General features: G+C 35.2%; 3 protein-coding genes, 1 long non-coding RNA gene and 1 pseudogene across 4 annotated transcripts; 4 read left to right on the top strand and 1 right to left on the bottom strand.

Moving 5' to 3' along the window:
- The first annotated feature begins 26,061 nt into the window (after positions 1 to 26,061).
- LOC107786608 (3-ketoacyl-CoA synthase 6-like) lies at positions 26,062 to 29,272 on the top strand (annotated as a pseudogene).
- Positions 29,273 to 33,182: 3,910 nt separating this feature from the next.
- Positions 33,183 to 33,748, top strand: LOC142178526 (uncharacterized). The gene is made up of 2 exons (XR_012706710.1): positions 33,183 to 33,270; positions 33,368 to 33,748. It is a non-coding gene; the product is annotated as an uncharacterized LOC142178526 (long non-coding RNA).
- A 9,540-nt stretch (positions 33,749 to 43,288) lies between these two features.
- LOC107786604 (3-ketoacyl-CoA synthase 6-like) lies at positions 43,289 to 45,201 on the top strand. The gene has a single exon (XM_016608114.2). It carries the CDS (start codon positions 43,491 to 43,493, stop codon positions 45,084 to 45,086), a length of 1,596 nt encoding a protein of 531 aa, XP_016463600.1. The 5' UTR covers positions 43,289 to 43,490; the 3' UTR covers positions 45,087 to 45,201.
- A 633-nt stretch (positions 45,202 to 45,834) lies between these two features.
- On the bottom strand, positions 45,835 to 49,333 carry LOC107786609 (protein FLX-like 3). The gene is made up of 4 exons (XM_016608117.2): positions 49,208 to 49,333; positions 46,488 to 47,022; positions 46,191 to 46,321; positions 45,835 to 46,099 (listed from the first exon to the last, which is right to left on the bottom strand). Exons 2-4 carry the CDS (start codon positions 47,018 to 47,020, stop codon positions 45,975 to 45,977), a joined length of 789 nt encoding a protein of 262 aa, XP_016463603.1. The 5' UTR covers positions 47,021 to 47,022; positions 49,208 to 49,333; the 3' UTR covers positions 45,835 to 45,974.
- Positions 49,334 to 57,174: 7,841 nt separating this feature from the next.
- LOC107786610 (zinc finger protein CONSTANS-LIKE 16-like) lies at positions 57,175 to 59,684 on the top strand. Its single transcript, XM_016608118.2, has 2 exons — positions 57,175 to 58,406; positions 59,223 to 59,684. The coding sequence occupies exons 1-2, from the start codon at positions 57,315 to 57,317 to the stop codon at positions 59,451 to 59,453; spliced, it is 1,323 nt and encodes a 440-aa protein (XP_016463604.1). The 5' UTR covers positions 57,175 to 57,314; the 3' UTR covers positions 59,454 to 59,684.
- The last annotated feature ends 12,405 nt before the right edge of the window (positions 59,685 to 72,089 follow it).

Below are 72,089 nucleotides of genomic sequence, written 5' to 3'. Positions count from 1 at the left end.
AATGAACCTTAAGGTCCATTCTTGACCAACTTGAAATCCTATCCATATTAATATGACTTAGACAAAAGTGCACACATAAGTTTTTCTCAACTTTAAAAACATATTCTCTTATGAGGTAGACTAATATTGTTCTGTTCAGGGGAGACATTAATATACAATAAGAAGGTCATTCATTCATGTACTACAAGAGATAAAATGTTAATCAAGCTCAATAACTCGAGAGCTACTCGAAAAATAAAACAAATATCCATCTCTTATTTTGCCCAGAAATCGAAATTAAACTCCTTCTAACAAAAGGTACATATACTGTATCCTTTTAATTAATGTCTTATCACTATCAAAAGAAAATTTTAACAAGTAATACGAAAAATTGCATAAAGTCATTGCGAAGTTGAGATAAAAATATTAAATAGATCATAATAAGTCAAAATACTGAATAATAAAATTCAGACTGCATTCACTACTTATATACATATATACATCTCGAATAATAAATTTCGATGGAAAAAGAATCATTCATGCAAAGTATATTATATAATGTAAGAATTATACAATCCAAACATAAATAGAACCAACTCAAATGGAGAGTATACTATTATTTTCAGTCAATTATATATAACCATTTAATACGAAAATCTTAGTCACACTACTCATATATGTATTCATGCATCTTGAATAGCAATTTCGATGGAAAAGAACTACTCATGCAACATACATATGTAATGCCAGATTATTCACTCCAATAATTAAAAAAGACCCAACTCAGATGGAGAGTATACTGTTAATTTAAGTCAAGTGAACATCATAATTAATAGCTCTAGTTCTATTGATCCAACATGTATACTCAGATGGATAGTAAGTACACGATATCAATTACTAGTATTTCGCCTAGTGAGCTTACAATAAATTTATCTGATATGGAGGAAGACCTAAAGTAAATGCATAAATTTATTACTCACTTAAAATTAATAGTGGAAGACCATAGAAATATATTTCTATCACCACTTAATCATGATTGTATTTTAACTACAAAATTGATATATAGAGTCAACACAAGTTATCAATAACTAGTAACTATACCTAGTGAGTTCATAATAAATTTATCCGATATGGAGAAAGACCTAAAGTCAACGCATAAATTTATTATCTCACCATAAATAAAAAAAAAGTGGAGACCATAGGGGTTAATTCCTATCACCACTTGATCACAACCACGAATTTTTCTATGAGGATTAAGTTCCATAATTAAAAACAATGCTCAAAACCCCATTTAAACAGTCTTAAAACGCTAAAATTAACGTTTTCACTGCATTACAGTGAGTATTGATAACTGGGTTGTCTCTGATAGACCTACCAAATTTCAAATCAATCGGAGACCGTTAAAATCACAATCTCCAAAACTGCGATCAAATTTGGAAAATTACCATTTTAAGTATTTTTTTAAGAATTTAAAATATGACTTACATTCTTATCATATACACTTCATATCAAATCAACATGTGTTATCATGTTTCAGATTAGACATAAATAAAATGATAAAAAAAAATGACAGAAGAATGACTTTTGATAAGTGGGGATTTTGACTGCTTATTAGCGCCTTTTAGCTTTAGTTTTAGTCTAAAAGAATTGAATTGTGTTCCCGAAACTAATTAAATTATGCAAAATTATAGAAATGCTGGAAGTTGGTCTCCCGAGATGAAATCCAACTCAAAAAGGAGTAGTCCGAAGCACAAGAAAATAAAAGGCGCAGAAGCACAAATGTGCGGTCCGCAGAAGGAATTCTGCGGCCGCAAAAGAAATTGTGGACCGTAGAATTCCATCTACGGCCGCAAAAAAAGAGGAGCAATCTAGCAAATATTTGTGCAAAGTGCGAACCGTACATGAATTGTGTGGCCGCAAAGCTAGGCTAAGAGTCAAAGATCAGAGAGTATGTAAAAAGACTAAGTGTCACGACCCAAAATCAACTGTCGTGATGGCGCCTATCGTGGAACTAGGCCAGCCTCAACTCAACAATCCAACACCAACAACAATAAGTTTGAAAACGTTAACGGAAGCATTTAACATTTAAGAAAAACTGTTTAAAACATATGAAAATCCCAAAGTGATACAATTCATCACAAAACCAGGGTGTCACTGAGTACATGAGCGTCTAGATCAGAAATACAGTCTACTATAGTGTCTAGAGATATAAACTGAAAGTTCGACAAAGATAAATAAGGAGAGTTAAGGCCTGCGAATGCTGTGCAGCTACCTTGATAGTCTCCAAAACTCTAGAATCCTCAATCAGCAACCGCCACTACGACCGGTATCGCCTGGATCTGCACACGAGGTGCAGGAAGTAACGTGAGTACACCAACTTAGTAAGTGACAAGTCCAAACTTTGGACTGAAAGGTAGTGACAAACTCAACCTCAACAGGTATAACATAAATAAATGTGCAGAAACGTAGGCATGCTTTCAAGTCAAATATACAGCCCAAACAGTAAAAGGAAATAGAGATCTGAACGGAGTAAGGTATACAGCTCAGCTATATCTATATGCCAATGCACAAACTCTATGAAATACACCATGTGCTCCACTCTCAAGTATTCAACCACTCGGTATTGTATATGGCTATCCATCCCAGGGAAATCCATCCTGAAATATATATAACACTGACTATAAGTCACCAGTACCGAGGAAAAAGGGCAATCCAATCCTGTGGAGAAATCCATCTCCAGGTATCAAGTACTTCGGACAAATCCATGTATAGGGAAATCCATCCCTCAATAATATCATCCGCGCTCATTGGGGGTGTGTTACAGACTCCAGAGGGGCTCCTACAGCCCAAGGTCTATCATAATCATCAATATAACCACTGCGGCGTACAACCCGATCCCATAACTGTCACTCATAACCAGGCACTCGGCCCGACTCAGTCATCAACCCCTCCAATCTCACCACGGGCCCACAATGTCATGAAAATAACCCAGAACAATGATATGATGAATCAATAAATAACTGAGACCGAGATATGATATAAAAAATGCAAGATCATGACTGAGTATGGAATAGTAAATGAAACTAGTGAGATGACAGCAAGAAACGACCTCTAAGGGTCCAACCAATACCGGCACAAAGCCTAAACATGATGTCTAGCGTGATCTATAGCTCAACTACTTTATCACATGATGAAAACATGGATATCAACAGGATAAAGTCACTAAACGGTGCCATGGAATCACCCAGGTCACAATTCTCACGGTGCACGCCCGCACGCCCATCACTTGGCATGTGCGTCACCTAAATACCAATCACATAACATATAATTTGGGGTCTCGAACCCTCAAACTGAGCTCTATCATATTCAACCACTCGGTATTGTATATGTCCATCCATCCCAGGGAAATCCATCCTGAAATATATATAACACTGACTATAAGTCACCAGTACCGAGGAAAAAGGGCAATCCAATCCTGTGGAGAAATCCATCTCCAGGTATCAAGTACTTCGGACAAATCCATGTACAGGGAAATCCATCCCTCAATAATATCATCCGCGCTCATTGGGGGTGTGTTACAGACTCCAGAGGGGCTCCTACAGCCCAAGCTCTATCATAATCATCAATATAACCACTGCGGCGTACAACCCGATCCCATAACTGTCACTCATAACCAGGCACTCGGCCTGACTCAGTCATCAACCCCTCCAGTCTCACCACGGGCCCACAATGTCATGAAAACAACCCAGAACAATGATATGATGAATCAATAAATAACTGAGACCGAGATATGATATAAAAAATGCAAGATCATGACTGAGTATGGAATAGTAAATGAAACTAGTGAGATGACAGCAAGAAACGACCTCTAAGGGTCCAACCAATACCGGCACAAAGCCTAAACATGATGTCTAGCGTGATCTATAGCTCAACTACTTTATCACATGATGAAAACATGGATATCAACAGGATAGAGTCACTAAACGGTGCCATGGAATCACCCAGGTCACAATTCTCACGGTGTACGCCCGCACGCCCGTCACTTGGCATGTGTGTCACCTCAATACCAATCACATAACATATAATTTGGGGTCTCGAACCCTCAGAACCAAGTTTGAAAATGTTACTTACCTCAAACCAAGCAAAGTGCTACTCCGGAATGCCCTTGACTCTCAATTCGGCCTCTGAACGTCCCCAATCTAGCAACAAGTAATACAATACGATCAATATAGGCTAAAGGAATCAATTCCACAAGCAAAAAAACCAAATTATAGCCAAAATCCGAAATCGACTCAAATTCGGCCCCCGGGCCCACGTCTCGAAATCCGACAAAAGTCACAAAACCCGGAAGCCCATTCACTCACGAGTTTAACCATATGAAATTCATCAAAATCCGACATCGTTTGGTCCCTCAAATCCCCAAATTACACTCTCTAAAATCCCAAGCCCTAACCCCTTATTTCACTTCAAGAATCATACTAATTAGGTGCGAAAACAACGGAAAAACACCATAGCTAGGAGTATTAGAGGTCAAAAAACTTACCTATGTGAAAACACTTGAATCCCCTTCAAAACATCACTCCAAACGCTCCAAGGTCCGACTTGAAAATGGTGGAAATGAATAAAAATTCGCGAAGTCTCCTATTTATACAATCTGCCCAGCGAAACCGCACCTGCAGTCCCTTTTTCCGCTTCTGCGATGCCACACCTGCGGAATTTCTATCGCAGGTGTAGAACTTACATATGATCCCAGGTTCCACATTTGCGGCCAAATCTTGCACCTGCGCATCTCCCTCCGCTTCTGCGAAGCCAGCCAAATTCCTCCTTTCCACATCTGCGCCACAGGTCTCGCACCTGCGAGCTCGCAGATGCGACATCCTTCTCGCACATGCAGTTCCAGTCCACCTTAGCCTTGCCCGTACCTACGACTTCCCAAAGCACTTCTGCGCCCTCGCACCTGCGGCTCCCTCTCCGCAGGTGCGGCAAAACACCAGCAACAGCAGTTCAGCTGCATTTCCAAATTCCAAACCTCCCGTTAACCACCCGGAACCACCCCGAGGCCCTCGGGACCTCAACCAAACATACCAATGCGTCCCTTAACATCATACGAACTTAGTCGAACCTTCAAATCACCTTCAACAACACCAAAAATATGAATTACATACGGATTCAAGCCTAATGAACTTAGAAATTTCTGAATTACACAAACGACGTCGAAACCTACCAAACTACGTCCGAATGACCTCAAAATTTGCACACAAGTCAGAAATAACACCACGAACCTACCCCAACTTTCGAAAATCAAATCCGACCCCGATATCAAAATTTTCACTACCGGCCAAAATCGCCAAAATTCTAACTTTCGCCAATTCAAGCCTAATTCTACCACGGACCTCCAAATCACATTCCGGACGCGCTCCTAAATCCGAAATCACCTAACGGGGCTAACAGAACCATAAAAATTTAAATCCGACATCGTTTATACATAAGTCAATATCTGGTTAACTTTTTCAACTTAAGCTTCAAATAAAGAGACTAAGTGTCTCAATTCACTCCGAAACCACTCCGGACCCGAACCAACTAATCTGATCTATCATAATATAGATGAAGAACACAAAAAGAAGTAGAAATAGGGGAAATAGGGCTATAAATCTCAAAATAACCGGTCGGGTCGTTACACCAAGTCCAGGAGCTTCTCTGAATTGCGGACAACACAAGATTTGTAAGGCCGCAGAAGAGTGCCTTACGGCCGCAGTCCTAATTGTGCGGACCGTAAAAGTGTGACCTTGCGGCCACAGTCCTGAAATGTGTTGCCGCAGAAGAATACCTCGCAGCTGCAGATCAGAAATGTACGGTTGCAGAACTCCAGTTCATGCTAGAAGAAGCAATTTGCGGACCGCTGATGGAATTGTGCGGCCGCAGAACCTCCCGAGGGGCATTTTTGTCCGAGATTTTCAGCCTTAAATAAATAGACGTGTTTCAAAAAATTAGGTCAAGTTGGAACCTCTGAAGTTGTTGTAGCCATTTTTCTTTACTATTTTAGGAAGTTTTACTTTACTTTGGTGTATTTATAATAGATTTAATCATTTTAAGCTTCCATTATGAGTTTAATTAGTTTTTCTTCCTTATTTTCTTCAAACCACATTATGAGTAGCTAGACTTTTACTAAGGTTGTGACCCAACCCTAGTGTGTAAACCTTATGGGTATCTAATTTAGTGCTTGTTTATGATGGGGTGTTGATTAGTTAGCTTAGTTCATGCTTCAATTTAAGAATTAATGGTTGCAAACATTGATTCATACCTATTTGACTTAGTCTCTACTTGAGAAAGAGGGACCTAGTCTAGGATAACTTAGCTAACAAGGAATTGGGTCAATTGAGAGATTGATTAACCCAATTGAAGGGTTCAACCTAGAGATAGTAATGACCCGACTTGAGCTCTTATCAACTGTTTTGGGTGATACCCATTTGGTCTTGAGAAAGCCAAATTGGAAAAAACCACTCTCTGACTGAGAGGTATTGAGTGAGTAATTTAGAGTTGATAGCTATAATACATACCAATCAACAAAACAAGCATTAAAGTCTTTATCCCATTAGGCAAATACCTATGTCATGGTCACAGCTCTAGGCTTTTTATCCATTTGGAAAATCTTAAAAACAATTATTTCTAGTCTTATTTCTTTATTTTGCAATCATTAGAGTAACATTATAAATAGAAAACAAATCTTTGTTATGGGAATGCAATCTAGATAATCCAATTGCGCAAATTGAAATATATACCCCTAACTCCCATTTTAGCTCCTTGTGGATTCGACCTCGACTCTTAGTTGGGTTTCTATTATTGCATACGACTGTTTCATATCTCTATTGAGGTGTGCTTTGGATGTGATCAATTTCTGCGCCGTTGCCGGGGAGTTAAAAACGGCGTTAGCTATATATTTGGGGTGTGTTTTTGGAATATCTTTTTTTCCTTCCATGTTACTAACTTGTTTGATAAATCGTAGGTACAACCATGGCAAACAATGAGCTCAGAAATATTGCTTTGGGGGATGTGGACGTCGAGGATGAGCAAGTTGATGAGGTTCTTCTTGAACCTCAAGCCAATAGAAGAGGCCGAGTGCCTTATGATAATGTCCCCGCTCCACCCCCACCTCCACCACGAGCGGCTCCACACCAGGTGTTACCCAATGAAGGATATGATAGTGCAATAGTCCCTCCCCGTATTAGGGCGAGCAACTTTTAAATCACCAATGTGATGCTCACTTTGCTAGAGCAACAAGGTTTCTTCACCGGTGCTCCAAGTCAAAATGCATACAAATATTTGAAGGGGTTTGTAGACACTTGTTGGAGGAGAAAACAAACAAATGTCTCCGAGGATGCATTGAGGCTAAGGCTTTTTCCGTTCTCTCTACAGGGAAAAGTTTTAGATTGGTTGGAACATTTGCCAAACCATTCCATTCACACTTGGGATGAGTTGGCGGAACAATTTATTTCTAAGTTATTCTCTCTGGAGCACATGGCTACACTTCGGGATGAAATTTTGTCATTCAAGTAAGATCCAAATGAACCACTACACGAGATATGGGAACGCTATAGAATAATAGTTAAGGGACAAATCTCCCTACAATGATATGATGGAGAATATGATTCAACAAACTTTCTATCGTGGGATCAACACAACCAGCCAATGTATAGTGAATCAACTTGCTAGTGGGAACTTCATGACTACACCTTATGTGGAGGCGTGTGAGATTTTAGATGAAATGGCGGAAACATCATTGGCATGGAAATGCAGGGTTAATGTTCCACAAGGTGATCCCAACGTGATCCATCTTCACAAAGAGTTGCATGGCCATGGGCAAGCCATTGCTGAATTGACTACCACTATGAATCTATTAGAAAAGGCTTAACTTCAACAAGTGAAAAATCCTTAGCAAGTCAATCTCATGGAGGGAGTGAACATGATGGTGAACAAAAGAAGGACCAAGGGTCCACAAGTGCAACATCGAGTAGAGAATTATGTGCAAGAGGATAGTGGTTTTGATCAAGCCGATTCCTACAATGAACAAGAAGAGGAGGTGCAATATGTGAACAACTTTCAAGGGCAAAGAAACAACTTCCAAGGCCCAAACCAACAATAATGGCGACCTCAAAACAATCAAGGAAATTGGAATTCTAACAACCAAGGAAATTGGAGTAGTGGAAACAATCAAGGGAATTGGCATAACAACAACAATCAAGGAAAATTAGAGTGGAAATAATTAAGGAAATTGGGGGGGGGGGAGGGGGGTGTAACAATCAATACGAATGGAACAATAATAAAGACAATCGGGGGTCGGGTTTTCAAAGGCCCCCGATGTATCAACAACCGAGCAATTCGCCTCCTTATCTTTCACATGGGCCAAGTTCTTCAAACAATAAGATGGGACGTATTGAGAACATGTTCAAACAAATGATGGAAAAGATTGCCGATTCGTATGACCAACTTTCTTCACACAACATATCGATCCGCAACTTAGAAGTACAAATGGGGAAAATCTCTCAAGCTCTAAATTCTCGTCCTAAGAGGGAACTACCAAGTGACAGTGTTAAATCTAAAGGGTGGAAACAACACAGGTTATTCCATGGACGTTACTACAATAAGTGGAAGAAGTAGGAATGCACCCACCTCAAGTCAAAAATAACTTGTGGATGATGAACAAGTGGTACAAGAAGAAGAGGTCCAGAACAATGTGGTGCAATCAAATGATAAAGTTCGGATTGATATTGATGATAGTGTGGAAGAGACTCAAGAAGAGGTGAACCCGTTTAGGAATTACATTATTGACATACCAGAGTCGGTAGTGCAAAAGGCTAATGAACAATTGCCTAAGCCTCCACCTCCATACCCTCAAAGACTTTCCAAACAAAATGGTGAGAATCAATTCAAAACATTCATTCAAATGATGAAGAGTCTCTTAATCAATGTGCCATTAGTTGTAGCTTTAGAACAAATACCCGGTTAGGTAAAGTTTATGAAAGATCTCGTGACGAAGAAGCAGTCAATGAATTTTGAAACTATCAAAGTCACTCATCAAGTGAGTGCAATTGTGCATTCAATGGCTCCTAATTTAGAGAATCCCGATGCTTTCACGATTCCTTGTACAATTGGAAGTGCCGAGTTTGCTAAAGCTCTTTGTGATCTTTGGCAAGTATCAATTTGATGCCCTATTCAATTTTCAAGACCTTGGAAATTGTGAAACCAAGACCTACCTCTATGAGATTGCAAATGGCTGATCATACTATGAAGAGACCTTTGGGAGTGATTAAGGGTGTTTTGGTTCGTGTTGATAAATTCATTCTTCCGGCGGATTTTGTCATTCTAGTTTGTGAAATTGATTATGAGGTGCCGATTATTCTTGGAAGGCCTTTCCTTGCTACGGGGAAGGCTTTTTGTGATGTTGAAGCCGGAGACTCACATTCCGGGTGGGTGATGAACAAGTGGTTTTCCATGTGTGTAAGTCCATGCGACAACCAAATAGCAATAAGGTGTGTTCTTTTGTGGACTTGGTGACTGATGGTATTGTTAATGATACAAGTTCCACAATCAATGTTGGTGATATGTTGGAGTCCGTCTTGCTTAACTTTGATGATGACAAGATGGATGGCTTCATGGAATGTGTGAACTCTTTCCAAGGAATGGGGTCGTACAATTATGCACCCCGAAAATTATATTTGGACCTTGAAAATAGGACTCCTCCTCCTACAAAGCCTTCCATTAAAGAGCCTCCTACCTTGGAGTTGAAGTCATTGCCTCAGCATCTTCAGTATGAATTTATTGTCCCTTGTTCAACTTTATCGATTATTCTTTCCTCTTGTTTGACTAATGTGCAGGTAGATTCTACATTGGCGGTGCTCCACAAGAGGAAGAAGACTATTGGGTGGACATTGGTAGATATCTAGGGGATAAGCTCTGCATTTTACATGCACAAGATCAACTTAGAGGAAGGCACCAAACCATCAATTGAACATCAGTGGAGACTCAATGAGGCTATGCAAGATGTTGTCAAAATGGAGATTATCAAGTGGTTGGATGTCGGGGTTGTCTACCCCATTTCCGATAGTTCGTGGAATTCTCTGGTTTAATGTGTCCCGAAGAAGGGAGCATGACGGTGGTCGCCAATGACAAGAATGAGTTGATTCCTACAAGAACGGTGACCGGATGGAGAGTGTGTATGGACTATCGCAAGCTCAACAAAGTCACAAGGAAAGATAATTTCCCACTTTCATTCTTATATAAAATGCTTGATAGATTGGTCGACCGTTCTTTATATTGCTTTCTTGATGGTTATTCAGGCTATAACCAAATTCTTATTACTCCGGAGGATCAAGAGAAAATAACATTTACATGTCCCTATGGTACTTTCACCTTCAATTGGATGCCATTTGGTTTGTGTAATGCAGCGTCGACTTTTCAAAGGTGTATGATGGCTATCTTTACGTACATGGCGAAGGACTACCTTGAAGTTTTCATGGATGATTTCTCGGTGGTTGGAGATTCTTTTGATGATTGTCTTACAAATTTAGATAAAGTGTTGGCAAGATGTGAAGAAACAAATTTGGTTCTCAATTGAGAGAAATATCATTTCATGGTCGAGGAAGGCATTGTCCTTGGTTACAAAATATCAAAGAATGGAATTAAAGTTGACAAGATAAAGACTGAGGTGATTTCTAAACTTCCATCTCCAACTTCGGTGAAGGTTTGTTACTTACTCAGTATACGGGGTCGGTTGTACTGATACTATACTTCTGCACATTACGTGCAGATATTGGCTGTTGTTGTTGCTGTGCTCGATGGTTGCCAGATTTGAAGATGTACCCGCGTTCCTGTTGTAGCTGCCTCTTATTCATGGTAGCCTTAGATTTATAAAAGCTCTATTTATGTACCATTCAAATAGACTATGTATTTATTTTATTTCTGCTTTATAAACTCTATTCTTAGAAGCTCATGATTTGCTACCAGTTCTTGGGGATTGTATAAGATTAAGACCTTTATTCACTTAAATTGCTTTAATAATTATTATTGGAATTGGATAGTTGGTAATTGGCTTACCTAATGGGTTGGGTTAGGTGCCATCACGACTAGTTGAATTTTGAGTCGTGACAAGGTGGTATCAGATCCCTAGATTTATAGGTTCTACAAATTATGAGCAAGTGTCCAGTAGAGTCTTGCGGATCGGTATGATGACGTCCATACTTATCTTCGAGAGGCTACAGGGCATTTAGGATATATACTTCCCATCTTTCTTTCCTTATCGTGTGAGATTGATTCAACTTAAGACATAACTCTTTGAATTCCTTTCACGTATTCATATGCGCACATGAGCACTCGATATCAGCTGTGCATCGCCGGCTTGTGATTCCATGAACGAAGTTCGAGATGAGTATTCTATGTTTTGGTGATGGGCCAATCTGGAAGACTTAAGGCCAGGTCTAGACCGCAACTTAAGCTCGGTAGCTTCAGTTATAACTTGTACATTTGGACTCATATGTTCGGTAATGTCCCTACGAGTGAAATTTATGGCTCAATGAGCAGTGGAATGGATTTGTAATGAGTACGATATTACTGCGGGATGTGTTAAGATGATTCGAATGTGACGAGAAATATTTTTGTGAAATGTAAAAGAAAGGCCATTGGGTGCTTGATTTTCGTTTTAATATGACGTACAGTCTCGAGTATGAATGTTTTGAAGGTTCTTTCACATTGTTAAATTTTGGGACAGACTAAATTCTCATGTCTTGTTAATAAGTTTGGACTTGGAAAGATTAAGTGATTGTAGAAATTGTGACTGCAAAAGGGTATAACAAGATACTAATTTAAGGTTAAGCAGGTGGGTTATCCCCTGCGGAGTAATCTACGCAGGTGTATTCCTTAAGACGTGAGTAGAGAGTTTTTTTTCTGCCTACGGGGCGTATGTGTGGAGATTTGAATTTGAATCTGGCTGAGAAGGTTGACTTGATTGTCAAGAGAATAAATGCGAGCTTAGCGGCTGATTGGGGTATTTTTATGGTTAGCGTTGCATGAGTTGGAAAAGAAGTTTCGTTGAAGTGACTATGGCATTATGGCAGGAATAGAGTATGGGTATTGTGAGTTATGGAATATTTTAATCTACGGCTTTGAGCCAAGTGAGGGAGCTTGCTATTGATAATTCAATTTCATGGTTATATGTAAAGGTTTGGTTTTGGGTTAGTTATGACTTGCAGAAGGTGGAGTTCGAGAATGACTTGAGTAAACGAATTCCTGGTTACGGGTTATATTGCACGTATGAGTATATAAATAATCGTGGGATGAGTGAGTTGTTATTGGTGAATGATGTAGTACGCACAGAGTATAAATTTGACTGATAGTGTTAAAGTAGAGTTACTTATTGGAGTGTCGTTGTGCTAATGGGGAACGTGTCTTTTGGCCCAGTTGGGCTGTGTAATGGGGATTTGAACAAAGGGGGAGACTCTCGAGAAAGTTCCAATAGGTCCGAGGTTTGCATATAGCAATTGAGAGTTTCCTCCAGACTTGTGTATGGATAAAACCTGAGGTTTGCCTTTTATGGTGCCTAGACTTACGAAAATTTTGTATGACTATGGATTCTACATTTTTATATAAGGAAGATAAGAAGAGCAATTTTAAATTCACATAAGGTATTTTCAAACTGAGTGTTACAGTTGTGGTATTTATGGAGGTGCTTAAGAAGAATACAGTTGCTTAAGGGCTGTAGGGCATTGTGGTTCTATGCTAGGGTTCGTGGGGTGAGTTGTGGTTAAAGATCGTGATGTTTTAGCAAGTAGAAGTATCAAGTTGAAGACAAATTTGGAAGAGACTCGGAGAAAATAGGACAACTGGGTAGTAGACTGGACCAGTATGGTAATGGTAGGGTCGGTCCTTTGAGCAATATTCTTGGGTTTGGCGACCTGCGAGGCTTGGTCGAGTTAGAGGAATTTAGTTCTAAGGGCTTGATTATGTGCAAATGGATTCCAAAGTACTCTAGATGGTTTGGGCCAGATACTTTTCTACCGATATGGGGAACGTGTGGCGTATTGTGATTTTCTCTTGGAAGAAGCAAGAGAAAGGGTTCTAACTAATAGGGTATGTAAATTGTTGGTGACTCAAAATTTATAATAAACTTTTTGTGCTTTTCACATGATGGCAAGATAGATGTTACGTGTTGTGCGGAAGTTAGATTTACATGTACGGGGTGGTAGAACGATCTTGAAGAAAAGGTAATGAATGTTGGACAACATGGACGGTTCCAAATAACTAGATGAATACTATTACCACTTGGTGTTGTATGAGTAGAGTGTACATTTCAGAAGGTGCACTATATTTTGAATTATGGATATTTCATAGGTATTACGGCACTCTCCTGGTTGATCGACTGCTAATTTTAAGACGCTGCTATATAGAATGAAAGAATGGGAGAAGTATTCTTTGTGGGATGATCGTGTATGAAAAATGTGTTAGACATTCGAGTGGTGGAGATGGGACCAGAAATAGTGGTTCGCGTGTTCTATGGATTTGGAGACTTGAGTTGTCAGGAGCAGATTATTTCATGGCGGTGGACTGTGAAGTCTTGGCCGGAGCTAGACAGATGATAGTAAGTATTATGAATTAGTTGTTGTGGACTTTTAGAGGGTTATTTTTATCTATTTGTGGGTAATATGAGTTAATTTGGGGGTCCATTGGTAGGCCCAATTAAGATGTGTATTCTACACCGAGTCGGAATGATTGTCTCCATATTGCTATTATTGAGGGATGTGTCATTCGGTTGATGTTGAACTTATTCGTGTTCTGAAATGATCTGTGAGTTACTCCTTTATGCTACGAGGAGTTGTGATTTATTGGTTATGCGTACAGATAGTGCGGTTCTATTTGAGCTTTACAACAGAATTTGAGCGTGATGAGTATTTGGGTATTGCATGACCGATTGCGTAATGGTTATGTTCTTTCGGGTTTTGTGTGGTATTTTTTTCATTTGCCTCTTTGTGGTTATTGATTTTGAGCGGGGTGGCTCGAGGTATATATTATAAACCAGCATTTGGATGGGGTCACACATTGTAGTGGAGTTAGGTTAAAGTATGAACCTTGTGTTAGGATCGGGTGATGGTTCTACGGTGTATGGTGAATTTTCAGCATATCGTTGTGGTGGTACTTGTTAATCTGGCGGGGCAATTCTCTCATTTGAGTCATTTTCCATGACTGAGTACATTTGAATTATTACGTATTGGTGCACGGATGGCACGGGTTGTGGCTCTGAGTTATATTGGTGCGGCATGTCTGTGAAAATAGTTGTGTTTAGTAATATAAGGTCATTGGACCTAGGATGGGTACTATCAGATTTGATTACAGTATGTTCGGAAGGATAACATTGAAAGTCGGCTCAGAAAGCGATTTATGGTTCTGGTTGGGGAAAAAGAGCTCCGTGACTTGTTGATCTGGTAAGTGGTCATGAAATTTTGCGTGTTTCTTTTATTATCAATAACGTACGAAGGTTTTGGGATGAGGTTTGGGTCGATATGGGTTTAATACTAGTATTTGGTTGGTTTTGGAGTAGTCACTGTGACCAGAAATGGTGCTACGAGCATGCGAGTTGTGTAATATGTTAGGTGATTATGTCCATGGTTATGGCTTGATACAGCTTGTTCAAACTCATATAGTCTGTAAATGTAAGATTCGTGTCTTGAAAGAAATTCTAAAGGTTGGAAATTAAATTTCAAGGTTTATGGGCTAAAGTTAAATCAGTGATTTCAGTTGTATTGTATTGTCAAGCCTATATGGAATAGGGTGACGTGGGTTCACCCCCGGGTACATGTGTGGTAAGATGGAACAATGATTTGATGGCTTAGAAACAACTCTTGGCACGTTTGAGGACGAACGTATGTATAAGTGGGGGAGAATGTAACGACCCAGCCGGTCATTTTGAGTATTACAACCCTGATTCCCCATTTACTACTCAAATTATACTTTACAGTTGTTGTGTGAATTGCCGGGGTAATTAGTTCGGGTCCGGTGAGATTTTGGAATGAATTGGAACACTTAGTTCCAAGGTTTAAAGCTTAAGTTAAAAATAGTTACCGGATATCGACTTATGTGTAAACGACCCCATAATAGAGTTTTGATGATTTCAATAGCTCCGTGTGGTTATTTTGGGCTTAGGAGCATATCCGGAAAATTATCTGGAGTTCCGTAGTGGAATTTGGCTTGAAATGCTGAAAGTTGAATTTTTGGAAGTTTGACCGGGGGTTTTCACTTTTTGATATCGGGGTCGAAATCCGATTCTGAAAATTGGAATATATCCATAATGTGAAATGTGACTTATGTGCAAAATTTGAAGTTATTCTGGATTGATTTGATGTGTTTCGGCACAAGATGTAGAATTTGAAAGTTCAAAGTTCGTTGGTTTTGAATTGAGGTGTAATTCGTCGTTTCGATGTTGTTAGGTGTGATTTGAGGCCTTCAGTAGGTCCGTGTTATGTTATGGGACTTGTTGGTATGTTCAGATGGGGTCTCGAGGGGCTCGAGTGAGTTTCGGATGATTAACGGATCAAATTCGGACTTGGAAGAAAAAGTTAAAGTTTCTGCAATCTGATGCAATCGCACCTGCAGAAATTTCATTGCAGGTGCGAGCTCGTAGAAGCGAGCATGGCAAGCACAGAAGCGGGCAGGGGCTGAGAGGCATTGATCGCACGTGCGAGGGAAAATTCTGCACCTGTGTGAGCGCAGATGCGGAAGGATGAGCGCAAAAGCGAGATGGCTGGAAGCTGGGGACTTTCGCATTTGCAATATCTTTCCCGCAGATACGGCATCGCAAATGCGATGGTTTCCTCGCAGGTGCGCAATCTGGGCAGGCAAGTGATGTCCGCACATGCGACATTTTGCTCGCACAAGCGGAGGCGCAGGTGCGCAAATTTTGTCCGCAGGTGCGGATTAACTGGGCAGAATCCTTTAAGTTCTAGGGTTTGACATTTTCACCCATTTTCGGATTATGGAGCATGGTTTGGGCAATTTTGGAGAGAAAGTTTTCCACACAACTTGGGGTAAGTGTTCTTAACTCCCTTGTGATTATATTTCATGAATTGATCTTCATTTTTGGTGTAAGATTATTGAATCTTCAAAAGAAATAGAAGGAAATTTCTATAATGTCACAAAACGAATTTTTCATGTTTGAATACCGATTCGGAGTCGGAATTGAGTGAAATTAGTATGGTTGAACTTGTAATTAGATGGGTTGTCGTATTTTGTGAGTTTCGTCAAATTTCGAGACGTGGGCCCCATGGGTAATTTTTAGGGCGTAATTTCGAATTTTGTGGAAAATATTAGTATTTTGATATGGAATTGATTCCTATAATTTTTGTGGGCTGAATCAAATTAATTGTGACTAGATTCGAGCCGTTCGGAAGTTGTTACGTGCAAAATGGAATTTCTGGAGCATTGTTTAGCTTGCTCGACATTCGGCTTGTTCGAGATAAGTAACTCTTCTAATCTTGGAGCTGAGGGTATGAACCCTGAATATATGTATTATGTGAATTGTTGGGAGGTGACGCACATGCTAGGTGACGGGCGTATGGGCGTGCACTATAGAAATTGTGATATAATTATTTATGTAAAATTTTGTAGTTAAATAATCTTGGCATTCTCCATGTGGTTTTATGTGTCAAAGGAATTGAGCTGAAAAGCATATTAAAAATTATGTTGAGGATATGTGCCAGTATTTTTGGACCCATATAGGTCATATTGTTGTGAATTATTTATTTTAAATTGAAAATTCATACTCAGTCATATTCATTTCATTACATATCATATCTCAGTCTCTGTTGTTATTCATTTATATATCATATCATCATTTTTGGGCTATTCTCATGACATTGTGAGCCCATGAGAGAGAGACTAGAGAGATTGATGATTGAGGGAGGCCGAGGGCCTGATTATGAGGATATTTTTGGAATCGGGATGCACGCCGCAGCAGGTCATGTTGGCTTTATATATATTATTACTATTATATGGATCGGGGTTGCCCGGCTGCAGCAAGCCTTATTGGCTTATTATGGCACGTGAGTTATCCGTGCGGATTCTGATATGATATTATAGCACGTGAGTTATCCGTGCAGCATGTGAGTTGTCCGTGCAGATTATAGCGTCTGGGCTGTAGGAGCCCCTCCGAAGTCTATACACACCCCCAGTGAGTGCAAGTACCTACTGAGTGCGAGTGCTGAGTGCCGAGTGCTGAGTGACTGGGAGGCATAAATGATTGTGAGGTATGACCGAGGGGTTGTTTATGAGTGATTGTGAAATATGCTCGATGGGCTGTTTATGAGTGATTGTGAGGTATGCCCGAGGGGCTGTTTACGAGTGATTGTGAGGTATGCCCGAGGGGCTGTATACGAGTGATTGAGAGATCTGTCCGAGGGGATGTTTATGAATTTATCATTTAGTTGCATCGCTTTGGCATGCATACATGACATACAGGCATAGAAATGTATTTTCCTCATGTTGTACTGCATCACATCATTCATGATTTTCACACATTTTTGACAGATGGGCATAGTGATGCATTTGTTTTTACACGGGTAATCTGGAAAGAAAATGAAACATCTTTATTATTAATGAAAGGATTTTGGGAAAAGTTTTTGTTTTCAAACTTACTCATATTTTTGGCAACTTCGGTAAACGATTTGGGTTTTCACTGATGTACTTGAAAGGAAGAACTATTATCTTTGAAATCATGATTTAGCTGAGCATTTTATTTCTGAGTTACTTTTGGTAGAATCTGCTTTAAGTTGTTATGGACTGTTGTGGACTATTGGATTTGGACCCGACCTTAGTGGAAGCTCGTCACTACTTTCAACCTAAGGCTAGGTTTGTTACTTACTCAGTACATGGGGTTGGTTGTACTGTTACTACACTTCTGCACATTGCGTGCAGATATTGGTTGTTGTTGTTTCTCTGCTCGATGGTTGCCGAATTTGAAGATGTACCCGCGTTCCTGTTGTAGCTGCCTCTTATTCATGGTAGCCTTAGATTTATAAAAGCTCTGTTTATGTACCATTCCAACAGAGTATATATTTATTTTATTTCCGCTTTGTAAACTTTATTCTTAGAAGCTCATGATTTGTACTACTAGTTCTTGGGGATTGTATAAGATTAAGATCTTTATTCACTTAAATTGCTTTAATAATTATTATTAGAATTGGATAGTTGGTAATTGGCTTACCTAACGGGTTGGGTTAGGTGTCATCATGACTAGTTGGATTTTGGGTCATGACACGATCACGACAGGTGAGATTTAGGGTCGTGACATCGTCCATTACCTAACATCAATCATGCATATGCCATGGTTATTAATGTTGAGAGTCAGAAAAAATGGTGTTGGAATCACTGTTGGTATTGGTGCTGAAGTTACTGACCCTACAGTCTTGCTGAGCAAAAAAACTGCAGCAGGAGGTTACAGACAAAAGAATAATTCTGGCAAGGCCTTGGTTCAATGTGACTACTGTAACTACAAGGGACACACCAGGGAAAATTGCTTCAAATTGCATGGTTATCCAGCAGGTTTTAAACCTAAGAAGAAAGGAGGACCTCCAAATACTTATAGCAACATATATGCCAATAATGTAACTAGTGCAGGTGGTCAAAATTCAGGGGGGTCAACATTGCTCTCAACCTAGAGTTCCTTCACCAGCTCAGTTCTTCACTCTTGAGAAATACTCTCAGATTCTGCAGCTTCTCAACAAAGGAAATGAAGTTGCACCTATGGCTAATATAGCCAAAGCTGACACTGCAGGCACCTATTCAGCCATGTTGTCTATTCTAGTTGATACTAACTGGATAATAGACACATGTGCCACTGATCATATGGTACACAATATGGCTTTGCTTAATAAGTGTTCTGATATACCTAAAGAGCCCAGAAGTAAGGTACTCTTACCTACTGGTGGTCAAGTCTAGATTACTAAATCAGGAGAGTCCTCGATCTTCCAAGATAGAACAATTCACAATATCTTATATGTTCCAGAGTTTAAGTACAATCTGTTGTCTGTTTCCAAAATCACTAAGGAGCTAAGTTGTTTGGCTGCATTCTTCCCTGACTTCTGTTTATTTTAGAATCTCTTCAGTGGGAAGGTGATAGGGATTGGTAGAGAAGGTCATGGTCTCTACATTCTGCAAGCAAATGGTCTAGCTTCTTCCTCACACCAGCCAGTGAATAAAGGGGATAAATGTGTGTATCATTCACTTGTAAATACCATTACTAGTTCAAGTAATAAACCTAGTGGTGATATAATGAATAAGACTTGTGACAATACTTCTTTGTGGCATAGAAGATTAGGCCATGCTCCTTTGAGAGTCTTGAAAAATACTGATGGTTTAAAAGCTTTACAATTGAAAGATCGCATATGTACTTTGTGTCCACTTGCCGAACAGTAAAGATTACCTTTTACTCTCAGTAATACTTATTATGTTCATCCTTTTGATCTTGTGTATGCTGATGTTTGGGGTCCTTACAGAGTATCTATGCATGATGGTAAGAGGTATTTCCTGACCCTAGTAGATGATTTCTCTATATATACCTGGATTTTCTTGTTGAGTACTAATGCGGACTCAATTGTTGTTCTGAAAGATTTCTTGGTATTGGTTATAAATCAGTTCTGTTGTAATGTAAAATATATGAGAACTGATAATAGATCTGAGTTTATCAACACTCAGATTAATTCTCTGTTAAAGGACTTTGGGATAGTTCATCAAAGCTCATGTATCTGCACTCCTCAACATAATGGTATAGTAGAACGAAGGCATATGTATATTCTAGACATGGCTCGAGCTTTAAGGTTTCAAGCCTTCATCCCTTTGAAGTTTTGGGCGAGTGTGTTTCTACTGTAGTTTACTTGCTGAATAGGCTGCCTACTGCTCTACTGAAAGGCAAATCTCCCTTTGAGAAGTTGTTTCTTCGACCACCCTCTTTGTATCATTTGAGAGTGTTTGGTAGCCTATGTTATGCTACTAATATGAGAAAGACAGATAAATTCAGTCCTAGAGCATTTCCTGCAGTTCATCTTGGGTATTCATCTTCCTAGAAAGGCTATCTTCTCTATGATCTCTCTACTCATCACTTCTTTGTTAGCAGGGATACTGTGTTTAAGGAGGATATCTTTCCCTTTTCAACATCTACAATCTGGTCATTCTCCAATCTTCCCAGTTCTACAGCTTTCAGCAGTGGATGCTTCTGCCTCACCTCCTGAAGTTGTGCAACCCATAGTGGAGATTGAAGCTCTTATGTGTGAGATGCCTCCTCCTATTCAGTTTACTGATGTACCAAGCACTGCTGCTTCTCTTGCCTTTCCTCCTCCTCTCAGAAAGTCTTCTAGAGTGTCCAAACCTCCTGTTTGGATGCAAGACTATGTAGTTCACACTAAGCAGTCCACATGTGCCTGTCCAATAGCTCAGTATGTGAACTATGCTAAATTGGCTTCTACTTACATGGATTCTGTTGCTGCATATTTTGTTGTTTTTGAAACCAGGACATTTGTTGAAGCAAGCAAGGATCCACAGTGGGTGAATGCTATGAAGGCTGAGATCTCAGCCTTGGAGGATAATAAGACTTGGTCTATTGTTGATCGACCACCTGATAAGGTTCCCATAGGATGCAAATGGGTGTTTAAAGTGAAGTACAAGTCTACTAGGGGTGAAAATATACAAAGCAAGACTGGTTGCTAAAGGTTATAGTCAACAATAGGGTCTTGACTACAAGGAAACTTTCTCTCTTGTAGCCAAAATGGTGACTGTCAGAACAATGATGTCTCTAGCTGCAGCCTCTAATTGGTACATCTTTCAAATGGATATTCACAATGCCTTTCTACAGGGAGATCTTGTTGAGGATGTCTACAGGCAGATTCCAGATGGCTTTTCAAGCCAGGGGGAGTACAAGAAGGTCTGTAAGTTTCACAAGTCTTTGTATGGCCTCAATCAAGCACCTAAACAATGGAACTTAAAATTGACAGAGGCCTTGACTGATATGGGGTTTGTGCAGTCACACTATGATTATTCTCTGTTTATAAAAAGAAAGGAAAAAGAGCTGGTCATTGTTCTTGTTTATGTTGATGACCTCTTGGTCACAGGTAGTCACTTAGCACTCATTCAGCAAGTTATAAAGGACCTTCAGAACAAGTTCAAGATGAAGGACTTGGTAGAACTGAAGTATTTCTTGGAGATTGAATTCTACAGGTCATAAAAGGGAATTCACATGTGCCAGAGAAAATATGCCCTTGAACTTGTCTCATAAACAGGGCTAGCAGGGGCTAAACTTGCTGGAACTCCTTTGGAGTTTAATCACAAACTCACTTCTATAGAATTTGACAGAGTTGTAAATAATAAGGCGGATGTTGATGATCAGCAACTTGAAGATAAAGGTGGTTATCAAAGGATTGTTGACAGGCTACTATACTTGACTATGACCAAACCAGACATAACATTTGTTGTTCAAGTACTCAGTCAATATATGCATGAACCAAAGCAATCTCATTTGGAAGCAGCCATGAGAGTGGTCAGATACATCAAGAATGCAACTGGACTTGGACTCTTCATGCCAGCTGACAACACTTTGAAGCTAGCAGCCTACTGTGATTCGGATTGGGGAGCTTGTGTTGAGACACGGAAATCAGTCACTGGCTATACAGTAAAATATGGTGATACCTTAATCTCGTGGAAATCTAAGAAATAAGAAACTGTGCCACAGGAAGTTCTGCCAAAACTGAGTTTAGAAGTATGGCTGCTACTGTAGCAGAAATTACATGGCTGATAAGTCTATTCAAGGAATTGGGAAGAGAGGCACATGTACTAGTTAGGTTGTTCTGTGATAGTAAAGTTGCCATTCAAATTGAAGCTAATCCTATCTTTCATGAAAGAAAAAAATATATAGATATTGATTGTCACCTTAAAAGAGAAAAGATTCAAGAAGGGAAGATTCAGACTCAACACATTGGGACTAAAGAGCAACTTATTGATCTACTTACAAAGAGCCTGTGCAGACCACAACATGACTATCTAATGGACAAACTGGTAATGAAGAACTTGTATTCATCCCTCAGCTTGAGGGGGAGTGTAGAAGTTAGTGGTGATACATTTGTCACTTAGCAATGCACATGTATCACTTAAGTGTTAAGTTAAGTAGAGAAGAGTTAGTTGAATTAGTTAATATGTCATTGTCAGTCGGATAGTATATAAAAGAGTAAAGAGTCTGTAAATACACAGAGATTTATTTTTATTTGTCTCTGTAGATAAGAGCTTATCAATGGAGTTGTTTTTCTCTCAATCTTCTCTGAAACTCTCTCTCTCATTCACCATGGCTGAGCTAATCAACATGGTATCAGAACTTTGGTAATAGAAGTATGGTACGTTGTCGTATAATTTTTTTCTTATAAATAAGTATTTTACTGATAACTAAATGGATCCAAATTAAAATAATCAAATCACAGAAATCAGTAGTTAATCTAAAAGATTTAGACAAAATAAATGCTAAAGACAAAAACCGCCATAGGCGACCCCAAGTGTTTTGCTTGTTTTCTTGTTATCAGGTGCATTCTAAGGATAATTATTTGTTCTTCGCTTTGTTTGGCGATAATAGAAGTTGCTGCTCTATTAAACTTAATTTGCACATTATAGGTATGTACGTTGTCTTTTTAATTATTTGTTCTTCGCTTTGTTATAATATATGGATGCTCTATTATCGATTCACTAAGCTTTGCGAGAAGTAGTGTTAGTCTTGTATTATCGCTTCGGTTTTTGATGGATTTGCTTGTTGATGCTTCTTCCTTTTATCTTTCCTGAATCGAAGATCTACCGAAAACAACCTTTCTATCTTCCTATAGGTAGGGGTAAGATCCGCGTATACACTACTATCCCCAAACTCCACTTGTAGGATTTTACTATTTTTTTGTTGTTGTTGTAAGCTTTGCAAGAAGCGCATAGTCTGGCTAATATTTACTAGTATTATATTTGTTTATATGCCAACTTCTCGATTGCATGCCTAGTTCCATGGAAATTATATATGCATATTGCACATGATACAGCCCAAGCCTTGGGTATGAAATCGTCTGCTATGTACGGGAAAAATCGGGGGTAATGTCTTACCCCGATTTTTCGATGAGAAAACAGAGGAAGGGCATGGATGCATGAGATTGTAATTGAGGTTAAAAACCCTTCGTATCGAGATTCAGGGAGAATGAACGATGTGCTTGTCATCGGATATGGTAAAGCGACGCACCTCGGACCAAGAATGAGTTCTAAGACCCCGGAAAATACGGTAAACGGTTACGCATGACGGATAGAAGGCCGTGATATTCGCACCCAACCGTATATCACGGTGCGGATCTCGCTCGATGTCGATTATGAGTCAGTAATTACTGGGAAGAGATGATTTTTACCTTTTTTTTAGACTTATACTAGGGATGAAACTCTCATATTACATAAAGGAAAAGTTTTTCTTTTGTAAGACACATTGTAACACACGAATCAAAGCAATAAAAATTTATTTTTTGTCTTTTAGCTATTGTTAAAGTTTTGCTCATTTGTTCTTTCTTCATTCACGGTCGGGTTTGAACCGAGGATCTGATCGAGGACAAGGTCATTTATCAGTCTAAATTCAGGCTTGATCATAGTATTGCAACTGATTTGAACGTTTATTTCACTTCTAACTCATTTATTTGAGGTAAACATTTATGTTATCCTTAAAACCATATACAAATTTAATTGTTATTCAATTTTGGGGTAAACATCTATATTATTCTCAGGAAGCATTTTATCTTTTAATGTAAAAGTTTTTTGCGCGCGCGAATCCAGAATTAGTCGGTCACAAGGTATCAAACATCAGGTAAAAAATAAAAAATAAAAATCGTACATAACAATTAACAAGAAAGGAGGTTAAACGTATCCATCTCCAGCTCATTTCATGCTGATTTGTTTTAATATAGTTGCCCTGCCCTCTTTCTTATCTATTCAATTAACTAAGGTCGAGGTGTAGCAGCCTCACGTCCATTTTGAATTAGGGACCCTTTGTATTATTGTTCAAAGGGACGTACAGAATATTAATACCGTCAATATAATTTCAGCTATATTTATAACTGTATGTCGGTAGTTAGCTAGCTTCACTTTTATTATTTTTTCTGGAATTAAGGTGAGTCTGATCGGGGGTGGATTCAGAACTTAAATTTCATGGGCTTAAATTCGTAATTCTATTATATCGCATTTAATATAATGGGCTCAAAATTAATTTTTTACACTTATTTAATTGAATTTTTAACACGTATGCAGAGTCTAAATCGAAGTTACTAAGTTCAGATGAGCCTACAACTTCTTCATTGGGTTAACTACTGAGTCTGACTTGTGAAATTTAAAAATAGCCAGATTTACAAATGGTAATTGAAAATAGCTAGAGTTTTAAAAGTAATCGAAATTTAGCCACTTTTCATGTAAAGATAAATCTGAACAAAAATATTGTTTAAAATTCGAAAAATATTCCGCATAATATGCTGAAATTCGAATTATTTACATGTTTATGTTGGAATTTCATAATGTGCTGGAGTTCCAACATAATATGCTGGAAGTTCATACACGGGTGCTCCAATCTCCAGTATATTATGCTGGAACGTTCTGTATTGCAGTAAAATAGTGGCTATTTTTCAATGACTTTTCAAACGTTGGCTATTTTTTAATTACCAGTCCGAAAGCTGGTTAGCCCGGACTATTTTAACAACTCAATGGGAAAGTTGGACCAAGCTGCTATTACCCTATAGTAGCCATTTGCATTAGTCAACGTGCCGTTGTTTATTAATAGTTGATTTTTTATTATGAGAAAAAAAGATGAGCTGTCGCCTGTAGTGTAAAATTCTTACGACCATTAATTAAAATGGCGCTTTTGTAAACACTTTGCGAAAGAGTTTTTGATTCTTTTTAAGAACATTTTTGCAAAAAAAAAACTTTTTCAGCCAAACGTCAAGAAAGAATTTTTTTTAGTTTCTTTCATGCCATAGTTGAAAATGCATGTTTTTTCTTTTTGTAAAACTTAAACATTTTTCAAAGAGTAATTTATTTCAAAATTTAAACCAAATGCCAAATTAGTGATCTTAAGAATAATTTTAGTATTTTGTATATATTTAATTTACGAAAAATAAAAAATATTGAGTGCGTCCCAACTCATAGAGCATGACTGTCATAACCTCACCTAGTTAGGGTAGGTGTTTGAGCAGTTCGAAATGAATGTGAAATTTTAGTTTGGATCTTCAATTTCGGATTAAATAACTGACAATCCAAATTCAATCTAAATAAGAATGGATCGGATTTTTTAAGTTCAATTTTGGATTAATCGATTTGGATATTTCGAATTTTTGATATTGAGCCTATAAGTTTAGATGCTTCTTCTTCTTGCAAAATAAATATCCAAGTAAAATATTCATATTAAATTGTCTAAAAAGTTCCTCATTCTTATTGTAATCATTCAAATAAAGTATTCAAGTAATGAAATTGTCAATGAAATACAACAAAGACATTAATAAGGCCGATAAGAAGTAGCAATAATAAAACTATGTCCAAATAAAAAGTATTCTGATAGTAACTTAGTAATTAGTATTAAATATATGAGATAATGTCTAATATGTGGGGTATTTAACTTATTACTATTGACATATGGATAATTGACTAAATATAAAGTATAAAAATTTCGAATTTATGGATATCCATAAATCTGAAGTACCAAATCCAATATCCAATTCGAAATCCAAACAATTTAAAAATTAAATCCGAAATTCAATTCATAATCCAAAAATCCAAACCAAAAATTCAAAAAAATCATATTTCGATTTGGATTTTGAGTTTGCCCAAATTATGTCCACTCCTACACCTAGTACTAGTGATCGAAAGCTAGGTTGGTACACACCTTATAATTTAGGTTGAGGAGGACACTTGCCATATGTAACACCTACATTTAATCACATTAAATCATAGCAACTACCTATATTGCTATCACTCATTTCTCCCCTCTTTAAATCTCCACTCTATTTCTTCACTAATCATTATGTACTCAAACTTATCCTCCACTTCCTTTCCCTTTGTCCCTTCCATTTTCCAAAAAATACCAAAATGCCTAAAACGTCATCACCAAACTATTCTCAATCAATGAAACTAAAATATGTCAAATTAGGGTACCAATACATAGTGAACCACATTATAACTTTCTTGCTTGTACCCTTTATACTTACCATTCTTATTCAAATTCTTCAGCTAAGTCCAAATGAACTCCTCAGTTTTTATAACTCTATTTCCTTCACTTCTCTTCCCTTCGTTTGTTCATTATTCCTCATCATTTATGTATCCACATATTACTTCATGTCACGTCCAAGAACTATATACTTAGTGGATTATGCATGTTTTCGCCCTCCTATTACGTGTCGAGTCCCCTTTGCTTCTTTTATGGAACATCAATACCTTATTCTACCCACCGAGCCTAAGAGTGTTCGCTTCCAAATGAAAATGCTTGAACGCTCTGGGCTCGGTGAAGAAACCGCTCTACTACCAGCCCTCCATTATATTCCACCAACACCAACTATGGTTTTGGCTAGAGAAGAAGCTGAAATTATTATTTTTTCCGTCATGGATTCGCTTTTGATAAAACGGGATTAAACCCTAAAGATATTGATATTCTTATTGTAAATTGTAGCCTCTTTTCGCCAACTCCTTCCCTTTCAGCTATGGTGATTAATAAGTACAAGCTTAGGAGTAATATAAAGAGTTTTAATTTATCTGGAATGGGATGCAGTGCAGGAGTCATATCCATTGATTTAGCTCGTGATCTTCTTCAACACTACCCTAATTCAAATGCTGTGGTCATTAGCACCGAGATTATCACCCCGAATAGCTATCTAGGTAAAGAGATCTCTTTTAAGAATTAAAATTTATTACAATAATACAACACTAACAGTTGAGAGAAAAGATCATATTATTTTGAACATGTTAAATTTAAATAATTTGATGGAAAGGTTATACAGTCAAATCTCCCTATAACAGTCTCATTTGTTCCGAATATTTTTGGATGTTATAGCGAATTGTTATTATAGTGAACATATATTATAACATAACATAAAAATTGGTTCCGGAAAAGCTTGGCTTTTATTGTGAAGTGTTGTTATATAGGGATGATTTTATAGAGAGGTCTGACTGTATACCTCTTATTGATAAACGCATTATATGGGATGTCATTGTATGTGACAGTTCCGCTGACTGTGATAACATACAAAGGCATTCGTCCATTGATGCCTTAGGGGAAATCATCTATGCCAGTGGAAAGAAAAAGAAATTTAACATTTTTCCAGTAACGAGGAGAAGGGAAATGAAAAGTGTGGATTAATTAATTGAATTTCGAGAAAGTAAAAGTGACCGCAAAAGAGGAAAATCGACCGCATTATAATTACCTTTGGAGAGGTTCGTTTAATATTCAAAAACTACTCGGTAACAATCGTACAAGTAGGGTTTAATATTGAGGTTAAACGTAAGCGTCCTGTAGTAGGAGGAATAGTGAAAATATTGATTATTGTAAGTTTTTTCATGATACATAAAAGTTGTTTCACCTTTTGTTAATTTAGGTAAGGAGAGATCAATGTTGCTACCTAATTGCTTGTTCAGAATGGGAGGAGCTGCCATTCTTTTATCTAACAGAAAATCAGATCAAAGGCGTGCAAAATACCGTCTAGTACATGTTGTAAGAACACACAAAGGAGCAGATGATAAATCTTTTAAATGTGTACAACAACAAGAAGATCCAGAAGGAAAAGTTGGTATAAATTTGTGTATAGATCTAATGCAAGTTGCAGGAGAAGCATTGAAGTCTAATATTACTACAATTGGACCCCTTGTTTTGCCTGCCTCAGAGCAACTTCTCTTTGTTCTGACACTCATTTGCCGAAAAATTTTCAAGAAAAATTCGAAACCATACATTCCGGACTTTAAACTAGCGTTTGAACATTTTTGCATACACGCCGGAGGAAGGTATTCTTCTTTACTTTTTAATTTTGACCATAAATTCGAATATAGAATCTTTATTTATTTTTAAATAAAATTTATATATTTAAAAATTAGGTGTAAAGTACTACTGGTTACAATAATTAAAGAATTAAAACATTTAAAAAGTCTTTAAAAATCATGGTTAAAAAAAAAACTCGTGTGACTTTCGAAATTCCGCAAAATAAATTGAGATGTAGTGAATATAATATACACATATTATAGTACTCTTTCTATTCAATTTTAATTGTCCACAATGAACTTTGTAATTCTTTGAAAAAATAATAAATGAAGTACATATTTTACCATTATACTTATAATATTAATAGCATTTTACAAAGTTTTAGCAAATGATTTAGGAATGAGTAGTTAATGATAAGGGTAAAATATACCAAAAAAAAAAAATTCTTGTTTTGCTAAAATAAAAAAGTAAAAGTGAAATATATTTTTAGTATAATAGACAAATAAAAGTGAACGAAAAAAAATACATGTATTAATTTAATATATAATACGTCCTAGCTATGTCAATTTCCTAATACGTGAACTAAGTAAATTCATGTACTTGGGATAAATATAATTTATTTATCTCAACAGGGCGGTGATAGATGAGTTGCAGAATAGTCTGCAGCTATCGGCGGAGCATGTGGAGGCGTCAAGGATGACGTTGTATCGATTCGGGAACACGTCATCGTCATCGCTATGGTATGAGATGAGTTACATTGAGGCGAAGGGGAGAATGAAGAAAGGTAACGATCATTATCATTTAAAAGTTTAAACTGTTAATATTAAAAAAAAGAAGAAGATGATTTCAATGACTTAATTATGTTATGTCTCGAATCAATAGGTGACAGAATTTGACAGATTGCATTTGGAAGTGGATTCAAGTGTAACAGTGCGGTTTGGAAATGTAATAGAACAATTAAGACCCCAGTAACTCATAATCCATGGGCTGATTGCATTGACAGATATCCTGTTGATATTCCAGATGTTGTTAAGCTCTAGTCTTTAAACTTTAATCAATGCATTAAGTTAATTAATTCCCTCTTTTCTTCCCTCAACCAAAAATGAAAAATTGGAGAAGGAGAAGAGTCTGTGGAATTGAGGAATTTTTAGTGTGTTTTCTTTGCATGCATGTCGTTTTTATTTTCATTAGTTTGTAAAATCATATGTTGCAAAGGAGAGTGTGTGTTTTTCATGAATGTGAAATAATGTTGTGGCAACGTAACTATGCTGGCAGTAACGCATGTAGTGTGTGAATAACGGGTTCAATTGAATTCAGTATTTTTGGAAGTAAATGCAAAGATAATCAGTTTCGGGGCCCTCATTAAAGTTATACCTACTTTATAAAAAAAATTATAAGTTTTCCCACTTTTCAAATAATTTTAGACATTATTTAGCTGAAGAAAAATTCGCGTCAAAACTTTTTGTACTAAAGTTGTGGCCTTGCCAAGTCCACAACTTCAAACATTTTTGGCTTAAAGAGTAACCTTGACAAGGCTAAACTTAGGACGTTTTAGGCCCGAAGTTGTGGCCTTGACAAGTTTGGCCTTGTCAAGGCCACAACTTCAAATTTTTTGCCCGCATGATGGGTTCAGACTTTTTTGGCTTGAAGTTTGGACCCAAATTAAATAATTTAAAAATTGGGGGTAGGTTAATTGGGGTGTGCAAAACTACAAATCTCATGAATTTTTTTACGTAATTTTTATGAGAAATATGAATTATAACTTAATATTCTTAAATATTTAATTATGAACTCAATCGTTATTGTATATTAACTTAAGGTTAAAGCTAAATAACTTATAAACTTCAAATCGTGATCCGTCTTGGACCAAGTTTCTTTTTGAGAAAATGATTCTATATCCACTCAAAATTTTAATAGCCTATGTTTTTTTCATTGACACAAAATGTCCCTCCAACCCAAACATATTACATCTAATAGACCCGAAATATCTATTTTGTATATTTTTGTATAGTGATAGTCTATTTAGTATATATTTTGTATAGTGACAGTTTATTTTGTATAGTGACAACTTATCGTATATAAATTATATAGTGACAGTCTATTTAGTCTATTTTTTTATAGTGACAATCTATTTAGTATATATTTTGTATAATGACAGTCTATTTTGTATAGTGACAGTCTATTGTATATAAATTGTATAGTGACAATCTATTTTGTATAATTTTTGCATAGTGACAATCTATTTTGTATATATTTTATAATATACCAATATTCAAATCTATTTTCACCGAAAGAAATAAATAAATATCCATGTAAATATATACTAATGGTGGGCTAAAAATTAAATTATTTAAAATTGTATACTAGATGTTTGTTCTAAACCAAACTACAATTGCTCCTTAATAATACATTATACACAAAAAGAAAGAGGTTACAAGGAAAACGATTTCTAGGATCCTTTCTGGCGGCAGAAATTAGTGTTTTAAAAGGAGTTTTCTGGGCGAGCCCTAGGGCGAAGCGCACCAAAAATGCCCCGAGGCGATGGTGTGGGGCGAAAGTCTCAAGAGGCGTACGTCTAGTAATTCGGAGCGTACGTCCGGGAGTTTGAGGCGCGTTTTGTTTAGTGAGGCGTAAGGTTCAGAGACTTTTTCAAATTAAAATAAAATTTGTTGAATAAGCCCTTCATATAATACACAAATTCTCAAAATTCAGCTTGGTAATTACTCAAAAGTTTTATAAAGGAACTGAAATGTATTAAATATAAAAGTGAAGACCTTTTTTTATTGATTGAAGCCCTAATTCATGATCTTTCCCAATTTCTTATCTTGTCCACTAGTCTGCTAATATCTCCCAAAAGCAACGAATATTCAATTATTTGTTTTTACAAATACAAAGAGAACTTCATTCTCCTTCATAGCAGGAAGTTCAAAGTTCAAATTGCAGGTTAGTCATCCTTTTTGTTCCTCCATGTAAAAAACTTTATTCTTTTCGACTCAAGTTACTTATACTTCTAAGTAGCGTATAATAGATTATTTTGACTAGTTTTTTGTGGGGATGGAACACATTTATATATATGTAATTTCACATATTTATAGTTTTCTTCAATTTTTATGTAATTTTACATATTTATAAATATTTACTCTAATTATATTATTTTATAAAATATTAAAAATAAATACCTATGGGGCTTACGCCTTGTTGAGGCATACGTAAAATGGTCCTCCTTACGCCCACGCCTTTTAAAACACTAGCAGAAACTAAGGAGAATAAAACCCTGCTCATCAAGATCATAAGCGTTACTTTAGCAGGTGAATTTTGAACCAAGTCAATTTTGTAAGGCAAGATGAAATTTTGTATAAAATAAGAATGGAAGTGACGGAATAAAGAAAATTTTGGCCTGAAAAGAAGTGATGAGAGTTTATATTATTGATTTTTATTACAATTTTATTTTTGGGTGAATGATTTGTTTCCAAGAAAGAAGAAGATACGATAGCAAAGTTTGGTAGAGTTGTAGTGAACGAGATAAATTGGAAGAAAAGGAAAGAATCCAAGAAAATTTTGTGACTTTGGTGACAAGGGAGGGCGGGGCGGCACAAATATATATGTTGGTTAATATAATTTACTTGTTTTTGGCTACAAGTTGTAATGTGTAATTATGAACTAGGCGGTTGTTTATAGTTTTTGCCGAGGGGCTAACTTTGTCAAAAATCGATATCCTTTCGCCATTAAACTCATTTTGTGTGAAGGTGGATCTAGGCCACAAGCACAAGTCTGAAGGCCCAACTTAAATTCTAATGCAGAGCAGTCCATTCATTAAGTTCACTATTCAAGGCACTATTTGATTTGCTTTTCCTGATATATGATAATGCTACAAGTATGAAATGTTAAAATTTGTTATAAAATAAAGACAGTAAAGTAAAGACAAGTATAGAGAGAAACTGATATATATTATTCTGACTTCAAACTTCTGTACATAATGAACTGAAAACTCCTCTATTTATAGAAGAAAGGAAGCAGCTGCGAGGCTTTTCAGGAAGCAGCCGCAAGGCTTTTCTTTAGCTGCTTGTAAGTTGTCTACATTAGCTGCTTGCAACCTGCCTGTTTAATAAGAAGTTATTGCAAATAATTTCATTAAGCTGCTTGCAACCTGCCTGCATTAGCTACTTGTAGATAAATTTTAACAGAGTACTAAATGGATAATCTTCTTCAGGAAGATTAGCTATAGCGGAGTAATAAATGGACATCCACAATATAATTAATTTCATAACACTCCCCCTTGGATGTTCATTAAAAGATAATGTGTCTCATTAAAACCTTACTAGGAAAAAACTCTATGAGAAAAAATCCTAGTGAAGGAAAAAAAGTACACATATTTAGTAATAAGCATTGCTAGCTGCCTCATTAAAAACCTTATAAGGAAAACCCTGTGGGAAAAAACCTTGTTAAGGAAAAAAGAGTACATCGTATATTTTACTCCCCCTGATGAAAACCTTGTTTCAAATATTTAAGTCTCTGCATTCCAATCTTGTACACCATCTTCTCAAAAGTTGAAGTTGGTAAAGATTTAGTGAATAAATCTACCGGATTGTCACTTGAGCGGATTTGTTGCACATCAATGTCACCATTTTTCTGAAGATCGTGTGTGTAGAATAATTTTGGTGAAATGTGCTTCGTTCTATCTCCGTTTATATATCCTCCCTTCAATTGGTCTATGCATGCAGCATTGTCTTCGTATAAAATTGTAGGTCTTTTATCACAGTCCAAACCACATTTCTCTCGAATAAAATGAATTATTGATCTCAACCATACGCATTCCCTACTTGCTTCATGAATAGCTATTATTTCAGCATGATTTGAAGAAGTAGCAACAATATATTTCTTTGTGGAGCGCCATGATATGATAGTACCTCCACATGTAAACACGTACCTGGTTTGAGATCTAGCTTTATGGGGATCAGATAAATAACCTGTATCTGCATAACCAACAAGATCTGCACTATCTTTATTAGCATAAAACAAACCCATATCAAGAGTACACCAATGGTTGTCCATGTAAAAGCGTTTTAACACATTTTCTGTATAGGCAGATTGATGGATAAAGATCCCGTCTACTAAATGTTCAATTTGCAGACCAAGACAAAATTTTGTCTTTCCAAGATCTTTCATCTCAAAGATGACGTTGTATCGATTCGGGAACACGTCATCGTCATCGCTATGGTATGAGATGAGTTACATTGAGGCGAAGGGGAGAATGAAGAAAGGTAACGATCATTATCATTTAAAAGTTTAAACTGTTAATATTTAAAAAAAAAAAAAACGATTTCAATGACTTAATTATGTTATGTCTCGAATCAATAGGTGACAGAATTTGACAGATTGCATTTGGAAGTGGATTCAAGTGTAACAGTGCGGTTTGGAAATGTAATAGAACAATTAAGACCCCAGTAACTCATAATCCATGGGCTGATTGCATTGACAGATATCCTGTTGATATTCCAGATGTTGTTAAGCTCTAGTCTTTAAACTTTAATCAATGCATTAAGTTAATTAATTCCCTCTTTTCTTCCCTCAACCAAAAATGAAAAATTGGAGAAGGAGAAGAGTCTGTGGAATTGAGGAATTTTTAGTGTGTTTTCTTTGCATGCATGTCGTTTTTATTTTCATTAGTTTGTAAAATCATATGTTGCAAAGGAGAGTGTGTGTTTTTCATGAATGTGAAATAATGTTGTGGCAACGTAACTATGCTGGCAGTAACGCATGTAGTGTGTGAATAACGGGTTCAATTGAATTCAGTATTTTTGGAAGTAAATGCAAAGATAATCAGTTTTGGGGCCCTCATTAAAGTTATACCTACTTTATAAAAAAAATTATAAGTTTTCCCACTTTTCAAATAATTTTAGACATTATTTAGCTGAAGAAACATTCGCGTCAAAACTTTTTGTACTAAAGTTGTGGCCTTGCCAAGTCCACAACTTCAAATATTTTTGGCTTAAAGAGTGACCTTGACAAGGCTAAACTTAAGTCGTTTTTAAGCCCGAAATTGTGGCCTTGACAAGTTTGGCCCTGTCAAGGCCACAACTTCAAACTTTTTACCCGCATGGTGGGTTCAGACTTTTTTGGCTTGAAGTTTGGATCCAAATTAAATAATTTAAAAGGTGGGTGTAGGTTAATTGGGGTATGCAAAACTACAAATCTCGTGAATTTTTTACGTAATTTTTATGAGAAATATGAATTATAACTTAATATTCTTAAATATTTAATTATGAACTCAATCGTTATTGTATATTAACTTAAGGTTAAAGCTAAATAACTTATAAACTTCAAATCCTGATCCGTCTTGGACCAAGTTTCTTTTTGAGAAAATGACTCTATAGCCACTCAAAATTTTAATAGCCTATATTTTTTCCATTGACACAAAATGTCCCTCCAGTCCAAACATATTACATCTAATATACCCGAAATATCTATTTTGTATATTTTTTGTATAGTGATAGTCTATTTAGTATATATTTTATATAGTGACAGTTTATTTTGTATAATGACAATTTATTGTATATAAATTGTATAGTGACAATCTATTTAGTATATTTTTTTATAGTGACAATCTATTTTGTATATATTTTGTATAGTGACAGTCTATTTAGTATATTTTTTGTATAGTGACAGTCTATTTAGTATATTTTTTGTATAATGACAGTCTATTTTGTATAGTGACAGTCTATTGTATATAAATTGTATAGTGACAATCTATTTTGTATAATTTTTGCATAGTGACAATCTATTTTGTATATATTTTATAATATACCAATATTCAAATCTATTTTCACCGAAAGAAATACATAAATATCCATGTAAATATATACTAATGGTGGGCCTAAAATTAAATTATTTAAATTTGTATACCAGATGTTTGTTCTAAACCAAACTACAATTGCTCCTTAATAATACATTATACACAAAAAGAAAGAGGTTACAAGGAAAACGATTTCTAGGATCCTTTCTGGCGGCAGAAATTAGTGTTTTAAAAGGCGTTTTCGGGGCGAGGCGCACCAAAAACGCCCCAAGGCGATGGTGTGGGGCGAAAGTCTCAAGAGGCGTACGTCTAGTAATTCGGGGTGTACGTCCGGGCGTTTGAGGCGCGTTTTGTTTAGTGAGGCGTAAGCTTCAGAGACTTTTTCAAATTAAAATAAAATTTGTTGAATAAGCCCTTCATATAATACACAAATTCTCAAAATTCAGCTTGGTAATTACTCAAAAGTTTTAAAAAGGAACTGAAATGTATTAAATTTAAAAGTGAAGACCTTTTTTTATTGATTGCAGCCCTAATTCATGGTCTTTCCCAATTTCTTATCTTGTCCACTAGTCTGCTAATATCTCCCAAAAGCAACGAATATTCAATTATTTATTTTTACAAATACAAAGAGAACTTCATTCTCTTTCATAACAGGAAGTTCAAAGTTTAAATTGCAGGTTAGTCATCCTTTTTGTTCCTCCATGTAGAAAACTTTATTCTTTTCGACTCAAGTTACTTGTACTTCTAAGTAGCGTATAATATATTATTTTGACTAGTTTTTTGTGGGGATGGAGCACATTTATATATATGTAATTTCACATATTTATAGTTTTCTTTAATTTTTATGCAATTTTATATGTTTATAAATATTTACTCTAATTATATTATTTTATAAAATATTAAAAATAAATACCTATGGGGCTTACACCTTGTTGAGGCATACGTAAAATGGCCCTCCTTACGCCCACGCCTTTTAAAACACTGGCAGAAACTAAGGAGAATAAAACCCTCCTCATCAAGATCATAAGTGTTACTTTAGCAGGTGAATTTTGAACCAGGTTAATTTTGTAAGGCAAGATGAAATTTTGTATAAAATAAGAATGGAAGTGACGGAATAAAGAAAGTTTTGGCCTGAAAAGAAGTGTTGAGAGTTTGTATTATTGATTTTTATTACAATTTTATTTTTGGGTGAATGATTTGTTTCCAAGAAAGAAGAAGATATGAGATCAAAGTTTGGTTGAGTTGTAGTGAACGAGATAAATTGGAAGAATAGGAAAGAATCCAAGAAACTTTTGTGACTTTGGTGACTAGGGAGGGCGGGGCGGCACAAATATATATGCTGGTTAACATAATTTACTTGTTTTTGGCTACAAGTTGTAATGTGTAATTATGAACTAGGCGGTTGTTTATAGTTTTTGTCGAGGGGCTAACTTTGTCAAAAATCGATATCCCTTCGCCATTAAACTCATTTTGCGTGAAGGTGGATCTAGGCCACAAGCACAAGTCTGAAGGCCCAACTTAAATTCTAATGCAGAGCAGCCCATTCATTAAGTTCACTATTCAAGGCACTATTTGATTTGTTTTGCCTGATATATGATAATGCTACAAGTATGAAATGTTAAAATTTGTTATAAAATAAAGACAGTAAAGTAAAGACAAGTATAGAGAGAAACTGATATATTATTCTGACTTCAAACTTCTGTACATAATGAACTGAAAACTCCTCTATTTATAGAAGAAAGGAAGCAGATGTGAGGCTTTTCAGGAAGCAGCTGCAAGGCTTTTCTTTAGCTGCTTGTAAGTTGTCTGCATGAGCTGCTTGCAACTTGCCTGTTTAATAAGAAGTTGTTGCAAATAATTTCATTGAGCTGCTTGCAACCTGCCTGCATCATCTGCTTGTAGATAAATTTCAACAGAGTACTAAATGGATAATCTTCTTCAGGAAGATTATCTATAGCGGAGTAATAAATGGACATCCGCAATATAATTAATTTCATAACACTCCCCCTTGGATGTTCATTAAAAGATAATGTGTCTCATTAAAACCTTATTAGGAAAAAACTCTGTGAGAAAAAATCCTAGTGAAGGAAAAAAAGTACACATATTTAGTAATACGCATTGCTAGCTGCCTCATTAAAAACCTTATAAGGAAAACCCTGTGGGAAAAAACTTTAGTAAAGAAAAAAGAGTATATCGCATATTTTACTCCCCCTGATGAAAACCTTATTTCACATATTTAAGTCTCCGCATTCCAATCTTATACACCATCTTCTCAGAAGTTGAAGTTGGTAAAGATTTAGTGAATAAATCTACCAGATTGTCACTTGAACGGATTTGTTGCACATCAATGTCACCATTTTTCTGAAGATCGTGTGTGTAGAATAATTTTGGTGAAACGTGCTTCGTTCTATCTCCGTTTATATATCCTCCATTCAATTGGGCTATGCATGCAGCATTGTCTTCGTATAAAATTGTGGGTCTTTTCTCACATTCCAAACCACATTTCTCTCGAATAAAATGAATTATTGATCTCAACCATACGCATTCCCTACTTGCTTCATGAATAGCTATTATTTTAGCATGATTTGAAGAAGTAGCAATAATATATTTCTTTGTGAGCGCCATGATATGATAGTACCTCCACATGTAAACACGTACCCGGTTTGAGATCTAGCTTTATGGGGATCATATAAATAACCTGCATCTGCATAACCAACAAGATCTGCACTATCTTTGTTAGCATAAAACAAACCCATATCAAGAGTTCCCTTTAAATATCGCAATATATGCTTAATCCCGTTCCAATATCTCCGTGTAGGAGAAGAACTAAATCTTTCTAGTAAATTAACAAAAAATGCTATGCCAGGCCTTGTAGCATTAGCAAGATACATTAGTGCACCAATTGCTCTGAGATAGGGTACTTCGGGACCAAGGAGTTCCTCATCCTCTTCTAGAGGCCGGAACAAATCTTTATTCACTTCAAGTGATCGAACAACCATTGGTGTATTCAATGGGTGCGCTTTGTCCATGTGAAAGCGTTTTAACACCTTTTCTGTATAGGCAGATTGATAGATAAAGATCTCGTCTGCTAAATGTTCAATTTGCAGACCAAGACAAAGTTTTGTCTTTCCAAGATCTTTCATCTCAAATTCTTTTTTAAGATATTCAGTTGCCTTTTGGAGCTCTTCTGGAGTTCCAACAAGATTTATGTCATCAACATAAATAGCAAGTATAACAAATTCTGAAGCCATTTTCTTTATAAAAATACATGGACAAATAACATCATTTATGTAACCCTCTTTCAGCAAATATTCACTGAGACGATTATACCACATGCTCCCAGATTACTTTAAACCGTACAAAGATCTTTGTAATCTGATTGAGTATATTTCCCGAGATTTTGAATATGCTTCAGGTATTTTAAATCCTTCAGGGATTTTCATGTAAATTTCATTATCAAGTGATCCGTACAGATAAGCTGTAACCACATCCATTAGATATATTTCAAGCCTTTCACATAAGGCTAAACTGATGAGATATCGAAATGTTATGGCTTCCATAACTGGTGAATATGTTTCTTCATAATCGACTCCAGGTCGTTGTGAGAATCCTTGTGCAACAAGGCGAACCTTGTATCTTTCAATTTTTTTTTATCATTCCTTTTTCGCACAAAAACCCATTTATGATCAAGTGGCTTTATACCAGCAGGTGTTTGGACTACTGGTCCAAAGACCTCTCTTTTAGCAAGTGACTTCAATTCCGATTGAATTGACTCTTGCCATTTTGGCCAATAAGATCTTTGTTGACATTCTTCAACAGATCGGGGTTCAAGATTCTCACTATCTTGCATAATGTTAAGTGCAACATTATATGTAAAAATATTATCCACCACTATTTCAGATCGATTTAAATTAATCACATCACCAGTAGAACTTATTAAAAGTTTCTCACTCACTTGAATCTCGGGTTCATTGATTTCTTCATGAATCTCAGAACTAATCAGATCTTGGGTCTCTTCAGGAGATCCATTCATAATATCATTTTGATCATTTGTCGATTTTCTTTTTCTAGGATTTAGATCCTTAGGATCCAAAGGCCTACCACGCTTCAGGCGTGCTTTAGATTCACTTGCTCTCATGCTAGTAGATGGTCCTGCTGGGATATCAATTCTGATAGGCACATTCTCTGCATGGATATGTGATTTAGTTATCCTTTTTAAATCAGTAAATGCGCCTGGCATTTGATTTGCTATATTCTGTAAATGGATGATCTTCTGGACCTCCTGATTACATATAAGGGTACGTGGATCAAAGTGAGATAATGATGAAACTTTTCACACAATTTCTCTTTTGATTTCCTTTTTCTCTCCCCCTAATTGTGGAAAATTCGTTTCATCAAATCGACAATCTGCAAATCGAGCAGTAAATAAATCTCTCGTCAATGGTTCAAGATAACGAATAATAGAGGGTGATTCAAACCCAATATATATTCCTAACCTTCTTTGAGGGCCCATCTTACTGCGATGTGGTGGTGCTACTGGCACATATACAGCACATCCAAAAATTCGTAGATGGGCAATATTTGGTTCATGACCAAAAACTAATTGTGACGGAGAATATTTATTATAATGTGTTGGTCTGAGACGGATAAATGATGATGCGTGCAAGATAGCATGGCCCCAAACAGTAGTGGAAAATTTTATTTTCATAAGTAGTGGTCTTGCTATCAATTGCAGCCGTTTAATAAATGACTCTGCAAGGCCATTTTGAGTATGAACATAAGCTACAGGATGTTCAACTTTTATCCCAACTGATAGACAATAATTATCAAAAGCTTGAGATGAGAATTCTCCAGCATTATCAAGGCGAATAGCCTTTATAGGATAATCTGGGAATTGTTCTCTTAATCGAATTATTTGGGCTAATAACTTTGCAAACGCCAGGTTGCGAGATGATAGTAGGCCCACATGAGACCATCTTGAGGATGCATCTATTAGGACCATAAAATATCTAAATAGACCACTTGGCGAGTGAATAGATCCATATATATCCCCATGTATACGTTCTAAAAAGGCAGGGGACTCAATGCCAACCTTCATTGGTGATGGTCTAGTGATCATTTTGCCTTGATAGCAAGCATCACAAGAAAATTCATCATTTGTAAGAATCTCCAGGTTCTTTAATGGGTGCCCACTCGAATTTTCAATAATTCGTCTCATCATTATTGATACAGGATGGCCCAAACGGCCATGTCAAAGCACAAAAGTATTTGAATCAGTAAACTTCTGGTTTACGATAGAGTGTGCTTCAACTGTACTAATCTTTGAATAGTATAAGCCAAAAGATAAAGTTGGTAATTTTTCTACAATGCATTTCTGGCCAGAAATATTCTTTATAATACAAAGATATTCCACGTTCATTTCATCTATTGTCTCAAAATGATACCTATTTCGGCGGATATCTATAAAACTCAACAAGTTTCTTCGGGACTTAGAGGAGAATAATGCATTGTCGATAATAAGTTTTGTTCCCTTTGACAGAAATATAGTAGCTCTTCCGGATCCTTCAATCAAGCTTATATTACCATAAATTGTAGAATCATTTGCTTTTTCCTTATGCAAATAAGAAAAGTATTTCTGATTTTTGAATATGGCATGAGTTGTTCCACTATCAATTAAACAAATATCTTCATGATTGGTCTTTGATCCAAACATAATTTGAGGATTATCCATATTCTTCAAAATGACATAAAAAAATATGATAGTAAATATTATTATCAAAGTATAACTTTTATTTATGTACAACAATTACATAACCATACTATCTACTACAAACAATAAAATTAAAATATTTATATTTCTACAGATTCACTACCGATCACATGACTTGTTTCTCTTTCTGGAAGTGTAAAATAATCAGCTACATCTAAATGCATGAAGTCTAAATTATCTTCAGAAATAAAATTTGCTTCAGCATTTTTCTCTGTCTTCTTCAGGGAGGCTTGATACAGCTCAACCAGGTGCTTTGGCGTACGACATGTACGTGACCAGTGCCCTTTTCCTCCACATTTATAGCATGTATTTTCTGGCTTTGCTGCTTGCACCGCTTCATGCTTTTGTCCCGTCCTTTTCCACTGCTAGTGGTGAGGAGGATTTTTTGATGCATTGTTATTACCACGATTAGAGTTTCCTCCCCGACCACGGCCATGACCACGACTGGGGCCACGTCCTCTTCCATGCTTAGCTTGGTGGAAGTTCGTCTCATTCACTTCAGGGAATGGACAAGAACCAGTAGGTCGACTTTCATGATTTTTCATTAATAGCCCATTATGTTGCTCGGCTACAAGAAGATGTGAGATAAGTTCAGAACACTTTTTGAATCTCATCTCTCGATATTGCTGCTGCAGGAGCATATTCAAGGCATGAAAAATGGTGAAAGTTTTCCCCAACATATCATGATCAGTAATATATTCACCACGTAGTTTCAATTGGGAAATAATTCTGAACATAGCAGAATTATACTCACTGATAGATTTAAAATCTTGTAGCCTTAGATGAGTCAAATCATAACGTGCATGTGGAAGAACGACCATCTTCAGGTGGTCATATCTATCTTTCAAATTATTTCACAGTATGACTAGATCTTTAACAATAAGATATTCCATTTTTAGGCTCTCATCAAGGTGATGGCGTAGGAATATCATTGCTTTGGCACGGTCTTGGTTTGATGCCTGATTTTTATCTTTGATGGTGTCTGCCAGACTCATCGCATCAAGATGAATTTCGGCATCAAGCATCCAAAACATGTAGCTTTTGCCCGATATATCCAGGGCTACAAACTCAAGTTTAGAAAGATTTGAAATTATTTAGAAAAAGAAAGTTCGTACCTCAGATACTTTCAAAGTATTTTCTCGAGATGGTAGAGTCTCATGCTGATAACGTGTTATAAAATAAAGACAGTAAAGTAAAGACAAGTATAGAGAGAAACTGATATATTATTCTGACTTCAAACTTCTGTACATAATGAACTGAAAACTCCTCTATTTATAGAAGAAAGGAAGCAGTTGCGAGACTTTTCAGGAAGCAGCTGCAAGGCTTTTCTTTAGCTGCTTGTAAGCTGTCTGCAACCTTCCTGTTTAATAAGAAGCTGCTGCAAATCATTTCATTGAGCTGCTTACAGCCTGCCTGCATCAGCTGCTTTTAGATAAACTTCAACAGAATATTAAATGGATAATCTTCTTCAGGAAGATTATCTATAGCGGAGTAATAAATGGACATCCACAATATAATTATTTTCATAACAAAATTTAATATTTTAGTCATACTTTAAAGTGCCTACCTTGACATCCCAAATTATGAAAAATGGATATCTTATGTAGGTCCACGTATATTACATTAGTTTGACAAAAATATGAGTAGAAAAAAATAAAAATTTATATAGACGACTCTAAGTTATTAAGAACTGAGACGCAATTACTATTGTTAGATATCTTATGTAAGTCCATTTTCATATAATCAATTTTCAGAACTTTATATAAACTGATATCACTTGACTATAATTACTTTATAATTCACCTTTTTTCCTCAATTTTATCACAAACCACACTAAGCTAAATGTGGATTGGTGTAAATATCAAGGAGGATAGTTTATTTTCGAGGTGTATGTATATTATTTCGTGGCATTATTTCTGGAAAAATGTGTAGTCCGTACACCTAACTCCAAAGTTCTAATGCATAATTATATATATCTCACAAATGTAATTTCATACGTACACGTATTGATCAAATTACATTTACATGACTTCTGAAATTTACAATATATTTATATTTGGACTGAACAAATGGATGCAAATTGCGTATTGAGTAGGAAACGGAAAAATATTAAATTTAATCCAACTTGATAGCGAGATGGTTGTTTTAGTTTGGTGATCACCTCTTTTTGAATCATACACCTCGAAGCTACTGAAAGATCAACTAAAAATATTGTTTAAATTAAATCATGATCTCAAAACTTTGTTTTTTTTTTCCGTCATTTTATATGATAATATTTAACTAAATACTAAATTTAAGATCGAAAGAAAGATGATTTTGAACACATAAGCTAGATATGTATAACATATCCCAGTGTCTTATGATCATAAATATATCATGTTATTGTCATATCCTTAAAAGTAAAATGAAAATGTCAGAATTAATTTCTTTTTTAAATAGATTAAAAAGAAAAAAGTACCTCATCAAATGAAACGAAAGTAATACAAGTGAAACACATCTGTCACTAATTAGGTTAACTTCAGATTGCCATGAATTGAAACACTTTCTACTTTTGTCATTCTAATCTCCAAATAGGGCATTCTACATACTTCCTGAGTATTACCAAAAGACAAGCAACTTTAGTCTAAACAAACTTGATAATGTTTTAATTTATGTGGACATAAAGACTTAGATATACTAAAACAGGCAAGACCTAAAGAGTGATCGTTGGGTAAGGTGTGACCTTTACTTTATCTCTTTTCATCTGCCCTTTACTTATTTCTAACATCCTTTAGTCTTTAAAATGTCTCCTATATATCCTCACTTTCCTTGTATACTACCAGCGTGTTAAACTTTTATAGTTGATCTCTATTCACTAGAAAAAAATTGTGTAGTGATTTTTCTTCTAATTTTTCCACTCTTTAAGACAATTGACAAATATGCCTCAGAGATCACCTCAATTTCCCATATCACTTAAACTCAAGTATGTAAAACTTGGCTACCAATATCTTGTTAACAACTTCTTGACATGTCTATTGGTGCCCACAATGCCTTTTTTTCTTGCTCAAGTCATTCAGTTAGGTCCTGAGGAAATCTTCAATCATTGGAATTCCCTTCAGTATGATTTCATCAAAACACTCTATTCATCTTTCGCCTCTCTATCTTACGATAGAGATAAGGTCTGTGCATACAGTACTCTCCCCATACCTCACTTATGGGATTATACTGGAATAGTTGTTGTACTCTATTCATCTTTCCTTATCATCTTTGCGTCCATATTATACTTCATGTCAAGGCCTCGAGGGGTTTATCTTATTGATTATTCATGTTACAAGCCGCCTGTCTCCTGTCGCGTCCCATTTTCAACTTTCATGGAACATTCAAGACTTATACTTAGTTCAGAACCAAAGAGTGTTGAATTCCAAATGAGAATTCTTGAGAGGTCTGGTTTAGGAGAAGAAACATGTTTGCCACCAGCAATACATTATATCCCACCTACACCTAATATGGAATCTGCAAGAAAAGAAGCTGAAATGGTGATATTTTCAGCCATGGATTCTCTATTCAAGAAAACAAGAGTAAAGCCTAAAGATATTGACATTCTTATTGTGAATTGCAGCCTTTTTTCGCCAACGCCATCTTTATCAGCAATGGTGATTAATAAGTATAAAATGAGAGATAATATTAAGAGCTTCAATCTCTCAGGAATGGGATGTAGTGCTGGACTAATCTCCATTGATTTAGCTCGTGATCTTCTCCAAGTTTATCCAAAATCGAACGCTGTTGTTGTTAGCACAGAAATCATAACACCAAATTATTATAGAGGCAAAGATAGATCAATGCTACTCCCTAATTGTCTGTTCAGAATGGGTGGTGCTGCCATTCTTTTATCAAACAAATGGGCAGATCAATGGCGAGCCAAGTACAAGTTGCTACATGTGGTCAGAACCCACAAAGGATCCGACGACAAATCGTACAGTTGTGTGTTTGAAGTAGAAGATTCAGAAGGGAAAGCAGGAATTTCTTTGTCAAAAGACCTTATGGCTATAGCAGGGGAAGCCTTAAAATCCAATATAACAACAATTGGACCTCTTGTTCTTCCTCCATCAGAACAACTTCTCTTTCTCTTCTCACTCATTGGCCGAAAAGTCTTTAACCTGAAACTAAAACCATATATTCCAGACTTCAAACAAGCGTTTGAACACTTCTGCATTCATGCCGGTGGTAGAGCAGTGATCGATGAACTGCAGAAGAACTTGCAGCTGTCTTCAGAACACGTTGAGGCATCGCGAATGACTCTGCACAGATTTGGAAACACGTCTTCTTCGTCGTTATGGTATGAACTGAGTTATATTGAAGCTAAGGGAAGGATGAAGAAAGGTGATAGAATTTGGCAGATTGCATTTGGGAGTGGATTCAAGTGTAACAGTGCTGTTTGGAAGTGTAACAAGACAATCAAGAATCTAAGTGATGGACCTTGGTCTGATTGTATCCACAAATACCCAGTTTACATCCCTGAAGTAGTAAAGCTCTAGGAGAAAAACCTTGGTTTTATGTTGCACTTGTACCCTATATAAAGTGAACGTTTCTGTGGCAAATATTGTTGTCTTGCCATCAAATACAAAGGGAAGTCACAGCTTTGAATTTTGAGCTAACCTATCTTGAGATTACTTCTAATTGGACCGCAAGAAATTGTATGAAACAATCACATTCTTAAGCCAATCTTCACTTTACGCCAACTCTCCTTTCGTCGTAAGGCATAGAATTAGACCAAGGGGAATCTCTCTAGGAATTAGAATTAGACCAAGGGGAATTTCTCTAGGAATTAGTCCCTTATATTTCGCACATAAGAGATCGAGACACAACCCCAGAGCTATGGCGAAAGATGTAGATCGAGATAGACAACTACTAGATGGTCTCTACTAGTCTATATATTCTTTGATTTCATCCCCCATCCCCCAAAACAAAAAACATTACAACCTATGATGAGGTCTACAAGATTCACATCTAAGTAATACCCGATCCAATAGTTTATGATATAGATAGATAGATATTTCTTAAGAACATTCTAGGAAAAGATATTAATAGATATCGGTAAACTACCGGTCGTACCCACGTAGTAATATTTCAGAGGGAAATGCACCTAAGATCAAATATTTCGAGCCGGCTTCCGTAGAAAATTCAGACTTTCTTTTTTATGTTGCGATCACATAAAAACATAAACTTTGAGGCTCAATAGCTAAATACATGGTAATTGAATCATACGCCGAGATCATAAAGATGTTTTCTCAATCTCAAGGTTCAATCGGCAAATCTTGGTTTCGGAGCATATTTGTTTCATAAGGGTTTAAGTTACATTTCTAAATAGGAAGAAAACCTCACATTACATTTATCTTCAAGTGCTGTCACATTAAATATAGGACTCAACGCCGGGGAGGACCACGATTGTCATAGGAACCCCAACCACCACCACTGTATGGATCACCATATGCACCACCAGGATATCTCATCTCAGGGCTTCCGTTCATCACGCCGTAAGCTCCTACACCTACATGAAATAGAGAAAACATAAACTAAGTTTTTTCCACGGGTCGAAAGTTTACATCAGACAAGCATATGAAAGGAGATAGAGAACTTACCAAGGCCCCGTCCAATTTTCTCTGCTCGCAGCTTTTCTATTTCACGAGCCATTGAAATGAGATTCTTCTCCATGGATTGATTTTGTTCCACCAGTTCTGTATTTGCTTTCTTCTCATATTCAAATTGTCTCCTAAATTTCATCATCAAATTGAATAGTCAAAACGAGAGGTTCAACAAGTTAGCCATCACATATGTTCTCAATTGTAAAGGAGGATCCAGACACCTGAGAACCATAACAACAAAGTATTGCATGTTTGTTCATCTTTTCTTTTGGAAAAAAGGTTTTAACTCCATACCTTGCTTCTGTCAACTCTTTGTGCAATCCATCAATATCAGTCTTTATAGCTGATAATTGCTTATTCTCAGTTTGTAGTCGGTTAGAATCCTTTGTAAGAGCTTGAACTTGGGCAGATAATTCTTTCTGTACAGCAGTTAACTTCTGCGCTTCAGCTTTCAATTGGATTACCTCTAACCTCAGAGGCTCAGTAGCTCGAAGATCAGCCTCTAACCTCATTCCTCTGTCAATATACTCCCTTACTTGTGCCTCATTATCAGCACGCATTTTGGGAATGACCTGACTAAATCTATGCATTTCATCTTTTACAGCAGATAATTCCCTTTCAAGCATCACATTCTCATCAATCACATGTCTGTTTTCGCCGAGAATTCTTTGCATATCCCTATGCTGGATTTCTAGTTCCTCTTCAAGGGCTGCGGGGTGAGGAGGGAGGGGCCCAGGTCCTCGCTGCATAATGACCCGTGGTGGTGGCCCATCACGGAATCCTCGGAAGTTATCAGGTTGACGGGGCATACGATTTCTACCAGCCATAACTATGAAAAATCAATGAAGAAAAAAAACAAAGTTCAGCACTTTGAATAAAAAAGGTGAGGAGAAAAAGAGATATAATATACAAGAGTGCCTTAACAATACAAGAATGATAAAGCATAGAGTTAGGCACCGTTTCAGATGACATAAAACAAATTTGGATTTATGCCTAGTATATACACAATAGAGGTCAATATTTGCTTAAGAAGAAAGAGAGAGCGTACGATAGATTGTCAAGAAAAGTCTTTTGATGGGTGATGGAGAAGAAATGAATACATCTCAAATATATAGATGTTATAAAGCATATTCACGAAGATGTCAACACAAGTGTGAGCGGTAGTTAAGGAATACAAGGCAGTTTCTCATAATTGTGGGTCCACACCAGGTATTATATTGAGCATGTAGAGTAAATGTTAACCCTAGAAATGAAAGAACTACCTAATAATCTCGAGATCTCGCGGTGCATGTTATTTGCAGATGATATTGTGTTAATCAATGAAATTAGCGAGAGCGTCAACTAAAAGCTTGAACTATTGAAGAACAATGTAGATAGTAATGGTTTTAGGATAAAAAGAAATAAAACAGAATAAATGCACTGCAAGACCAAAGCATAAGCAGAACGAAATTGATGTGACATTAGACGGATTGAAGTGCCTAAATGCAGACAATTCAGATGTCTAATGATGAGGATGTAACACGTACAAATAAACAAAATGGGTGAATTGGAGAAGTACTACAAGAGTGTTATGCAATAGGAAGATACCTACCTAAATGAAAGGCAAGTTGCAGAGAACGGTTGTAAAACTAACAATGTCTTAAAGAAGCGAACAAGGAGCTCCCAAGGTTGGAGCCTCTAAGCCCCAACATATCCACACAAGTGTCGTGCAAGTACAGATGTTACGATAGAAATATGGTTATACAATATCAAAAATTTATCACATCAGAAAGAAGGTACAACTAGAACACACAAGAGACAAAATGAGAAAAGGTTGGTAGTGTCTCGTAGGATAGGAAGTTGTTCTGAAATACTTACAATCTCTTGAAATCCTCATTGACTTTAGCAAAAAATGAATTAGAATGGAAGAAAAAGATCTATACATGCAATAAGTGATGTTTTCATTAAAAGAAAGTCTTGGTGATGTTGGTAGCTCATATTAGGTTATCTTCGTAAAGATTTGTATGTTAGTACAACATTTAGAGAATTTCTAGTGTTAGAGAACTTAACTTATTGTATATTGGAATGAAATGCGTTCAAATGAACCAAAATAGATAGCGATGATCCATATAGCCAACCCAAACTACTTCGGATTGAGTTGTAATTGTTCTAGTCGTATTCATTGACCTTTTTTAGAACAAAATCTTTGAATTTAAAACTATCCTAAAAGCAATCGTGCACTGAAAAGATGCTTAGGAAAATCGTTTTCTATACAATGTTGTAATGACCCAAGTACAAATCATATATGATAAATCGGAAGCCAAACTTCATAAAATTGTCGTTTCTCTTTGTGGTTAGATTAAATGTACTTAATTAGAGTAAACATACAACGTTAGGCGGTCTAAGAGCAAAATGCACAATGCTTGCAAAGGGACAACCTAAAACCCGGAAGATTGATGAGTATGGTAACTTTCTCAAGGTAAATGTAATGAAAGAAATTGAACACTTACTTTAATTTTTAACTGGTAAAGTTAAATTACTTTAGTGTAAGCACTCGATTTGAGTAAGTATTTATCTTAATCAAATTCCTAAAAAAACACAGAAGCTAATTAAATTCCTCAGACAACTACAACTGTACTCTCATACTCAGTGAAATCAATTAATTAATTAATTGAACATGTTAATTTCAATATCCACATATACAAAAAAACGTACAAATTTGCAAATATCTGACTAAGTTATTTTCGTGCTAATCAGCCTTCCGATACTTTAAAAAAGAAAAAAACTCAATTATACTCGTAAATTCCTAAATTTATTTAGACCTACAAAAATCAAGCCAAATATTAACAAATTCTAAAGAAATGATTTTAAAAAAACGAATATTCTCATCCTCTGCCGCCACAAATATGCGCCTAGCGGCATAATAAGGGGAAAACATATGCAAATATTGAAAATAAAATCGATTCAGATTTTAATACAAATTATTATAAATTTTAAAAAGAAAAAAATGAACGGAGTGAGGGATTAAACAGTACCTGAGAGATACAGCTTTGCTTCGACGACGATGAAGTTCGGCGGAGTAGACAGACTCTAGCTAATGGCCACTAATATGGGCTTTGATGAAATGACAAAATTGCCCTTTCCATTTTGGGCTTCTTTAGTGGGCCGAATTGATACTTTGGGCTCCCAAGGGATTTCGGTCCAGCTTGTTTTGTATTTTAATCTTCCTTTTACATGAATCAACTATTCCTTTTAATTGCAGAATTATTTTGCATTCCTTAGTTGCCGGCATGGTTTTCCTAAAGGAATATAAATTATTTTTTTTATTGTAGAATTCTTGCTTTTCTTGACTGACTTATCTTTTTCCTTTTCACCTAGTTCATCCCAAAAATTCGGAACATATTTGTGCTATCCTCCATGTCCTTTTTCAAAGTTTCTGTAACAGTGGTGAATATCGCAAACAGGACATATATATCAATGATATCGAGATTAGTTGGAGTTGAAGCATAAGTAGAACAAAGAGATGATATATCTGTATGGTACAACAGCATACAAATTAAAAAATAAATTTCATAAAAATTTAATACAAATTTGATACATCTACAACATCATATAAACTAAAAATAAATTTTATACAACTAATTATATAATATACAATTTATTTATAACTTATCTACAACTTTCATACATACTAAAAATAAATTTTATACAACTAACTATACCGTATACACTTATTTACAATTAATCTACAACTTATCTATAACTTTCATACATAACTTCTACCCAGTTAAATACAATTACAATATCATACAACTTAAATATAATTTTTATATAAATTTTATACAATATGTCTTTTGTATATTTTGTATCTGATTTGTATATACTTTATATATGATTTATATATATTTTGTATGTGGTGTGTGTTTCTTCCTCTCTAATTTTCCAATCAAAACTTTCTCTCTTGATACAATTTTGATACATATCAATAATTTTATGTAAAAATATAGTATTGATAACTTAAATACAAATTTTATACAATGATTCAGATATTATTCAACTATTTTTCAACTTTCATGCAACATTCAAGTAAATATATATTTATAACTACAACAGAATACAATTTACATACAATTTTATAAGTATATTGTATGTCATGTGTTCTTCTTCTTCTTTTTCTTCTTCTTCTTCTTCTCTTCTTCTTCTTCTTCTTCTTCTTCTTCTTCGAGTTTCAATCTGAAATTTATCCAAGATCAAGTCTAATCTTCACCAACCCCCCTCAAAATTGAGATATAAACTCCAAACAATATTTTCAATTGTTTGTAACAACACCCAATTCAAACAAATAATGATTTTTGAAAACCCAAATTAGATTTCAAAGCTTCAAAGCTTTTTAATGGCTGTCAATGGTGGAGAGTCAAACACCTTCAAAATTTATTGATTGACAATTTCAATTTGAACACCAATTGTGCAACATGAAAGAAAATTGCTAAGTTAAAACGATTGGAATCCATTGATGAATTTTATTAAAACTATATACAACAAGAAAGCATAAAAAACAGAGAACACCAAATGAAGAAAAATTGGGGGAAAAACAGAGAATGAGAGTAGAGAGACGGGGAGAGAGAGAGGAAGATAGATAGATAGATAGATAGATAGATAGATAGAGAGAGAGAGAGAGAGAGAGAGAGAGAGAGAGAGAGAGAGAGAGGCGGAGAGAGAGAGAGTGCAAATATAAAGGGATAAGAAAATAACTGACATTCTTTATTCAATTCCTAATAAAAAGGGATACTCATTTAAAATTTATTTGTATATAATTGATAAATTGTATATGACCATTTAATTAAATTGAAACCTGAGTATGGAGGGCAATAAGGTTTCAAATAGTGTATAGGAAGGTAAAAATGCATACATATATAAATAATTTTTCAATTTAATTTATTTTCTCGATGTCTCGTGTATTAAATAAGATGATATTTGATGATTATAATTATATTATAAGGATTCATACTACTTTGTGTGATCTCTTGATTGTTATGTGAATATATTGTTAATGAGATATCGTGTTTTATGACAAAATGATGCAATATATTTATATTCTAAGAAGAAAGAGTTAGGTATGTCAAAATAATATTGTCTAATATGTCATTACACTAGTGCATAATTCGGAACACAAAGTTTTTACTAGTGCATGGTTTTCCGACAGTACTTTGTACATTATTACATTTTGTTCCTTTTAACCCAGAGGTAGATTTAAGATGATTCGAATTCGAAAACTCTTCACAGTCTATTTGATTTAGTAGCTTTGATATATCTTTTGTCTTTCTTTAATCAACTTTTTAACGTATGTATAATGTTAGAACTAAAGCTAATGAAATTGAATCATCCGCCCATATTAACGTGAAAATAGCATGGGCTAGCCAGTTTTTGGATTGATAAGCATTTGTAAAGTCATTAAAAAATAGCCACTATTTTACTGTAACACGGAAAGTTTCAGCATAATATACTGGAGATTGGTGCATCTGTGTATGAACTTTCGGCATATTATATTGGAACTCCAACACACGGAAAGTTCCAGCATAATATACTGGAGATTGAAGCACTTGTGTATGAGCTTCCACCATATTATGCTGGACCAGTATATTATGCTGGAACTCTAGTATATTATGCTGGAAGTCCAGTATAAAAAATTCGAACTCCAGTATATTATGCTGGAATATTTTTCGGATTTTGAACATTATTTTCGTTCAGATTTATCTTTACATGAAAAGTGGCTAAATTTCTATTACTTTTGAAACTGTGGCTATTTTTCAATTACCACTTGTAAATCTCGCTATTTTTAAATTTCACCCCATATATTCTTAGGGATGCTATTTTGAATTAAAAATCTTAACTTTAGAACAATTCAAGATATTTTTATCCTGAAAAATTAAACCCATATAGTATAAAGCTTAAGTCACACTTATAGCTAATGAAATTTTTTTTAGGGAAATTTAAAAAATCCATGCAAAAGTCAAGAAGTGGAAAAAAGCTAATTTAAAACTCATGTAGGGAACCCCATGTTCTCATGGCGTAAAGTCGCTATCCCTTCAATTATTAGTTGTTCCCCTATGTTTTAGATATTTTGGTATGATTTACCGTACACAATGTTCCTTGTAAGTCGAACTTTTACGGTTTTACCTCATAAAAAAGAACTGTAGTTTTTTTTCAGATTCCAGATTACGCCTATAATCTTTTTCTCATACTCTATGCAAATATGTGAAAATGTTAGTTTTAGACAACTCCACGAGCTTAGTTTTCACTCAACTCCTTTTTATTCCTTTACTACTCATAAATGATGAATCTTAATTATTATTTAGAGGTATGATTGCATAAAAAAGAAACAAACAACCTAAGGCATTTCATTATAGTCTAGCAAACATGCAATAAAAACTATGAATAATACTTTTCAGTTGAGATTTAGATCAATATAATGTAGGGGTAAGATTTGTGTCAGATGCGAACCTATGTAATAAGCAGAGTGGTCACCGGCATCCGTAAAGTTCGGCAAAATTTCTATATATACATATATATATCTTTAGAAAATAGTGATATATTAATAGCGGACACCCTATATACAAATCGGATTTTAGTTGAATAAAAAATTACACCTGCAACCTTCAAATTCTGGGTCCGCCTCTAGACTCTGCGTACACTTCACCCGCGATATGTTATTGTTGTTGTTTTCGAGGTTTAAATCGTATAAATGTTGAGTATCATAGTTGTTAATGTTAGGATTTGAAAAATAGTGTAATATACCTGGTGGTGGAGCCACCCTTGTCCAAGAGATGTAAACTTTTATTTATGTAGATATACTATAGATTGAATCTCCATAACTTATTCATGTGTTTATTTCTCTATATATATATTAAGAATCATTTTAGTAAAAATCTTAAATTCGCCTCTGAAAATACTATTGGTAAATGGCAAGTATAGGTGGCAAGTCTTGTGAAGTGGTCCAATGGGTCTCTGATTAAGAGAATATACTTTGGGCTTGGATCCAAAAACTGTGTGGGCTTATTGTAATTAGCTGACTTGCAAGATATGGATAGAGGTAACTTTTATAAGCCCATCATTTCTCCAGAATAATACAAACATTGCTAATGGTCCCTAAATGGGACCACAATTTTAAAGGAATTTCCTAATTGGGCCCACTTTGTCTAGGCTCGTTTCCAGTATGGGTAACTAGGCCCATTTATGTAACATGAGTTTTGGATTTTTTGAAATAAAATAAAATAAACTCTAAAAGCAAAATAATAATAATAATAATAATAAATAAACTATCCATGATGTTAACTTATCAGTTGCACTTTTCAGGGGCTTCTTGGTCTATAGCTTTGTTTTTCCCTTTAAGATACTACTGTGAGTCTGTGAGAGGTGTACTTGTTCTTACATTCCATAGATATTTCTGGAAAAAAAAGTAATATAAATATCATAAACTGCAAATATCGACTTGTTCATAATTATTTTTATATCCAATCTCTCAGTCTACAAAAAGAAAAAAAAATGAATGTCATGGAAGGAGAGAATTAAGGAAAATTATATCGATAGAAACAAATTTTCTCTGACATTATTGTTCTAATAAAGTATGACATTATAGCACATACATTACTACTAAATACTACTAGTATATGTTATTCTACTACCATTTAAGTATTTACACACAATTTTAACTACAAAAAAGTTGTGATTTATGTTACTATTTTGTACTTCTGTTTATAATTATGGAAACTTTATTTCAAAAACTTAAGAAAGCGGTCTAACTTCATAATTGCACCGGTTCTTATACTTATTCGAACCTAATGCATACATCAAATCCAATAATTGCGTGATATATAAATCCATACTAGAATTACTAATACTTAATCCTAGTTATTTAATATGTATATTTTTCGTAATTTATTACCTTTTCATATCTATCACTTAACATGGTAAATTAGTGTTTTTCCCGGGTAATACTTTTTGGAGGAAATGTTTAATTTTCTCTTTCCCTGGAATGAGTCCTAATCAATCTTATCCCATTATCTATTCAAGATAACATTTGTAATCCAATTTGTCCAATTTTTAGACTTCGATCATATATAGCATGTTGACACTTGACACAATCCAAATTTTCACTTTGATAAGCAATTAAAGAACTTAAACATGGTGGAAAAAATGCATGTGAAAATGCTACAACATTAAAGTAGTCATTATCAACTCTATGACCTTGACATGCTTTTATATAATGGATTTACAAAAAATCCGTGTTAGGATTTTCTTCTTCAAGTAGTAAGATTTTACAACTTTGAAGGGTAAGGTTTCCACATCAGACTTATCCAGTTTCAGTTTTTGTTTTTTTCCAGCATGGTTTTATCTTATAATTAATTCCATTTTAATGAAAATGAAGAAGACACGATTTTTTTTTAAAATTATTGATGAAGTGTATGACTATTTTATCTAAAAATTTAAACTGGTAGAGATAATATAATTTTAGTTACTTTAATATTTCTCCTTAGTACGGGCTTAAATTTTTTTTATGAGCCAAACAAGTAAAAAAGATTTAATAATGAGTGAAGGTGAAGACACAATAGTTGACTCACTACCATCTTTATCCTGCTAGGAAAATACTAGCACATTCTTGGTTGTAAATTTTCTTTTATCCTGAGGAACAGTTGATTTGATGGTTCCTTAGCTAAGTAGACTATTTTTTCATTTTATTTTATGTTAACCTACATTGTACGTTGTTTCATTTTTATTATATTATGCATTTATATCGTTTGTCGCATTTCCCTGTTGTCCATTTTCTTACAATTGTTGTTTTCCGCCTAGTAAAAAAAAGTAAAGAAACGTACTCAAAAGATAGATGCGAAAGAAGCAACAAAATTCATCGTAGTAAAATGCATAAAAACCTTTAAAGTGAATTAGAGATTCTCAGTCGTAACTATTTTACTTCGTTTACTTTCGATTATGAAGGTTAGCCTTTGAGTAAATATGTCTTATTAGTTTTCAAGTCCCGAAAATAGCCGCTGACGCTTATGTCAGGATACACTGTCGACATTACACTTCTTTGGGATGCAGCTCTTCCCCAACCCTGCAAAATCATGGTATATTTCGTGCATCGGACAACCTTTTTCTTTTTTTACAAATATATCGACTATAGTACTCAGCGCGTGCATGGTAATATATATGTTTACGTGCATTTTCTATTACTTCATCAGATAGGAGATCACATAGACATATATATTGCATCAGACAACCTTATGGGCACGTGAACTCATGGTCTTCCTCCAAATTAGGTATTTTATGTACATATTTACTAGAATTGATCTAATATTATCTGGTGACACACGTGCTCTAAAGAGGCTAAATGGTGCACTTGCATGTCGGTAAATGTTCAGATGGCTTGCTATTTCAAAATGGGGGAGGAGCGGGTACTATACAAGTTAATTTTGAGTTACATATACTGATAATAAATATAGTTTGAGTTTTTTTATACTAGTTTTACATGTTATTTAGTTGATTTTCTATGTGATTGAAATTACGACAAACAATTACCTATTGTTGTAATATATATCATATTAACATAATGATGTAAAAGATTCTATAAAAAATTGAACTTATAATATTTGCAGTTCTTGCTATATAATTCAGAGAACTGTTAAAACTAGCAACATCGTCAAAGGGCAGACATGGGAATTTTTTGATAAGCTATACCCCGAAATAACAATATTTGTTTTTGCCCTTTAATTTCCCTTTTGGGATTATAGACCAGATTTTGGGGAAAGGACCAGGGGATGGAAAAGTAGAAGGGGACCGCAACCAAAAGTTTTCAACTTTAAGAGTAGGTATTATGTTTGTTCCATATTATTCAGAAAGAAACTTTTCATTAAAAACTATTACTACTACAATTTGAAAGGTTATATAATAATCCTAGTCTTTTCAAAAATTATATATAAGATTTGGAGTATCAATTTTTCCACTTATCATTGGTTTCTTAGTCTTTTCGAAATAAACTTTAACTAACTGAAACTAGAAAAAAAAATTACTTCCGCTACAGTATATATCATAAAATTTTATAATTAAAAATATTTGAAAATGTATGAAAAAATAATATTGTAAAAGAAAAATTGTTTGACTTCTCAAAAAACAATAGTCATATAAAGTGGAACGTAAAGAGTAACTCTTTTTGGTTATGATTTGTAAATTTGAAAATATATCTAGTTATAAAAAAATTATATGATTCACAATTCCTACTTTCCCCATAATCTAAAAAGTGTAATATTATAAAACAATTAATGTCTTAAATATGAAAGATATAAATATCTAGTAGCACTCTTCTCAAAAGAAAAAATGTTGACACTTGTACATCAAATATCATCATCTATTCATGGAGAGAGAGAAAGTATATCTCAAAGTACCATAAGAAGTTGGTCATATCGATATAATTCTTCCGCTCTTAATTTGATCATATTACGGTCGAATTTAGAAAATTTAAAAACCTTTAGTAGTTATGACTCCTTCATTAATAGTCATTTGCAACCGAATCTAAATTAGTCGGACTAGAGTGCACCGAAAACTTTACTATATGGTTATAACTTATAAAGGAAAAAGTATTAACTCAATGCAAGACAATCTAACAAAAGAGTCTCATTCAAATTCAGAGAGCATAGACATGGACATTTGGATAGAGAAATTGGATCAAAATTTCAGACTAATTCTCATCCTCAACAGAAGAGGGACCCTTTGAAATCCCTTTGATTACAACTTCATCCAATCAGAAACAAGAATCAAGGATCAACTTTCATAACATGGCCAATAGAAAAAAAGATAAGGCCTCATATGTGGACCCAAAAGTAAAGTCTCCCATTCCCTGTAGAAAACTCCCAAAAAAACCTCAAAATAAAAAGAGCTTTAATTTGCTGTAAAAGTACATTTGTGGGTCAATTCCTCTTTTCCTCAAATAATTGCACTTTCGCTTTTCAACAGTAATACATAAAGATCTAACTCAACATATCTCCTCAGTTTTCCTCTTTCAATGAACCGAAATTCCAAAGACTAAAAAAACACATACACTTTTCTTGATATTTCTAGCTATATTTATATTTTACAACGTTTATTTTATCTATGGTTTCGGACAGAAAATTGGCAAGTGCAATGGGTGGAAAAACAACAAGAGCTTGTGACAATTGTATTAGGAAAAGGGCACGTTGGTATTGTCCAGCCGATGATGCATTTTTATGTCAAAATTGTGATTCTTCTGTTCATTCAGCTAATCCTTTAGCTCGTAGACATGAAAGAGTTCGTCTTAAAACATCACCACTCAAAGAATCTTCACCAGACGAAAACTTTCCCAATTTGGAAAGTCCAGTCTCAGTTTCACTCCCATCGTGGCATCGTGGATTTACTCGAAAGGCTCGAACTCCTAGGAATGGGAGAAAGGTTAGTAAATCTACCGAGGAGGAGGAGGAGGAAGAAGTTATACTTAAGAACCCTATTCATCTTGTTCCTGAGATATTAAGCGATGAAAATTCGCTTGATGAGAACGAGGAGCAACTTTTATATCGAGTACCTATATTCGATCCATTTGTAGCTGAGCTCTGCACGTCTGCCACCAGAAATGATCAGATTGAGAACGTGCAAACAGCAACAGAGACAGATCCAGAATTTAAACTTGAATCTAAGGAGATGCAGAAGCATGATATTTGTAACGACGATTTAAATAGGTTTCATGGGATGTTACCATCTGAAATGGAGCTAGCAGAATTTGCAGCTGATGTTGAAAGTTTACTAGGGAAAGGACTTGAAGATGAGTCATTTGATATGGAAGGGTTAGGTCTTTTAGGGGGTTGTAATAAGGAGGAAAATTCAATGGAATGTTCTATGGTTAGTAATGAGAAAGTAAAAATTGAAGATGAAGTTGTTATGGATACAACTACTACTAGCCATGACATTGATATTAATGGTGACACCTTTGAGTTCAAATTCGATTACGATTCGCCGATAAATATTAATGGAGAAGATGAAGTTGGAGAAGTAGTTATGAAGATTAATGGTGAAGATGGTGTTGTTGGTGATGGAAATTACAATGAGAAAAAGAAGATTTTATTGAATCTTGATTATGAAAGTGTATTAACAGCATGGGCTGATCAAAGGTCTCCTTGGACTAATGGTGAAAGGCCAGAATTGGATTCCAATGACTGTTGGCCAGATTGCATGGTATGTTCTTAATTTCTTTTTTTTTTCTGAGATTATAAGTTTGGTCTAATGGAATTGATTGGCTGAAAAAAGTATAGTCCATTGTTTGTTGATTGCATAATATTGAAAATCAAGTGTCTTTTGATTTCTTATTTCTAGATTAAAAAATGCAATAAACTAGGGCGTGTCACTGTTCCTAATAGCTTTTTCACTGTCACTCACTGTATACAAATTAAAACTGTTCTTTTTACGTTTAGTTCGGGAAAAAATAGAATAGATTGGCTACCTTTCGACTGTTAATGAAGAATTTTTTGTTGTACAATGTGCGTATATAATATTAGGTATTTGAACAAAAATATTTTAGGCATTCTCTTCATTTCAAGTTGGAAGTTGAGATTTTGAAATTTTGGAGCAAAGTAATAAATTAACAAAATAAACCATTGTTTTGTCAAAAACAGAATGATATCCATGTTTTCTTCTTTTAGTTACCAGCACGAGTGTGTAATGTGTTCTTTTATTAAACACTATGAAGGAGAAATATTCATGCAAAATTTGTAGGAGTATCTCAATTTCCACTTCTTTTCTCCAACTAAATAAAGATTTAACTTATGTACACTAATAATGTAAAAATAAATTAACAGTATAATTTAACATGTTATATCATGTTCAGGTAACTAATTCCACTTATTATGATAAGTTACCTCTAATTAGTACTATTATTTAGGAGACCCTAATAATGGAATAACGTTCTTTTATATTGGTAGTGTATAGAAGTTAAACTTAAACAATAATAGTATGAATTAGTGGTTAATTAATAAGTTTGGGTATTTTTTACAGGGAAATTGTGGAACAATTCATCCATATGGAATAATGAACGGACATACAACAATGATAGACAGAGGAAGAGAAGCAAGAGTATCAAGGTACAGGGAGAAGCGGCGAACGAGGTTGTTTTCTAAGACAATAAGGTACGAGGTTAGAAAACTGAATGCTGAGAAAAGGCCTAGGATGAAAGGAAGGTTTGTTAAAAGATCCAATTTAGTCCCTAATTACCCTTTGCTTAAATAATTAGTGTTAATTTAATTTTTTACCGCCAAGTTTACGTACTAATTGTAGTACAAGTAAACTTGGAGAGCTTTAGTAGTATGTATGTATATAGAGTAATAAATAGCTATGCTATAACAGTTTTGTCATTTTGAATTAGGACTTTTTGGATGTAACATACTCTCCAAAGTGTTCTTACTTTTTGACAGGAGAAGAATAAAAATTCTAGAAATTGAAATTGTTCTTGTCTTATAATTTTCAACTTTTGAATTTCGCTATGAAACTATTAAATTATCTCTTTAGATGTATACTGAAATGCCCATTGAGTTTTTTAGCAGTAAATTGACAAAGTGATCTCTAATACTTTTGCATTTGTACGATTTTATGTTTAAGTGTTCATTTTATTCCGATGAGATCTTAAATATTTGAACATACTTTTAAATAATCACACCAAGAAAATCGTACAACGTTCGTCACCTTTTCTCTAGAATTCAAAACATTACACTCATATGTGTTGCAAGTTTCTCTGATATAAATCTGATTAGGTTAGAAAACAATGTAAAGGAATGGTAAAAATTGAGAACTGAATTTATACAAATTACTACGACAGGGCGTTTAGACAATCATAACTCTTTAAGTGCAGTTAACATAAAAAGTGACTTTTATCTAAATATTGAGTTAAATGAGAAGATGAAAACCAAGAGATTGAAGTTGACCAGTAGAATGATTATTAAAAGTGGACCTGTTTTTAAATATGGATCTTGGCCTTTTCTCACTCTTGGCCTTTTCTCACAGGTCTACGTGGTTGACGTGCTTAGTGGACCCATTAATTTTTTATGTGATTCTGTACGTGTAAGTAGGATTGTACGTGAGGCGATTTGGTTCGATTTTTTATTAAACCAAAATCAAATTAATTATGTCGGTTTATTAAATTTATAATTAAATCAAATCAATATAAACTCGGTTTTTTTCGGTTTCGGTTATTGTCGATTTTTTCGATTTCCTCGGTTTTTTGGTTTATTTTCGATTTTCCTTTTTAGTTATATTATGCTTGAAAAGAGAGAACAAATAATTACCATTCACCAATTGTCCGCATGATTACTATTCATTAAAATAATATATGAGGAAGAGCAATTGTTCGTATGAATCATAATTCCAAGACCTTCCATAATAGAAAATGACAACAAATATGTGATTAACCAAAAGCTACAATCCAACTTGTAGTTCCACAAAAAATATTAAGTTAATTAAAGTTGGCCTAAGCAGCAAGCAGCAAGCAGCCAAGCACCATGAATAGGTTGACACTATTTAGTTTAACTGAAATTCTGAATTAATCAATATTCAAAGGGTCACCTGGACATTCTGAGAGAAAAAAATAGTTACATGTTAAACAATATAAAGATAGAATTAAATTCATTACAAATTAAATATATAAAATTACCTTCTTCAACTTGCTCAATCTTTTTAATTTCTTCTAGATAGTCTTAAAGGTTGTATTCCTTAGGTGACTTTATCCATTGTTGAGTGCAAATAAGAGCTTCTACCGTCTTTGGTGATAAAGAACTTCGGTAAGAATCGAGAATTCGACCGTCGGTACTAAAAGCTGACTCAGATACAACAGTAGAAATAGGAATTGAAAGAACATCCCTTGCCATTTTTTAAAAGAATTGGATATTTACTAGATGAAGCTTTCCACCAAGCCAAGATATTTAAATCCTTGGTCTTCTCCACATTATCCGTCAAGTATTTCTCAAGCTCAGATTTTTTCTCAACATCTCCCTCATCTTCCAAATGTTTCGCCCAGCGAGATAGCAAAATATCACCAACTTCACTCACTATACTAGTTTCACCTCTAGAATTGTCATTAGAAGATTCAGAGAAAGAATTATTGTAATGATCATATAAACGAGTCAAAGCACCTGTCACCTGATCTGATTTCAATTTTCCCACCAAAGGATTATATGATATACTAAGAATGAAGTTCACATACTTCATCTTATATCTGGGATCCAATACAACAACAATGAACAATAACATGTTCAAATTCTCAAACTTACCCTCAGTATTTATCAAACTTTCCTTTCATCCTGTTAGCCATATCAATCAAAATAAGATCTCCACTATAAGAATACTTTATAATAGCATTTCGAACATTAAAAAATTAATGGAAGAATGCATTCGAAGTAACATATAAGCTTCTTGAAAATTTTAAAGTGGTCTGGTAAAAAATATTAAGGAACATGATAAAAGCTTTCACAATCTTCCAATCATCACCAGATAGATGTCCTTTTGTTACCTCTCGAAAATACTTTTGGTACGTATGGTCATCCACGTACATTCTTGTAAAAGCCTTTTCAAATTTTACAGATGTATCTAACATTGTATATGTAGAGTTCCACCTAGTCTCAACATCAAGACTCAAAAGACCATGATTGTCTATCTTAACTTTCTCAATATGCGACTTGAAAGAAGCAAACCTTGAAGATGAAGACTTGACATATTTTACCGCATTTCTAATACAATAAATGGGCTCAATTTGTTCATCTAATCCATCTTTTACAATCAAGTTCAAAATATGTGCATTACATCTAACATGTAAAAACTCATTTCCCAATATTACTCCTTTCTAGTCATCAATACGTGCCTTCAAATGCTTAATAGTAGCATCATTCACACTTGCATTATCTAGCGTCACTGTAAACAAGTTCTCAATACTCCACTCTAACATACAAGCTTCAATACCCTTAGCAATAGTCTCTCCCTTATGATCTGGTGTTTGGAAAAAGTTAAGTATCTTCTTTTGTATATTCCATTCATCATCAATCCAATGGGCAGTGACAACCATATAAGTAAAGTTTTGGAGTGATGATTATGTATCACTAGTAAGATATACATGTTGGTTCTTGATAAGTTTTTTCAGTTTTTCTTTCTCCTCTTGATAAATCTTCAAACAATCTCTAGCCACAGTTACACGAGAAGGTAATTCAAAATTAGGCAAAGCCTTAGCCATTAACTTTTTAAATCCTTCTTCCTCAACAACTTTAAATGACTGCTCGTCAATAATAACAAATCCGGCAATTGCCCTCCTAATATCCTCCACATTATACACCACCCTTTCAATAGAACTTTTACCAGTTTCTTGTCCCCCTTCTTGGATAGGTATAAATTTCAATGTAGATTGCTTCTTATCAACAAATCTAAAGGGAGATTTAAGACACATCAAATTTAAATGATTCCACAAAGTAGAAGTTTCATTAGTCTTGGTCTCGGAAGCAAAGTATTTTACACAATAATTGTATTTTGCTCTACGTTTGCCTCCTTTATCAATAAATTTTATAAAGTGATTCCAAATCTGAGATGTTTCTCTTCCAGTATTACCAGGCTTAGAATCGGGATCTGAAGAATTTGTCCTTTTTTGCTTTTTAGGAGGAGTGCATGTATGGGGAGTGCTTTTACCTTTCTTTTGAGGTGCCACTGGCACAATCAGAGAATCGTTGACCATCATCTTCACATCTATTCCAGTGGTAGTTTCCATCTAGAAAGAGAGTCTCTACACATAATAAAATATTCAAATTACTTACTGAAATTTAAAGAAAAAATAATGAGAAAAAAGATAAGTTCGGAAGCTTTTCAAATTCAGGTTACTTCTTAGAGAACCTTTAACATTAAGCAGTGATTTTATTACAAATGTAAGTGCAATATTGGAGTAAAAGAACACAACTCGTAATATCAAATTTCAGGACCAACAATCTAAGATAACAATTATACCCAAATTTAAAGGGACAAAATAACATAATTAGTTTAATCAAATACTTTAGCTTACCAAATTGTATTGGAGTAGTAAGACTAATATATAATTACAAAGTTGAACAGTGGCTTGAAATTGCAAAGAAGGAAGCTCAACGTGAAGTGGATGGAAGGATTTTCACTATTTGGGGTTCTTTGACTTTGGAGTTGGAAGATAGGAAAGATATGGAAGAATGAAGAGTGAAGACAAGGAATAACCTATTTTATTGTCTTTTCTTATTGGGTTTTAGTTTGGGCTTCAAATTTGGGTTGTGTAGTTAGAACTTAAAATCTATTAAGTGGATAGTGAATTTACAAGCCCACAAATAAATAATATCTCAAGACATTAAAAACTATAAAATAATTTAGAAAATACTTACAAATTAGATTCTAATGATTATTTTTTATGTATAAATTTATATATATATATATATATATATATATATATATATATATATATATATATATATATATATATATATATATTATGTTGGTTTGGTTTAGATTCGGTTTGACTTTTTTTTTTGTTAATACCAAACCAAACCAAGCATGATCGGTTTTTTATTTTCCAACACCAAACCAACCAAACCAAACCACAAGTCGATTTTTTTCTTCGGTTTGACTTGGTTCGTCTGTTCGGTTTGGCTTGACGGGTTGGCTTGTACACCCCTACGTGTAAGGAAAGAAAGATAAAAGCTTATCTAAATAGTTGTTTACTTCAAATTATATTAATTCATTATAATTACTTAATTCAATGAGGTGAAATATGCAATAATTAGCCAAGGTAAAATGAAAGAAGTGTATGTGCAAACGCATGTCATGTATCTGTTGATGTAGTGTAAGTATTCAGTGTGAGTGCGTTTTTACCGAGAGAGAAAATGGAAAACATAAACCCATTCACTACTAAAAATTCGGCAAAGCCCGATCAAGGTCGACCGACCAACTTTGGTCTGTCAAAAATCCGACCAAAGTTGGTCGATTTTTCAAAATATTTTTTTAAATTTTTTTTTACGAAACCGACCAACTTTGGTTGGTTTTCTTTGGTGCAAGGGAAACTATTTTTGAGTCCCGCAAAATTTATGTTTCAAGAAACCGACCAACTTTGGTCGGTTTTTCAATTAAAATAAATAAAAATTAATATTAAAAAAATCAATCAAAATTGGTCGGTTAATTCGGCCGGTCATTTAAAAAAACCGACCAACTTTGGTCGGTAATTTTACTTTTTAATACAACCGACCAACTTTGGTCGGTTATTTTCGTGCGAAAATACAATTAAAGAGTATAAATCAAATAAAAGATAGTCTTAAAACAAAATGTACCAATGGTCTAGTGGTAGAATAGTATCCTGCCACAATACAGACCCCGGTTCGATTCCCAGATGGTGAATCTTTTTATTACATAATTAAAATACTGACCAACTTTGGTCGGTTTTTTTTTTGCAATATTTTTTTTTTTTTTTTAATTGACCGACCAAAGTTGGTCAGTAATTTCCGACCAACTTTGGTCGGTATACCTTTCCGACCACAAAAATACCGTCCACACGTAAATGGTCGCGTTTTGGTCGGTTTTTGACCATTATCGACCAACGTTGGTCGATTTTTTTAGTCGGTTTTTACCGAATTTCTAGTAGTGATTGCACCACTTTAATATTCTTTCCACTCATTAACCTAGCGTAAACTTGAAAAAAAGAGTTCTCAAGGATGAGATGAAAAATGATTTTTAGAAGTTGAAATTATATTCGGACATGCATATATATTTTACTTGAAAAATATTGAAATTTTGTGAGAAGAAAACTTCAAATACTTGAAAAACTAGTCTAAATCACTTTTTGAAATTGAAAAATTCATCTTCATAAATTGCTCTAAAGCTGGTCCCTTTTTATAAGCAATTGCAACACTTTGATATTCTTTCCACACAAAAATATTATAAGCATTGACATTGTAAAAACTTCTTTCATTCATTGTAATTTAACTCATTATAACAAGTTTGTTATTATTTTTGTTAAATTACCTCACACACACATCATTTGATTGTGTGAATTTTTTAGAGAAATGCATTTTTTTGCCGCTTTTAAAAATAATAGCCGACAAAATATTTAATTTTTATAATTTTATATTTTGCGCAATTTGAAGTGTCAGTGAATATCAAATCTTTCTACTAATGAAAGTGACTTATCAGTTGCCACCGAAAAAAAAGAAAAGGATAATTCTGTTAGACCGCTCTCAGTTCCAATAATTCTGTTGAAATTGTTTTTTTCTGCCTCAGAACAATCTGGTAAATGGTGAATGATTGATGAGTAACTCAAATGCACAAACACTTTTTACATCAGACTGACTCTTCAAAGGTCAGTTCTATTATTATCAATAGCAGTACACATCAAGGGGACCGGCATTCCCCTTTTGAAATTTTTGGCGCATGACTATGACTACAATGTCTTATAGGGTGGAGCAAGAACGAGTTCGGTCGAATCTAATAGCTTTATTCTGAATTTTGTATTTATTTTTGTTTATCCTTAAAAATAGATAACAATCGAATTTATACGCGGTATTAAGGATATGTGGACTAATTCAATACAAGTGATTAATGACGTTAGATAAGCAAATTAAAGACAGAATAAACAGCCAAACCAGTAGCAATGTTGGATCCGGGATCAGTTATAAGCTTAACAAGTAACCTGCTTTCGGTTCAGAGCCAAACACTTATGAAGAACTATGAGTAAAATCAAGAATTTTAAATAACCTTTAGAACCATAGAAAACAAATATATATTGCCTTGATATGCGTGTTACATTGTCCTTGATGAATAATAAGCTTCCCCTTTATATAGTAGGGGAGTTTTACCCTAAGTACAATTCTAAGAAAGGTAAAAATCTTCCTTTTCGCTAATCACTGATCAACCGCCGATACGGGCCAAGATTCACGTCGTGATATCCGGTTGGACACAGATATCACGACCCTTTGTTAATCGTGCGCGGTCGTTTGGTAATGCTCTCCGAGGTCTTGGAACTCGAACCGGACCCTGGGGGCATAGTCTCGATGGCTCCGAGGGCAGGTGTTTTGCTTGGGCCGTGATGCGAGAGGCTCCTGGCTTCGATTTCGATTCCTTGCGGTCATGTCCTTGCTTCGTTTGTCTCACCGGGAAATCGGGGTACTCATTAGCCTATATTTTATCCATATAGAGATAGTCCCCTCGTTTTTCAGAGAGTAGGTTTACCGAAATGATGGGAAACAATAGAAGTTCTCCGGTTCCTTCCTATGTACGTTAAAACGAAGGAGCCGAAGCGTCCCATCAGTCGTGTCGTTCTGACGTCGGACACGTGTCAATCATCGGCTGGTTGCCTCCGAAATGCGAAGCGTCGCCTACTTTCCTATAAAAGTTTCGATCCTTTGTTCTTTTTCTACTTTTCGACAAAGCTTTTACCTTCGATCTTCCCAACTATCATCAACTTCTTTCAAACCTTCATACCTTTATACCTTCATCTTTTGATCTTGAAATTTTCATAATTATTCTTAGATTCTTGCCGAGATCTTCTTAAATTCTCCATATCCCGTTGTTCAGCCTTCAAACTTGTTCTTCCAAATCAGTTCCCCAACAGGCTGCCTCTTCATCTTCCCAACTGGCCGCTGGTACTGAGGCAGTCGATCCCGAAATAGTTATCCTCGAGGCGATTGCTCCCGACGTAGCTGCCACCGAGTCGGCAGCCGCCGAACCGGCTCCCGAGCCCCCTTTGAAAGTGTTTATTCCCGGGGGTTGTTCTATTACGGATGACTTCAGGGTTGAGAAACCCTGTTCAAGATTAATTCAAGCCATTTTTAGTCAATAAAAGCGATTGTGCTAGAACCATGGGACTGGGGAAGTGCCTTACACCTTCTCCCCGGTCAACAAAATTCTTTATCCGAACTTTATTTTCGCAGACCAAATAATAAAAGAGTCAAATCTTCTTTTGAATATGGATTCTAATAAAAGGTGACTTGGAACTGTGAGCACGTGATTTTTGCCCGACTAAAATATTCCTATAGAAATTTACATATAGATTTTTCTTAATTGTTTTTAGTTTTATAGAATTTGTAGGAATTTTGGTTAAAAGTTGCTTGCATTTAGTTGCATATTTAACATTCTAAAATCATAAGAAAAATACCAAAATGTCTAAAGTATTTTGTGCATAACATTTTAGGTCTAGTTGCATTTAGGATTTAATTGCATGAGTTAATTGCATTATTAAACGAAAATCAAAAAATATATATACATATGAGTCATTTTTACATTTTTAGCTTTAAATTGCAAGCTTTAAATTGTAAATTAGTAATTCTTCCTTCATTAGTCTAAATTAATTAATTATGATAAAATAGATAACTAGGTTTATTTTTATAAATTAGATTGATTTAAGACTTAATTTAGGTTTTAATTAATTTTTAAGAATTTAAAATCAAGAAGAAGAAAAGAAAAGAAAAAATTCTGTTTTTGGTCTCAAATTTGGGCCAAAACAATTTTGGCCCAAACAATCGCCCCAAGTCCGCCAAGCCCAACCTCCTCACCCGGTCCAGTCGCGCGACTAAAAGCGAACGACGTCGTTTTGGCTGAATTAATCTCGACCCTTCAATCCATCTTCATCCAACGGACGCTGTCCACTCTCACGCCCATATAAAAGGACCCTTATAACACCTCCTTCCCCGAAACCCTAAACCTAATTCCCATCCCAAACGGCGCCCCCTCCTTTCTTCCTCCGCTCAACTCGCCCGGACTCGCTTGAACTCAAGCGAGTTCACCCCCCTCCCCCCTCCAACTCACGCACGTGATTCCTTCACCCTCCCTCCTCCACATCACCCGTCTCGTAACGACCTCTGACAGAAAAGATTCTTTTTTTCCTTAGGCTTCACGCGCTCTTGGTATTGAGGGATTCAAGATCCTAGACCTCCATTTATCCGATTTGGTTCACAAGAAAGGGAATCGGATTCTCGCGGATTTTTCGGACGGAAAGAGGAATTTTGGGGCATGACTTGAAGAAAGAAAAAAGGTATGAAAATTTCTGGTATATATAGGGATGTTAAGAGATTTCTGGAGAGGTTTTTTGGGGAACAAAAATTTTAGAGAGAAAAATCGGAAAGAAAAGCTAGGGTTCTAAAAACGTTCTTTTTCTTCTCAGTGGTTGATCTTCTTTTTGATTTTTTTTGGTTTAGTTTCAGAACCAAAAAAAAAAAAACATGTTCAGTCTTCTTCTTTTCCATTTTATTTCAATTACTGTCTAAAAATTCGAAAAAAATATATTTCGTCCCTTCTTTTTCAATCTGGATTTTGAGTTGAAAACTGGAGTTCGATTGGAAAGTTGTTGAGTTCGCTGCTGCTCGAGAAGGTTTTGCTGAAGTTCTTGTTTGGACGTCATTTTCATCATTATAATTCTGCTTACCACGATAATCTATTGAAGTTGTTGTTCATTTAATAGGTCACATTTTAAACTCTATTCTTCTTCCGTACTGCAGATTCTGTGTCATGAATATTGGTATTATTTTCTTAATTTCTCTTATTTCTATATCTTGGCGTATATGACGATGTTTTGAATATTTTTGAACTTTGAATGGATGAGTTTATTTTCAACAGTCATGCCGTAGATTTTGATTTCTCTTATCGACATGTTTATGTTGTTCATTTAACTGGAAAAATCCAAATGAAGTCCTGAAAATCACAAAAGCTCGAAAACCAAAAGAAAACTGAGATTTCGGAGAGGATTTGGGGAGTAATTGATTGCTGAATTTTTGAACTCTTCCCTGGATCTATAAAAGGCTGTTGAATCTCAAATTTATGGCTGTTTGTTGTAGTTCTGTACTGGAAATTATTCCTTTTGCTTTGTTTGGCTAAGAGCTGAGCTCCTAATTCTAGTTACTGCTTCTCCTTCAAAGTTAGAGATTCATTTCTCCCATTTGTTTGTTGTGGCCAGGTATCATTTTTAACCGAATGATATAAACCTTTGATTTATTTGAATGAGAATAATGCAAATCTGTTCATATTTTGTGTTATTTCAAATCTGCCAAATTGGTTGATATTCACCATGCTACCTCTTGTTTGGTTACTGTATTGAAACGTAGTTGAATTGCAATTCAAGTTTACTGCACTTGTTATGTCAGAAAAATAATTTTAAAATCTGTTTGTTTTTTCATTGAGTAATGTGGTTTTAGAAGATGAGAATTGGGTGAAAACATGTGGAGAATTGATCTGGATACCAATTGGCTTGATTTCTTATAGTATGAATCGGTAGCTCAAGTGTTTTATGAGTTTGATTCCGGTAGCCTGATTTCGTGTTGTTAAACTTTGGTTATTAATTAAGATGGTGTATGTTTATATTCCATTTTTAAAGGTTTTCTCTTGTGTTAGCTGATGTTGATTGAGAAATTACTCCAACAAATGTGCAATAGTCATCTTTAATTAGTAAAAAAAGGCATTTGATCCTTTTCTGGATGGAAACTGTAGCTAATGTTAAATTGTGAAACAAATGAAGAGATGCTTTCTGTGGCTTTTATGGACTCGCCTGTATGAGCCAGCAATTTTAACTTGAACTTTACATGCTATTGTCTACCAAAAGTAAAAATTCCTTATAATCCCAGACTCTAAGAAATAGCAATTGATGAACATCGTAGTTTGCTTTAGGTGCGATTAAATAAATTATCGTGACTATGGGTACGGTTCTCGTGGCATAGTTATGATACGCAACCCCAATTCAAGCGTGCGTTTCACGTGACTCGACCACAACTTCAAATAATAATAAAATAAGCATGTTGTAAATCGCGGGTGCATTTCATGTGGCGCGATTTGCGATATGTGTCAAAACGACAAGTGTACGACATCGTGACTTGTTTCAAATAAATTTCATAAATATTAAAAGCGGTCAGAAAGCTAAAAAGCACAATAGATTTTAAATAAGATAATTAGGCCAATTATTAATAGTTGAGCGACCGTGTTAAAACCACGGAACTCGGGAGCGCCTCACACCTTCTCCCGGATTAACAGAATTCCTTACCCGATTTTCTGTGTTCGCGGACCATAAATAGAGTCAAATTTCCTCGATTTGGGATTTAAAATAAACCGGTGACTTGGGACACCATAAATTATCCCAAGTGGCGACTCTGAAATAAATAAATAATCCCATTTCGATTAATGTCATTTAAATTAGAAAAACTCCCATCTCCCCGTTCGGGAAAAAGGAGGTGTGACGGCTCTGGCGACTCTGCTGGGGATCGAACCCAGAATCTCTGGTTCAGGGTTCAGAATTTGAGCTTAGATGATTGTTATACTTGGCTTTTACTTATTATCTAATTTTTTGTTTTATGTGTTTGAGCCTAATATGCTAAATGCTTATTTTTACTGCTTTGATATTGTTTGGACTGTATATAAACTGTCACGAAACCATTCTCCTCTCTGAGTCTTCTAAATCTTCTGGGAAGTGCACGCTGGCTTGACTTCTTTTCTGTTAGTGTCATATCCTAATTTAGAACGAGGATCAGATCAGTTACAAAGCCGGATGGCCTTTTGGTTACCAGTACGTTGTCCCCCCCTCCCCCGGCTCGAGTTGTCCGCTCGGGTAAGCCAGGTCTAGAACCATACACCTAGGGTTTTAAACCTAGAATAACATAGCCTCATGCTGGATCCCTAGTAGGTACGTTTGTTTGCATCACGTGCATTTGACTTTGAAGACTCAACACAGGGGTTGGGTCTGTCTAGGACAGGTGTACCCAATTTAAAAGACCATTCTGATGCATTTCTACATGCTACTTGTGTATTTATCGGTTTCGGCTTGTATGTTGACCGGCTTTTAGAATAGGAAAAGAAAATCAAGCAAAATCAAGAAGTGAGGTAGGATAGAGAAACATCCGAAAAATACCAGTGTTCAAAATATCTTGAAACTCTGCCGAATTTTTTTAAAAAAAAAAAGAGAAAAGAAAAGGATGAGTCTTTGAAAATATAAGTCCTATTTTTTCACGAGTCAAAACTCACCGAACTACGCGGGTCTGATTTTCACCGGATGTGAGATACGTAGGCAAACCTCATCTGATTTTCCTTTATTTTCTTGTTTAGAAAGTCTTTCTTTGAGACCCCATTTTTAAAAATCCAAAAATATTTTCTTTAATTCCTTCTTTTAGGAGTCTTATTTTTTTAGAAAATCCCAAACAAATAAAAGATTAAAAAATAATATTTTATTTGTAGGAGTCTTTCATTAGAAAAAGAAAACAAATGAAATTAAAATCCAAAAAAATATTTTTCTACCTTTTTTAGAAAGTCTTTCTCCCAAAAAATCCAAAACAAAAAGAGACAAAAACATCGAAAATCAAAAAATATTTTTCTTTCTTATATAGAAGTCCTATCGGAAAAAAATTAGAAGAAAAATAATCAAATTCCAAAAATATTTTCTTTTTTTTTATATGTCTTTCTTTTAAAAAAAAAATAAAATTTGACCACTTAGCAAACACAGCCCTAAAATCTTCTCCTCTAAAGTGTTGAAAGGCCGTATTTGCAAAAGTGGCCGTGATTTGTTTTCGGTTGTATTTTGCAAAAAAAAAAATTATAATCTTTTCATGGTCAGTTTTGTACAAAATTTTAATCTGGTCACCCTAATTTAAAATGTGCAGAATGAGCACCGTTCAGAATTTACCTGTGAAGGTTATGGATCAGATTCCACTGGCACTCCACATGTGGTGGGAGGATTTGGGAAAACAAGGACGAGACATGGTCAACCAATACCTAGGGGCGCTCACTGGACTATTGAAAATTCAACCTAGAAGGGACCTGATAGAGGCATTAGTGGCATTCTGGGACCCCGCTCATAATGTTTTACACTTCTCAGATTTTGAGCTTACGCCCACTTTGGAAGAAATGGCGGGTTATACT

This window comes from Nicotiana tabacum, chromosome 24 (genome assembly GCF_000715075.1).
Source record: "Nicotiana tabacum cultivar K326 chromosome 24, ASM71507v2, whole genome shotgun sequence".
NCBI classification, from domain to species: domain Eukaryota; kingdom Viridiplantae; phylum Streptophyta; class Magnoliopsida; order Solanales; family Solanaceae; genus Nicotiana; species Nicotiana tabacum.
This window is presented reverse-complemented; position numbering and strand designations above follow the sequence as displayed.

Bases quoted from the DNA above. Each gene is read 5' to 3' on its own strand.
- LOC107786604 (XM_016608114.2), top strand. From the start codon at position 43,491: ATGCCTCAGAGATCACCTCAATTTCCCATATCACTTAAACTCAAGTAT.
- LOC107786609 (XM_016608117.2), bottom strand. From the start codon at position 47,020: ATGGCTGGTAGAAATCGTATGCCCCGTCAACCTGATAACTTCCGAGGA. The intron at 46,322-46,487 runs GTATGGAGTTAA...GATGAAATTTAG, and splicing joins AAAGAGTTGACAGAAGCAAG to GAGACAATTTGAATATGAGA. The intron at 46,100-46,190 runs GTAAGTTCTCTA...TATTTCATGTAG, and splicing joins GAAAATTGGACGGGGCCTTG to GTGTAGGAGCTTACGGCGTG.
- LOC107786610 (XM_016608118.2), top strand. From the start codon at position 57,315: ATGGTTTCGGACAGAAAATTGGCAAGTGCAATGGGTGGAAAAACAACA. The intron at 58,407-59,222 runs GTATGTTCTTAA...TATTTTTTACAG, and splicing joins ACTGTTGGCCAGATTGCATG to GGAAATTGTGGAACAATTCA.